This window comes from Cervus elaphus, chromosome 13 (assembly GCF_910594005.1).
Source record: "Cervus elaphus chromosome 13, mCerEla1.1, whole genome shotgun sequence".
Classification (NCBI taxonomy): domain Eukaryota; kingdom Metazoa; phylum Chordata; class Mammalia; order Artiodactyla; family Cervidae; genus Cervus; species Cervus elaphus.
The window spans coordinates 36,831,908-36,890,355 of record NC_057827.1 but is presented as its reverse complement, the minus strand read 5'-3'; the positions used below and the strand labels follow the sequence as shown (position 1 = coordinate 36,890,355).

At 45.9% G+C, this 58,448-nt stretch overlaps 4 protein-coding genes across 10 annotated transcripts; 1 reads left to right on the top strand and 3 right to left on the bottom strand.

Annotated features, from left to right (window-relative positions):
- Window positions 1–7,175: 7,175 nt before the first annotated feature.
- Window positions 7,176–14,524, top strand: MPI (mannose phosphate isomerase). 3 transcript variants are annotated; one of them, XM_043921917.1, is made up of 8 exons: window positions 7,176–7,256; window positions 7,751–7,878; window positions 9,203–9,403; window positions 10,137–10,278; window positions 10,941–11,123; window positions 12,473–12,646; window positions 13,329–13,537; window positions 13,844–14,524. In XM_043921917.1, the coding sequence occupies exons 1-8, from the start codon at window positions 7,241–7,243 to the stop codon at window positions 14,060–14,062; spliced, it is 1,272 nt and encodes a 423-aa protein (XP_043777852.1). In that variant the 5' UTR covers window positions 7,176–7,240; the 3' UTR covers window positions 14,063–14,524. The 3 variants fall into 3 exon arrangements, with proteins under 3 accessions (XP_043777852.1, XP_043777853.1, XP_043777854.1); XM_043921918.1 differs by having other exon boundaries at window positions 7,234–7,329; XM_043921919.1 differs by having other exon boundaries at window positions 7,240–7,325.
- Window positions 14,525–15,146: 622 nt separating this feature from the next.
- FAM219B (family with sequence similarity 219 member B) lies at window positions 15,147–20,946 on the bottom strand. Of its 4 annotated transcripts, none has more exons than XR_006344421.1 (6): window positions 20,664–20,946; window positions 20,372–20,459; window positions 19,586–19,663; window positions 19,275–19,476; window positions 19,110–19,158; window positions 17,173–17,265 (listed from the first exon to the last, which is right to left on the bottom strand). XR_006344421.1 is itself a non-coding variant. In XM_043921921.1 (5 exons), the coding sequence occupies exons 1-5, from the start codon at window positions 20,857–20,859 to the stop codon at window positions 17,101–17,103; spliced, it is 573 nt and encodes a 190-aa protein (XP_043777856.1). In that variant the 5' UTR covers window positions 20,860–20,941; the 3' UTR covers window positions 15,147–17,100. The 4 variants fall into 4 exon arrangements, 2 of the variants coding, with proteins under 2 accessions (XP_043777856.1, XP_043777855.1); XR_006344422.1 differs by having other exon boundaries at window positions 17,174–17,262; XM_043921921.1 differs by lacking the exon at window positions 19,275–19,476 and having other exon boundaries at window positions 15,147–17,262; window positions 20,664–20,941.
- Window positions 20,947–34,742: 13,796 nt separating this feature from the next.
- Window positions 34,743–45,111, bottom strand: LOC122706683 (cytochrome c oxidase subunit 5A, mitochondrial). 2 transcript variants are annotated; one of them, XR_006344439.1, is made up of 5 exons: window positions 44,856–45,060; window positions 40,028–40,144; window positions 38,129–38,250; window positions 36,631–36,795; window positions 34,743–34,908 (listed from the first exon to the last, which is right to left on the bottom strand). XR_006344439.1 is itself a non-coding variant. In XM_043922064.1 (5 exons), exons 1-4 carry the CDS (start codon window positions 44,959–44,961, stop codon window positions 36,682–36,684), a joined length of 459 nt encoding a protein of 152 aa, XP_043777999.1. In that variant the 5' UTR covers window positions 44,962–45,111; the 3' UTR covers window positions 34,743–34,908; window positions 36,673–36,681. The 2 variants fall into 2 exon arrangements, 1 of the variants encoding a protein (XP_043777999.1); XM_043922064.1 differs by having other exon boundaries at window positions 36,673–36,795; window positions 44,856–45,111.
- A 5,768-nt stretch (window positions 45,112–50,879) lies between these two features.
- Window positions 50,880–57,540, bottom strand: RPP25 (ribonuclease P and MRP subunit p25). Its single transcript, XM_043922557.1, has 2 exons — window positions 54,443–57,540; window positions 50,880–51,684 (listed from the first exon to the last, which is right to left on the bottom strand). Exon 1 carries the CDS (start codon window positions 57,056–57,058, stop codon window positions 56,426–56,428), a length of 633 nt encoding a protein of 210 aa, XP_043778492.1. The 5' UTR covers window positions 57,059–57,540; the 3' UTR covers window positions 50,880–51,684; window positions 54,443–56,425.
- Window positions 57,541–58,448: the final 908 nt, after the last annotated feature.

Genomic DNA, 58,448 nt, shown 5'->3' with positions numbered 1-58,448 from the left:
AACATGAGGAATTTATGTTTGTGTGCCCTTAGAAACTTCTTACCCCTAACCCCCCATGGCTACCTCTCCGATCACAGTGTAAGCACACTTGTATTTCATCTTTACTAGTGACACAAAACATTTCTGTGATCATACAGGGGTTTTTTTTCCCCACACTAATCAATTTTCTGACACCAGTTGGGTGTCATTCGATTCAGTTCTGACACTACCTGGATTTAGCATCAGATCCCACAGCTTAAGTAAGCACTCAGTCCCACAAGACTGCCCCCACTTCAGAGACCAATTTCAAATCCCAGGGTGTCATCACTTGTACTTCTGTAAATCAAGGTCCCCATCACCCCCCTCCTTACTTTTAATAATTTGCTAGAAGGACTGATGCTGAAGCTAAAACTACAATACTTTGGCCACCTCATGCGAAGAGTTGACTCATTGGAAAAGACCCTGATGCTGGGGATTGGGGGCAGGAGGAGAAGGGGACGACAGAGGATGAGATGGCTGGATGGCATCACCGACTCAATGGACATGAATTTGAGTAAACTCCGGGAGTTAGTGATGGACAGGGAGGTCTGGCATGATGTGATTCATGGGGTCGCAAGGAGTCAGACATGACTGAGCAACTGAACTGAACTGAACTGAACTGAACTGAGAATGGCTTCTAGAATTCAGAGAAACACATTTACTGGCTTATCATTAGGTTGGTGCAAAAGTAATTGCCGTTTTGCATTGTTGAACTTTGTCGTTTGATATTGAAATACATTCTTAAATGTGCTTATGTTACATCATTTTAATATGCTTTTCTTGCTTAATGTTTTTGTGTGTGTGTGTTGTTTTTTTTTTTTTTTTTTTTTTTGCTAATGACATGACTTGCTATGTATTATTATTTTAGACTAGGGAAATGATGTTAGACAAAAAGCATATTCAAGTGATTTTCTGATTTGAGTTCAAAATGGGTTGTAAAGCAGCAGTTAAAACTCACAACATCAACAATGCATCTGGCCCAGAAACTGCTAATGAATGTACAGTGCAGTGGTGGTTCAAGAAGTTTTGCCTAGGAGACAAGAGCCTTGAAGATGAGGAAAATAGTGGGAGGCCATTGGAAGTTGACAACAACCAATTGAAAGCAATTATCAAAGCTCATCCAACTACATGAGAAGTTGCTGAAGTACTCAGTGTTGACCATTCTCTAGTCATTTGGCATTTGAAGCAAATTGGAATGGTGAAAAAGCTCAATAACTGGGTGCCTCATGAGCTGACCACAAATCAAAAAAATCATTTTGAAGTGTTGTCTTCTCTTATTCTATGCAACAACAACAAACCATTTCTCGACTGTATAGTGACATGATGAAAAGTGGATTTTATAGGACAATTGGCAACAACCAACTCAGTGGTTGGGCCAAGAAGAAGCTCCAAAGCATTTCCCAAAGCCAAATTTGCACCAAAGACAGGTTATGGTCACTGATTAGTGCTCTGCTGCCAATCTGATCCACTACAACTTTCTGAATCTTGGCAAAAACATTACATCTGAGAAGCAAGCTCAGCAAATCAATGAGATGCACCAAGGGTGCAATGCCTGCAGCTGGCATTGGTCAACAGAAAGGGGCCAATTCTTCCCCAGGACAACACACAACTGCATGTCCCACAACCAATGCTTCAAAAATTGAACAAATTGGGCTACAAAGTTTTGCCTCATCTGGCATATTCACCTGACCTCTTGCCAACCGACTACCACTTCAAGCATCTCGACAACTTTTTGCAGGGGAAAATGCTTCCACAAACAGCAGGAGGCAGAAAATGCTTTCCAAGAGTTCATCGAATCCCAAGGCATGGATTTTTATGCTGCAGTAAACAAACTGGTTCCAAATTGGAAAAGGAGTACGTCAAGGCTGTATATTGTCACCCTGTTTATGTAACTTACATGCAGAGTACATCATGCAAGATGCCAGGCTGGATGAAGCACAAGCTGGAATCAAGATTACCGAGAGGAATGTCAATAATCTCAAATAGACGTATGACACCACCCTTATAGCAGAAAGTGAAGAGGAACTAAAGAGCCTCTTGATGAAAGTGAAAGAGGAGCGTGAAAGGCTGGCTTAAAACTCAACATTCAAAAAACGAAGATCATGGCATCCAGTCCCATCACCCCATGGCAACTAGACAGAGAAACAATGAAAACAGTAACAGACTTTATTTTCTTGGGCTCCAAAATCACTGCAGATGGTGACTGCAGCCATGAAATTAAAAGACACTTGCTCCTTGGAAGAAAGCTATGGCCAACCTAGACAGCATATTAAAAAGCAGAGTTTTTATGCTTAGTTTGCCAACAAAGGTTCGTCTAGTCAAAGCTATGGTTTTTCCAGCAGTCATGTATGGATGTGAGAGTTGGACTATAAAGAAAGCTGAGTGCCAAAGAATTGATGCTTTTGAACTGTGCTGTTGGAGAAGACTCTTGAGAGTCCCTTGGACTGCAAGGAGATCCAACCAGTCCATCCTAAAGGAAATCAGTCCTGAATATTCATTGGAAGGACTGATGCTGAAGCTAAAACTCTAATACTTTGGCCACCTGATGCGAAGAACTGACTCATTGGCAAAGACCCTGATGCTGGGAAAGATTGAAGGCAGGAGGAGAAGGGGATGACAGAGGATGAGATGGTTGGATGGCATCACCGACTTGACGGACATGAGTTTGAGCAAACTCCGGGAGTTGGTGATGGACAGGGAAGCCTAGCATGCTGCAGTCCATGGGATCGCAAAGAGTCAGACATGACTTAGTGACTGAACAACAATGTGATTTAAAGTTCGCAGTCTGAAAAAAAAAAGAAAAAAAAATAAAGTTCACAGTCTGAAACTGAAATTATATTTGCATCAGCCTAATACATAGTAAAGAAGGTGATAAAGGATACAGATGAATGCCTACTTGAAGAGATACATAAAACAAGGTCTGGGCTCTGAGTGCAGGAGCTTCTGTTCTTGTAAAGCTGGGGTTTGTCACCCTTCTGATAAGGCGATGTATTCACCAACACTGAAGCTCTCTAAACTAGCAGTTCAGGATTAAAAAAAAAATGACTTAAAATGTTTATTTATTTATTCTGACCGCACTGAGTCTTTGTTGCTGCACTCGGGCTTTCTCTAGTTGTGGCAAGTGGGGGCTACCCTTTTTTGTGGTACGCAGGCTTCTCTGGCTTCTCTTGTTGTGGAACATGGGCTTAGCTGTGCCTCAGCATGTGGAATCCTTCCGGATCAGGGATCGAACCCTTGTCCCCTACACTGGCAGGCAGATTCTTTACCCTGGATCACTAGGGAAGTTCAGTTCAGGGAGGTGTCATCATGCAGGCATGAACAACACTTAATTCAATCTCTCCTCTCACTATAAGATAGGAGACGTGGCTGAAGATTCAAAGCTTCTAATTGTGGCTTTGTCTTTCTGGTGACGAGCCCCCATCCCAATGCTATCCAGAAGTCCCCCAACAGTTGCCTCATTAAGACAAAAGATGCTCCCATCACTCAGGAAATTCCAAGGGATTTAGGGGTTCTGTGTCAGGAACCAGGGCGAAAGACCAAATATTAGAACAAAAGATGTTCCGAGTAGTCTCACTACTTAGGATATTACAAGATTTTAGGAGCTCTGGCCAGGAGGCAATGATTCTATCACAGTATGACAGGCAGCATGCAGAGATCTTTGCCGTCTGCAGCCTGAGAGGAGAGCAGTCCACACAACATGGGGCTGTCCTGACACCACCTTGTCTGCCCAGTCTAGGACATTGCTGGACTGTTGAAGAACAAATGGAATTCTATTCAATATATCACCAATGTGAACCTTGTCCACCCATTTATCCCTGAAGACCACTGGGTTCTGTACGCTTCCCTGTGGAAGAGACATCAAGCATTTATTCACCCATTAACTTATTTGACAAGGGAGGAGGTATAGCAGACTGGAACTCTATGCTCTTGAACCTGTTATTTTGGACACCCATTCTTCTTATCTCAAAAAAAGGGGCTATTGACAGTACCTGTCTCATAGTGTTGCTTCCCTTGTGGCTGGTAAAGAATCTGCCTGCAATGCGGGAAACCTGGGTTCGATCCCTGGGTTAGGAAGATCCTGTGGAGAAGGGAAAGGCTACCCACTTTAGTATACTGGCTTGGAGAATTCTATAGACTGTATAGTCCATGGGGTCGCAAAGAGTCAGACACGACTGAGCAACTTTCACTATCTCATAGGGCTATCTTGAGAATTCTTGAAAAGGTTTAGCTTAGTATTTGTGCGTGTGTACTAAGTCGGTTCAGTTGTGTCTGATTCTTTGTGACCCTACAGACTATAACCTGCCAGGCTCCTCTGTCCATGGGATTTTCCAGGCAAGAATACTGGAGTGGGTTGTCATGCCCTCCTCCAGGGGATGTTAACCCAGGGATCTTCTCAACCCACATCTTTTACGTCTCCTGCATTGGCAGGCAGGTTCTTTACCACTAGCACCACCTGGGAAGCCCTTTGTATTTAGTACATAACAAACAAATGTTATCTGCTACTACTGCTTGAATGTCAGCTGAGCACTGGCAGAAATGTGAAGCTGAATTAGACATAGTCTAGAAAGAGAGAGAGAAGAAAGCAGATTATCACTAGATAATAAAAATAAAATGTGATCAGTTCTATTAGATCTAGACAAGCAAGAGTTAAGGGTGAAAGGTTCTAGGTTCTCCAGACACCCTAGTTTCCCTTCTAGATATATTTTTCTGTATGTGGGGAGGGTGGGGTGAGGTGGGTGCCCTGTCCCAACAATCTAAGTTCTCCCTACCCTGTGAAAAATACTGTGAGGAAGGAACTCTAACTTTAGTTCAGTGATGGTGGTAGTGGGAGATGCTCCAAGAAGCACCTGTGCCCAGACTAATCCCTCATTCTTCCCCGAGAAGGTTCATTTGGCTGGGCGAGTGGGAATGAAAGGAAGAGAGGTATTCAAAGTTAGGAGGTAGTTGATATGTGCTGCTTGTATGGTTAGTTTTATTATTCCTTAGTGTATGGTGAAGCTTTCTTTGAAATGCAGGCAGATTTATCTGAGCCAGGGGACTCTTAGGGAGATCGTTATCAATAGCTAGGCAGAACATTGCAGAGAAAACTGTGGCCTCTCTTTCCCCTGGACATGTATGGTAGAGGACATGGGAATCAGTGGGATTGGGTGGCAGGGGGAAGAGAAGGCAGAGTCGGGATTCCAGGCCCTCACTCCAGGTCCCCTGGTGCTTTAGCTCCTCTGTTCCTGGGATGCCCTCTTCCTGGACTGTTGACTGAGGAGGTCTGCATGTTAGCGCCTTTCTCTACAGGATACAGCAAGATTACTCCACAGCCAAGGTCCAACCCAGCCTTTGTCATGTAGGGCTCCTGGTGACTTCCCTTGACTTCTGTGTATGTGGCTTGTGAGCAACTCAGCCTGGAGGAGGAGCTAGGGTTCAAGTCCTGCAGTACTTAGGGTGGAGAGAATCAGAGGAGCCACCAGCACTGACTGCCTTCCGGAATCACATCATCCTATCCAACCCTCCAACAAGGCTTTCAGTCCAGCATTATTATTCCCATTTTACACATGAAGAAACTGAAGCTCAGACAGATTAAGGGCCTTGCATGTGACATTTACCATCATCACCAAGCATCAGTGAGTTCCTGCTTAGATCATAGCAATGCTTTGCTCAAATCTGCTAATGAAAAGCTGACATCCTCACAATAGTCTACAAAGTACTGCCCGCTGCCTTTCCTCTCTCACCACCACACTTCCACCTTTCCTGCTCACTCTGCTCCAGCCAGTCTGGCCTCTTTGTTACTTACTCCGAAAATAGCAGGCACATTTCCACGTTCCCACCTTAGGGCCTTTGCTATAGCTGTATCTTCTGCTCGGAGCATTCTCTCCTCCTCACTTCCAAGTCCACAGTCAATTCTCACCTCAGTGAGGCTTGCCTAGGCAACCTTTTAAATTCTACTGGCTGCCTTCCGCCTCCACCTACACCCCTTACTTTTTGTAGCACTGACTTTTCAACTTGCTATGTGATTTACTTCTTTATCATACTTGTTTGCTGTCTTCCCTTTATCAGAATGTAAGCTCTACAAAGACAAAATAGTTCTTATCTTGCTCTCCCATGTGTCTCTAGCCCTCAGAACAGTCTGTGTCATTTATTAGGTTCTCAATAAATGTGCTATTGTCCAGGCCTGGCAAGTCCAACTGTCCCCAGTGGGGCACCCGGTACTGCGCAGCCTCCTGCCCCCCCAGGTTAGGAACCTAGGGCACTGGTCACTACCTTGTTCCTGCCTTTGTCTCCACCATGATTTCTGCGAAGCCGCTCCAAGTGTCTATCACTTCATGGCAAATAGACGGGGGGAAAGTGGAAACAGTGGCAGATTTTATTTTCTTGGGCTCCAAAATCACTGCAGGTGGTGACTGCAGCCATGAAGTTAAAAGACACTTGCTCCTTGGAAGAAAAGCAATGACAAACCTAGATAGCATTTTAAAAAGCAGAGCATCACTTTGCCAACAAAGGTCCCTATGGTCAAAGCTATGCTTTTTCCAGTAGTCATGTACGCATGTGAGAGTTGGACCATAAAGAAGGCTGAGCACCGAAGAATTGATGCTTTTGAACTGTGGTGTTGGAGAAGACTCTTGAGAGTCCGTGGGACAGCAAGGAGATCAAATCAGTTAATCCTAAAGGAAATCAACCCCGAATATTCATTGGAAGGAATGATGCTGAAGGTGAAATTCTAATACTTTGGCCACCTGATGCCAAGAGCTGACTCACTTGAAAGACCCTGATGCTGGGAAAGATTGAGGGCAGAAGAGGAGGGCGACAGAGGATGAGATGGTTGGATGGCATCACTGACTCAATGGACATGAGTCTGAGTAAGTTACAGGAGTTGGTGATGTTTAAGGAGGCCTGGAGTCCTGCAGTTCACGCGGTCCCAAAGAGTCTGATAGAACTTAAGAGACTGAAAAAGAACAACAATAAATATGTGTCCGGTGAAGGAACGAGCAAAAAAAAAAAAATGCTGAGACCTCAGATTGCCGGCTGGAAGGCTCTGTACTGGTGGGGGTTCCTTCTGCGAGTGGGAGTGTGGGAGAGGGATTCAGCCTGCCAGCAGTGGCCACACCTGGCACTCAGACGTCCGAGAAGGCGAGGGAAGAACTACATTTCCCATGAAGCTCTGGGAGCAGAGAGGCCGAGAGTACTGCCGGGAAAGACATACGTGCGAGAAGACCGGTCCGAGGCCTTGAGGATGGCCGCTCAGCGAGGTGGGCTGTTGACTGGGGTGCCAGTGAGAGTGCGGATGGATTGCATACGACCCTTCCTGACCTAATACGGCAGGTCGAACTCCGCCCCACCCTCTTGGGGCTCTGAGGAAAGATGAATGGGCGCCGGGCAGAGGAGGGGGCACCAGCGATGGAAATTGAGTCCTTATTGAAGCCCTCGAAAGGGGGTTTTGAGGGGAGACGGTTGCGCTTGGGTTACTTCTAGACTGGGTGCAGTGGAATAGGTTCCTCCTACGCCCTTCGCGTCACCGTAACGCAGTTATCTGCCTCAGGTCAGCAGGAGATCCTTACTACCCGTCTTACAGACGGGAACATCGAGGCATGCGGAAGAGAAGGGTCTCAACTCACAACCTACAAACCCCTTATTTGACTCTATCCCCCAGATAAAACCCTCAGCTCAGGTCTGGTTCCCCCGGGACAGGAGGGTCAGGCCTCAGGAGTGGAGTGGAAGCTAACGCTCTGTCTGTACCCCCCAGTATTCCCACTTTCCTGTGTGGTGCAGCAATATGCATGGGGAAAGATGGGTTCCAACAGTGAAGTGGCCCGGCTGCTGGCCAGCAGTGACCCACTGGCCCAGATCTCAGAGGACAAACCATATGCAGAGGTGAGACCCCGGCTGTATTTCAGCCTACTTGACCAGCTGGTGGGAGGAAGGGACTCCTCTATCAAAGGGGCTGAGGCAAGTCATGTGAATCTGAGGGACAGGGAGACAGCAAAGGGAGAAGAGGCCTTCTTAGGGCTTCAGATCTGTGCAGGTTGATGAACCCAGATGGCAGCACAAAAAGAAGTGAGGTTTTTGTCACTGAATTTTATTTTATTGAAGTATAGTTGATTTACAATGTTGTGTTAATTTCTTCTGTACAGCACAGTGACTCAGTTATGTGTGTATATGTGTGTGTGTGTTAAGTCACTTCAGACGTGTCTGACTCTGCAACCCTATGAACTGTAGCCTGCTAGGCTCCTCTGTCTGTGGGTTTCTCCAGGCAAGAATACTGGAGTGGGTTGCCATTTCCTCCTCTAGGGGATATTCCTGACCCCTATTCTTTTCCATTATGATTTGTCACAGAATATTAAATATAGTTTCCTGTGCTATACAGATGGGCTTCCCAGATGGTGCCAGTGGTAAACAGCCTGCCTGCCAATGCAGGAGACATAAGAGATGTGGGTTCAATCCCTGGGTCGGTAAGATCCCCTGGAGGAGGGCATGGCAACCCATTCCAGTGTTCTTGCCTGAAGAATCACATGGACAGAGGAGCCTGGTGGGCTACAGTCCATAGGGTCACAAAGAGTCTGACATGACTGAAGTGATTTAGTGTGTGTGTGCGCACACACACACACACACACACGTGCTGTACAGTATGACCTTGCTGCTGCTTATTTTATTTTCTATTTTTAGCACTTACTGAATTTTAATTCAGCCCTCCTTGACAATTATAATTTTTACTTTGACTGACTGACTTTTTTAATAACCTAAAATACATAGTTATCCTGCCCATTTAGTAAAGGAAAAGCCAAAACACAGGAAAGCATTAACTTCTACTTCTGAAATTGGAATAAATGAATGTTAACACCTCACAGAGCCATCTGAGAGTTAGAGCTTTTCAGTGGCCTTGACAGTGTAGGTTTCGTTCTCCTCATTGGACAAATGAGAAAGCTGAGACCCAGAGACAAGAAATTAAAACTAGCCCAAGCTTTCGCAGCTGGTTGGAGGCAGAGCCTCAGCTAGAGCTTGGGTCTCCTGACTCCTGGTATTCTGTGGTCTGCTGCCCCCAGTATGTCTGTGATGGTATGAACATTTATACCCAGTCCTAAGAGGCCTGTCTCAGGACTTGGCTGCTCTATGGGGAGCACAGGGTAATGGAGCAGGGCAGGCCAATGGGTGGTGCCCGGTTCTGCCTTTGTCCCTCCCAAGTTTTCTATTTTTACAGCTGTGGATGGGGTCCCACCCCCGGGGAGATGCCAAGATCCTTGACAACCGCATCTCGCAGAAGACCCTAGGCCAGTGGATTGCTGATAATCAGGACAGCTTGGGTTCGAAGGTCAAGGACACCTTTAATGGCAAACTGCCCTTCCTCTTCAAAGTGCTTTCAGTTGAAACGGCCCTGTCCATCCAGGCACACCCTAACAAGGTATAGCATCAGAGTAGGGCACGGAGGTCAGCTTAGAGAAGAGCTTAAGAGTCAAGACTCTTGGATAACTTTTACTTCTGCTTTTACCCTGCCCATGCCAGGCTCCAGCCCAGAATTAAATCCAAGCCTGACAACTCCCAGTTTAGCTCTGCAAGGCCTATTGCCAGTGACACATGTGGCAACTAAGTGGACAGCTGACCAGCCTGTGCCACGGCAGCTTCTCCAAGCTTCTGCCTGGCTCCCCTCAGCAAACCCCAACCCAGCCAATGCATATCTGCCCTTTATCCACTTGACTCTCAGAGTTCACCTTCCAAGGCATAGCAGTTACCCTAGTCATGGCCTTAATTCCACCCCCATGGTCTTTCTGCACAAGCCTGTGTGTGAGTCATAGCTTAAGCATTTGTCTGTCCAAACTTCATGAGCAAAGAAGACCCAGAGAAGAGAGAGATCTACCCAAAGTTACACAGCTTGTTAGTGTCAGAGCTTGGCTTGGTATTTGGGTCTTCTGGTTTGTAGTCCTGTTCAAGTCTGCCCCAGCCCTACCCCAGAGATGATCCATGTGCCTGCATTGGGTTGGCTGAACCATGAGTTTCTGAATTATGCCTTGACTGGGCTCAGTGTCAGAGGCAGGAAGCTGACTGGGGAGGGTCAAGAACAAGGGCTGGTGGGGACTGGTGTCTTGCTGGGTGATGGCTGCACCTAACTATCCTCCTCTCCCTTGTTCATCCCATAGGAGCTGGCAGAGAAGCTGCACCTCCAGGCTCCACAGCACTACCCCGATGCCAACCATAAGCCAGAGATGGCAATTGCTCTCACCCCCTTCCAGGGCTTATGTGGCTTCCGGCCAGTTGAGGAAATTGTGACCTTTCTAACAAGTAAGGTTGGGCAAAATGCTAAGAGCCTGCATACTGGACCTAGGATGCAAGGGCAACCCGGGGCAGAGCTGGAGGCTGAGGACAGAGGCTGAGTGTCCCAGGAACTGAAGGGCTGTTTGGCCTCATGCATTTTTTGAAAATGATTTATATATGTATTTGGCTACATCAGGTCTTTATTGTGGCAGGCGGGATCGTCACTGCTTCAAGCGGGATCGTCATTGCATCTCCCCGCAATGCCCACCAAGCCTTCCCTCCCCACTTTCATTACATTGCACGGATGCTCTAGTCTGTGGCATACAGGCTCCAGGGTGCTCAGGCTCAGTAGTTGCAGTGCTCAGGCTTAATTGCTCTGCGGTATGTGGGATCTTGTTTCCCCAACCAGGTATCGGACCAGCATCCCCTGCATTGCAAGGCAGATTCTTAACCACTGGACCACCAGGGAGGTCCCATGGCCTCATGAATTCTTGATGTTCCTGGGGGAGGCTCGTGAGACCAGGCTCAGGTGTGGTTGCTGAGGGCTGGTCATGAGCAGTAAATTTTCACTGCAAAACTTACATAGCATTGCCTGGCTCCTTGGTTAGGGGTGAGACGGGGAGGCCTCCTCCAGCTTTCCACCGTTTATGGGTTCCATCTTAACCATTCCTGGCCTGACCTTCCTGCAGAGGTGCCAGAATTCCAGTTTCTAATTGGAGACAATGCAGCAGCACAACTGAAGCAGAGCCTGAGCCAGGACCCCGAGGCTGTGACCTCTGCTCTGCGGAGCTGTTTCTCCCACCTGATGAAGAGTGAGAAGAAGGTGGTGGTGGAGCAGCTGAACCTGTTGGTGAAGCGGATCTCACAGCAAGGTGGGTGTCTTAGGCCTGAACGCAGTGCCCCTTCCTGGGCCCCAGGCACAGTCACTAGACTGTAGGAATTGGATTCTCAACCCCTTTGCTCAAGTGGAACACCAAAATGGGTCTGACTTAGATGGCCTGTCAGCCACTTAGCATTTCTTTCCCAGTCTTTATGGAATGGGGCCCTGCTGCTTCCTAACTGGTTATCTCCTTTAGATGGGTGGAGACAGGCCGGCCTGGAAAAGTACTAGGATATCTGTCACCTGGGCATTCTGAGATTTCTCAGCCCTAGAGCTGCTGTCCAAAGGGTTTCATACTTTGGGGCTGGAGAACAGGAAGGAGATAAAAGGATCCAAAAACCTGAGGTCCCGAGCTCTCAGTCAGTAGGTCTTTCCTTAAATACCTGCTCTGGGCCCAACCTTGTGCTAATGAGAGTTCAGGAAATGACTTTGATGGGTGTGGTTGTGTCAACTTTGGGTTTGAGAGTTAATACAAGCAGTAAAGAGCAAGGCAGAATGGACTCTGCTAGGAGCTTATATGGCACACATGATGAGGTCCAGCTCCTTCTCCACTCTGCTTTTAGAGACACCCCCACCACACACACACAGTTAAGGAAACCCAGCTCACCACTCTCCCCTTCTCCCCACAATGCCCACCAAGCCTTCCCTCCCCACTGTAGCCCAGGATGAGCTCATTCTCCCCTGGTCAGCCTGGGACACATTTCGGCCCTTGGTAGCATCCTGCCTCATGCTCTCTGGGGTGACCAACCACCACTGTTTGCCTGGGACTGAGAGATTGTCAGTGTTAAAGGGAAAGGCCTGGGCTCACTGGGACAGTTGGTCACCCCACAGGGAACCCTTGGGTCCTCTCCTAACTAGATTTTAAGCTCTTAGAGCAGTCGTCTCAACCAGGGGGCACTGGCAGTGTGGAGGCATCTTTGGTTGTCAAACCCAGGTTTGGGGTGCTAGTGGTGTTTCGTAGGTGGGGGCCAAGGATGCTACTAGACATCCTATAGTACATAGGACAGCCCCCACAGCAGAGTTACCTGGCCTCGAATATCAGTAATGCTGAGGCTGAGAAGCACTGTCTAAAAGGACTACACTCTAGCCCTTTTAGTGCCCGGTAGAGGGGTGGACATTTCAATAGTCAAAATGGGGAAAATGGCATCTGTGTAGGCTGGAATAGCAAGGAAGGCTGGCCCCCACAGGGTGGGGGATGTGACTAGGAGAACATGCCCACCCGTTCCTGGATTCCTGGACTAGGGTCTACTCTAGGACTCTCTCTGGCCAGGAGGTGGGGTGGGGAGTTGTGAATACCCTCAAGGGTTACTGAGTAGCCTTGGGGTGCTCTGTGACCCTCAGTGGCTGCTGGAAACAACATGGAGGACATCTGTGGGGAGCTCCTGCTGCGGCTGCACCAGCAGTACCCGGGTGATATCGGATGCTTTGCCATCTACTTCCTGAATCTGCTTACCCTGAAGCCAGGGGAGGCCATGTTTCTGGAGGCCAACGTGCCCCATGCCTACCTGAAAGGAGGTGAGCCGCATTTCAGCAGTGAGCCCCACGGCCCACCCTCTCAGGCCTTGTTTCTCCATCTGGACAGAACAGGAGGTGGTGGTAGAGGAGATTGCCTTTAAAGTTCCATCCAGCTCTGAGCTCCCAGGGCTCCTGGGATCAGCAGGGAAGTGACCAATTGGGTGATGAATGCCAGCTTGGTGCTGGACTGGTTGGATCCTGACACCACCCGTGAGCTCAGGACACCCTCACGTTAAGCCTTGTCAATGTGTGTGCCAACCACAGTTTGAATCCAAGCCTGTATTGGATCAAGGCCATTGTTCTCTCCCCTGCATCACAGTGCCTTCACATGTCTGTCGCATCTACAGAGATTTTATGTTAAAAAACACATTGCCGCAGAAGGGTATCACACTGACGGTTGGCTGTTTATCCACTTTTGGACAGGATTCTTTAGTAGAAGGGGTGAATACAGTGTTTCCAGAGGGTTGGAGCTCCCCCAGGGGTTAACATGACTTCCCTTGAGAGTGGTGGGTGACATCGCCTGTTTTTGGTATCTGTTATCTTAGCCCATTCTCACAGAAGATGCTGTTCACACAGTTTCATGTAATGCTGCTGGGAGCTCATGGCACTCAGGTTAGAAAGCCCAACCCTGGAGAGTCAAACTCCAAGGCACCCTTAGCACATGCCAACTGTCTGTCCCCAGACTGCGTGGAGTGCATGGCATGTTCAGACAACACAGTGCGTGCTGGCCTGACACCCAAGTTCATCGATGTGCCAACTCTGTGTGAAATGCTCAGCTACACCCCCAGCCCCAGCCAGGACAGGCTCTTCCCTCCAGCACGGAGCCCGGAAGACCCCTACCTCTCTATCTACGATCCCCCTGTGCCAGACTTCACCGTTATGAAGATGGAGGTGAGTGAGGGCTGTGGTGTTTCTTGTGTGGCATGTAGCACAACCCTGGCGAGGCCGCAGTGTGGGGTATACCTGGGGCTGGGTTTCCTTTCTGCCAGGCTCACGCGGTGGGGCAGCTGCCACAGGGCCTGCCTGTGCGTCTCTGTTACAGTGACCAGACAGGGGCCTCCGTGCTGATGAAAGCCTGAGCAGCGGGAGAAGGGGAAGCAGAGCTCTCCCTCTCACTGCCCTCGGGGTGGACCGGGGACCCCTGTGAGCTAACAGCAGCTCAGACCCTGCTCCATCGTGTTGTTTCTTCCTGCCCAGGTACCTGGCTCTGTCACTGAATACAAGGTCTTGGCCCTGGACTCTGCCAGCATCCTCCTGGTGGTGCAGGGGACAGTGACAGCCAGCACCCCCACAGCCCAGGCAACAATCCCCCTGAAACGTGGCGGGGTGCTCTTCATTGGGGCCAATGAGAGTGTCTCACTGAAGCTCACTCTGCCCAAGGACCTGCTGATGTTCCGTGCCTGCTGCCTGCTGTAGAGGCCACAGCCTTCTTGGCTCTCCTCTGCCAGTCACCCTACATCCTGGCCAGCCTCAGCTCCGCAGACCCAGCCCAGATCCCTTCCCTGCTCTGGGCTCTTCGGGTACACCCTCAAAGACTCGGGGAGAAGAGCTTGAAGGTGGTGACTCCTGAGCAGGCAGAGGCTGAACGGCCTTCTTCTTCCTGGTAGGAGGGGCCCATGTGAGGACTGAGAGCTGATACTCCCCCTTGGATCTCGCCACACTGGAGCCAGGCTCTTCTCAGAGCTCAAGGAGAGCAGCAGCCCTGTCCCAGCCTATGGCATTAGGCAGACTGGTGCGATCTAGGATTAGCTCAGCAGCAGTCACGGCAAGATAGGTAATTAATCTGTAAGAATATAGGGTTCCACAGTGCAGAGGGAAAAGGATAGCCCCGTGGCCTGATGCTGCTCTGTTAAAGCAATTAAAGATCACTTGTGTTGAGGTCTGTGGGCTAAAGAGCACTCAGCCTTTGCCATTCCAGTCCCTGAAGTGGGCTGAAGGAGCCCTCCCTGGATGTTGTCCAGTTTTTGCTTTATTCCAGTTTCAGACAGCTCCCTGAGGTAGGCAGAGACATCTATGGAACAGGTAGCCAAAAAACAAAAAAACCTGAGAAGGGTCTGCCAAAGGGAACTCATTCTAAAGAGAAGTGATATGCAAAGGCCTGTTCTGTCCATGCTTTTCTGGTGGCTCAGTGATAAAGAATGCACCTGCCAATGCAGGAGACATGGGTTCGATCCCTGGGTTGGAAAGATCCACTGGAGAAGGAAATGGCAAACCACTCCAGCCTTCTTGCCTGGGAAATTCCATGGACAGAGCAGCCTGGCAGGCTACAGTCCATGGGGTCACAAAACAGACATGACTTAGTGACTAAATGATTCCATCCATGGTCTCCAATGAGGACTGAAAATGGCACCCACTGGGAACAGAAGAAAGGAGGGGTGGCCCTTGGCAGAATGGTCGTAGTTAGGGCTGTTAGGCTACTTCTTCATTTCAGAATTCAGAAGGGGCAATGACCATGGTCTAGGCTTTTCTTAAAAATCCTGTTGCAACACAGAGACAGCTCAACAGTATAACTGTATTTATTTCTACAAACTCACAAAGCTGTAGAAGCCTAAGCCAAGAGTTCTGTAAACGCCATACAGTACCACTCCCATCCGTGAGGTAAGCCGTCTCCCCAGAGTGCTGTCACCTGCACAACACCTCAGCACTCTTATTATTAAGGCAGTTTGGTTCTAGACACCTTGGTGCTTCTATTGGTGACTTTCTAGCCCATGGCTTCTTAGCCCCAAGCAATTGACCATTTGTACCCTGCCTTGCTATATGACGTTCCTGCAACTTTCTCTACAAAGGTAATGCCTCCCACAGATGGTTAACCAGCCCTGAAATATTCCAGGGAGAGGTGTAGCCAAATATACCAGTGTGGCTTTATAACAGCCACTGGAGGGCCTTGGTATTGGGGGCCCACTGCCATCCTCACCCCCAGCAGCTGTCAACATTCTGTCCCAACGAAATGAAGCAAGAGGCTGGGCAAGTCCCCAAGTCGGGACCACACCTCAATCGTGACTACCCTACCCCTGTCCACTCCCATTCAGTTCCATCTGGTTTTGGGTAAGGCAAAAAGCAAAAAAAAAAAAAAAAAGAACTACTGAAAAATTCCACAGAGAGGCCTGGTACAGCAAGAGATGCAATTTAGTAGGGGTCACAGGGGAGATTATGCCTGTCCTTGCTATGTTCAAACTGGGGGCTGACTGTAAAGCCCAATCCTGAGTATCCACTGTGGTCAGAGGAATCTGGATGCAATACAATGGCTCTCACTAGGGTGGAGGCAGGCCCTCTGCAATGGCAAGATTATCTCCTTAGGCTTGGGTGGGGCAGGGGGCTGGGGGGGGGGTGGGGATAGCTGGGGAGCTTTCACAGGCCCCCCCTCCTCATCCTGTCAGCGCCACGCGGCTGTGCAGTATACATCTCACCCATTGCTGCTCAAGTGTAAAATGTTAAACAAATGAGGGAATTCCGTGGTAGTCCAGTGGTTAGGATTCTGAACTTCCACTTCAGGGGCCTGAGTTCCACCCCTCCCTGGTTTGGGGCACTAAGATCTCACGAACCAAAAAAAAAAAAAAAAATCCAAATGGGAAGGCACCTAACTGCTCCTGTAGCTCCCTCTGCTGGTAACCAAAAACTGCAGGCTTCTGTGGCAAGCTCCAGAACCTTCATTCAACCTTAGATCAAAGACTGGATAAAGATACTAGCTAAGACCAAGGTGAAGAATGGCAACCAAGGAAAGAAATTTTGCCTACCCAGTAGAGCGGTTTTTCTCTAACTAGGGGCGGACTGACCAAGTTACTAAGCTCACGCAGACAGGTGGACCAGCTGGGAATGCTCAGCTTCCAAGGATTCTGGAAGCCTTGATCAGGCTGTTGCATCAAGCAACCTGTTGTACTCTCTGCCACAGTCATATAGGAACAACCAGCAAACATGTAACCCATCTTGGAGCTTGGAAAAGAAGAGAATATTGAATTTCCTGAACTGAACTGGCCCCAAATAGTTAAATTCTTTTTCACAGACTCCCAGCTGCAAGCCATAAAGTGCTATTTTCTGCCTCCATGCAACACCAGCCAGCACAGCCTGGGCACAAAAGCTCCCCTTTTCCCTCCACAGAGCATCATGACAAATACCAACCAAGACGTCTGTAAGTTTCTCTCTTCGCCAATTTTGTCACTCAGCGTAAGAAACAAAACTCCTATGTTCCTGCCCTTATTAAAGCAGTTTCTCCAAATGCTACTCCAGCAGCAGAGGAGAACTGCAGAACTCCACCTGTCACCCTGTGACCCAGATGGGGGCCTCTGGTCTGAGAAGCACCAGGTTTGGGGTAACTGGTCACTGCCTTTCCCAGAGGGTCAGTGTCTCCAGTGATCCTGGGGTTGACAGCAGTGGGTTCCCACCGAACTCTGTGACCAATGCAGGGTCAACAGGACTCTGCAGGCATGGTGAGCGGGACCTGTCCTAGAGGGTTATGTCTACTGGAGGGTACAGGACGAAGAGGCCCCAAGACAGCACCAGCAGCAGGAGCACGTTGAGGTCATGGGCTTGGGGGGAATTAGGTCCAAGTCCTCATCATCTGGAATCTCATCCAAGTGATACCCGTCCTGGAGCAGCTGCCGGCTCACATCCTGGTTCACCTGCTAAGAGCAGGAGAGGAGAGAACTGTAAGCCAGGCCACAAGACAGGAATAAATGCTGCCCCAAAAGCAGACCCACATTTCCTCCCTGGAGCTTACTGTCCATTTCCCTCCTGTCCGTGCTCCGCCCTCGGGCCAGGCCTGCCCATCCCTGGACTACAGGAAGAAGTGCTACCTTTTCCTACCTGTGCCTCACCCAGCAGGGGGTGGGGGACATCCAGGGACCTGAGCCAGGACTGTCCAGGCTGCGCTGTCATGTGCGCCCAGGGAAGCTGCCCTCACCAAAGAATCCCAAGGCAGGTGATACAAATATGAGATTCGGGATTATGTCTGAAAGTCAAGCCCTGACCATTACCACTATGAACCCAGATTGGTTCCTATGAAGGCTCAAGAGTATGAACAATGGTACCAGCACAGTGGGGTAGAAGGGTGGAGGAAGATGGGTTAGAGTAGAATAGGGTGGGGAACAGCTGCTTCTGCACTGCCAATGTTACTCGTTGATGCCAATAGAGCTCATTCCTTGCAAAGTAGAACCTGTCAGCCTGGCTTCACCAGTTCTACTGAGCAGAAGGCAAATGAGACTGGGCAGTATAGGACTTCTCTGGCTCTTGGCTTATTTTTCTTTTCTTTGTTCTAACAATCTTAGGCACCTAGATATTCAAGGAGGATACAATTTGCAAATTGTATTCTCTGGCAGAAACTCGGGGTGGCCAAGGGTTTCCAGGAGTGTGAGGAAGAATGCCAGTGGTATACAGTCAGGTCCCCAGCACTTCACCTGTCAAAAGCAGTAAGCCACAGATGCCAGAACCTTCCGTTCCTGTTTTAGTCCGGACAGTCACTTTGGAAACATGTCCCAAAGGCCAGCCTAGGAGTACCTATCTCAGTCACAGTTCCCACAGATGGAACAAAGGAAGGAACAGAATTTGTCCAGCCTGGAAGTAAGCAAGCTTGGAGGATGGAAAGGGGAGGGACAGGAATGCTGATCTCAGGTAAAAAATGATCAAAAGAAGGCAGAGTAGAATTACTCTGTCACTGGAGACAGGACTAAGACCACTAAGTCCAAGCTGCAGAGACTTTTCCAATTAACAAGGAAGACTTTTCTATGAACTATCTGAATTGTGTGTGTTGCAGGGGAAGACCGGCAGCAAGGTTTCTTGGAGGTAGTGAGTACCCAATTACAAGCAGCATTCAAATAAGCATTTAGCTGGGATTTATTGAGAGGATTCCTTTTCTAAATGGTGGCCTGGATTAGAAGACTTGTGAGGTCATTTCCAGTCCTAAGAGTCTCTAGGAATTTCCCTGGTTGTCAGTCCAATTGTTAAGACTCTACACTTCTAATGCAGGGTGTGTGAGTTTGATCCCTGGTTGGGGAATGAAAAGCCTATATGCCAAAAAAAAAAAAAAAAAAGGTCTGGTGTCTCCTGGGGGCTTCCTCAGTGACACTAGTGGTAAAGAACCCTCCTGCCAATGCAGGAGACATAAGAGACTCTGGTTCGATCCTGGGTCAGGAAGATCCCCTGGAGGAGGGCATGGCAACCCATTGCAGTATTTTTGCCTGGAGAATCCCATGGGCAGAGGAGCCCAGTGGGCTATAATCCATAGGGTCACAAAGAGGCAGACATGATTGAAGTGACTTAGCATGCAGCACACACATAGTCTCCTGGACTTTCAACAGTCCTCTTCAGACACCTTAACTTCTGCTAGGGGAATAGGGTAGAGTAGAAGACTGGAGAACACACGGGAAGTCTGGTACAGTGCCATGCATATAGCAGGAACCAGACAAGTGTTTGGCAGTGGCTATGACTGCCTGCAGCCTGGCCCCACCACAGAAAGGTGCTCTTGACTTGCCTCTGCAGAGGAATACCCGGAGGAGTATCTGGATTCCAGCTCTCCATCACTAGGACAAGAGGAAGACAGTCAGTTCAGGGAGATGCCTGCGGAGCACAGCTACAAGTGGCAAGGTGCATGACATGCAAGGGGGTCTGGAGGACTTGTGAAGCAAAGACCACACACCACAGAACTCAAACCCATAATCTGCCATGAGTATCAATGGCTCCTTCTTGGCTCCAGCAGGGACAGAGTCACTGTCACTAATAATGCAGACATAATAGGGCAGGATGACAAGGTTGGTACTTCACATCCAAGAGCAGCAAGGTCACCTATGAGTCCTCTAAGCAAGCCATCCCGGAAGAGACAGTGCTCTGAAGCAGCAGCCCTGGAACATGCACAAAAGGTCTTGGAAGAGACAGGGAAAAAGCGAAGCAAGTTGTCTGCAATTTTATCCAAGGCACTCCCCAAGGGGTATTTCCAAGGACAGCACTTACCTGTCAGAGTCAAGGGACACCAGGTTTTCATCTGGACTCTGACTAAGAGCAGTGTAGCCCTTGTTAAACTTCACTGACCTGAGGGGAGACAGGGGAGAGACCAAGCATAGATGAAACGCCAGTATTTCACAAGGAAAGACAGCGTCCTTGCCCTTATGTGGAAAACAAAACAAAACAAAAAACTGACTGCACTACTCCTGACTTATCTTCTACCTGGACAGCCACCACTGCCTGCCATGTATCCGGCTACAGCTCCTTAGATGTTTACTTCCCCTCACCGCTCCCCCTGGTGCTTCTGAGGATAAGCACACCTCCTCTTCTAAGAATCAGGAAAAGCCCCATCTCCCCACTTTATTTAACCTGAGAACAGAAAAATCAAAGTCCTTAGGCAAATTCCTTCACCTGCTTTAGCTCAAGCCCTGGTGAAGGTCCGATCCAGCCCTCAGCGCTCACCGTTCTGTTAAGGAAAAATCAGTCCTAGCTGTTCCCACACAGCTCTCCATCCTCACTCCTGGGGACCCCAGCCACCATGCTCCTCCCTAATTTAGACAGTGATTGACCCTACGAACTGACAAAACTCATAGCAAAGCTCTTTCCTTGACACTATCACATCCTGGAAAGGAAAGAAAAGGTCGTTCCTCTTTCCATTTTTAAACAATGAACCCGACAGGCCGGCGTCAGGGGAATGACTAGCTCGGCTTTAAACGTGGGTACTCGATTTCCCAGCCTGAGTACTAGGGCCTACTCTGAAAACGCTTGCACAGAGGAGGTGGCGCCTGCTGAGACCTTTTCCCTGAAGAGTCGGGGCGGTTCGGCGCGGCCCCCAGCATGCCTTTTCTCCGCAGAACCGCCTTGGCCAGGTCCCGGTGCTTCTCTGGAAGTCAAAGGGCCCAGATCAGCGGGGTCATCCCTACTCCGCCGTGTCTCCCAAACGCCAGGAGCCCGCTCTCCGAACAGATTTTCGGGTGCGGGAGCGGGCTGCAGTTGCCCCTCCGGGGTCGCCCCAGCGGCGCTCCGGAGCCAGCCCGGGAACGCGGCAGCCCGCCCAAGCAGAGACCCCTCATCGGGCCGCACTCACGCAGCTTGGCCTGAAGGGAAGGCGCGCGCGCAACCATGTACGGGCCCCGCTTCTCCACGGCCGCCGGGATCCGCTCCCCCAACCGGGGGGCTCCAATGCCGCTTCGCCCGGAGGGCAGCCCCGCAGCTCCCGTCCCGCTGGGCTGGGGTCCCGGGATAGAGCGCGCAGCATGCCCGTCGGGATCCGCAGTCGCCATCGCCCGGCCACGCCCCGCCGAGTCGCGAAGCCGCGCCTTCTGGCTAACCAGCCGCCAGACCGGCGGGAGGCGGTCCCTCCTGGAGCAAAAATGGCGGCGCGCAGGCGCGGGCCGTACCCGCCCGAGCTTTCTGGCCCCGCCTGCTGTGGGATTGGCTCAACTGTCCTCCTTTCCCGGGCCTGTGTTGTTTCAGTTCATCTGTTCTGGCACGTGTTCGCCTCTCGCAGTCGGCCTGAACCTGGTGATGTCAAGCGAAGTTCTGTCTCTGGTCGAAAGTCAATACCGGTATTTCCAAGGAGCTGCGGGTGTGCGCCCGCAGACTCAAAGCCCTGATGTCTGCGCTTTCTCCGCAGTGTCTCTGCACTGGTTCTATTGCCACAGCCGGAGCACCCCAGAAGCTGGATTGAATCGGAAAGCGAGCGGTAGGAGAAAGGGAGGTAATAGCGCCCTTCTCCAGAAGATGAAACAGGTCGGAGAGAAAGGTTCAAGGACCTTGTGGAGGTCACACAACTGGAGGCAGTTCCTTGGCTGATAGATCTAACGCCAAACCCTCGTTATTGCCAGCGCTGTGCAATGCCTGAGGCCTTGGATGAGGCCTGACCGTCTCTAAGCCTCAGTCCCCACGTTTCAAAATGCAACCAACATCAGTACCTGTCCTATAGAGATAAAAAAGGACAAAATAGGACTTGGGAAGAAAAGCGAAAGTGCGCTGAGTTTGTGTCGGGGCACAGGACTGTCATGGCTCTTGACTTCTCTGGTCCCCAAGGGATGTGCTTTTGGCTGGCTGGAAAGTAGCTCTAGATCCTTGTAGTAACTGCCAAGTCTCATGAGGCTGTCCCAAGGCTAATTTACTAGCTTTCACAGGGTAGGTCAACAGTGTGCAACTTAACGAATCCCCAGGGCCACCCAAAGAGTGGAGCGGGAGAGTGCCCTAGATGGGCTAGGAGAAGCACAAAGGGAAGCTAACTATTTTGGTAGATTCCACCGCTATTTTTAACCTCCAGAAACAACCATTTCATATGGCTTGACTTAATATTTAATCCTCCTGACCTCCCAGTGAAGCACTGTAACTCCCATTAAGCAAATGAGAATTAGATTTGGTCAAGTTCACCAGTAAAGTGGTAAACCTACAATTTGAACCCAGCTCTCTGTGGATTCTGAAGAGATGGTTTTTCTCATAGTTGTCTGTTAAGTTGATGGATACCTCACCAAGGGCCAAATAAAATGTGATCAAAACCCTCTAATGTCACAAAATCTCTAGGAACTTGTAGGGAAAGGGTCTGAGTGCCCTCATCCATGACACTCCTGGGTCTCATATCGTGGCAATCCAGCTAATTGGCATATGGTTGAATATGGGCCCTGAATACAGATAACTTGCTCTGCCATTTACTGGTAAGTTATTTAACTCTCTATGTCTCAGTTTCTTTAACTGAGGAATGGGGATAATAATAGTACCTATCTAATAGAATTATGAGATTAAATTGTAAAGGGCTTGGAACAGTACTGCCATATAGTGAGAGCTCAGGAAATGTTACCTCATGAAGCTTACACAGTGTTTTAAGGATTTAGTGTTTATTTTCTCAGTTGGCTTTACAGGCTTCCAGGACAGACCACCTTAATGATATTTTTATCCCTTGTTTTCAGCACATAGTAGTACATATTTGTTGAATGAATGTCCTATTTCCCTTCTTAACTTTTAGTCAATTTAATAATAGAACTTTGGGGCTGGCAGGAATCTTAGAGATTTTATAGTCTAAATTCATTTTATTATGAAGAAATTGTGATTACCCAACTGCCTTGATCTGGGTGTGGCAGTTCACTTTTTCCGCTTAAGATACTGTATTCACTAGGAACCTAAGAAAAATGAATAACTTCCCATTGCCCAAAGCGAATAGCAAAGATTAAAACCTAGGTTGTGAGGGGGTGAGTCTCCAGGGCAAGAACTGCTGCAGCACACAGGGCATGAAGCCTGTCTTCCTCACCCCAGCTGCTCAGACTCTAACCCAGAGTGTCTATGCTGGCTCGCCTCCTGGGCTGGAGATCTGTAATTCTTCCATCAGCAAACCTTTATTCATCTATATGTCAGGTGCTATGCTGAACCCTAAAGATCTAATGAAGAACAGGACAAAAAAGGTACCTCCTAGTCTCTGATTCTCAGTATTCTTTCTTTTTTTCTTTGTTGTGGGTTGGGGGAGATTCTTGGCTATTAGGAGTTAAGACTCCTACCCTGGCTTTCAGACACTCATGCCCCCATGGAGCAGTCACATTTACGTTTTCTTTTTTTTTTTTTTTAATATTCATAGAAGTTTTACTTGTAAAGCAAAGAAGTAGTCTTAGCTGGAGTCCATGGGGGGCTCTGGAGTATGAACAGTACCACCAAGTTAAGCCCAAGTCACATTCTTTATTTTTGACTCCAAATCATGGGAATCCTACCCATCCCCTAAGTTTTCTGGTCCTGGGACAGATGAATCTTTATGATCAGTTGAGAATTCTAGTTCTGCTGTCCATTAAATTTGAATTCCTTATCTAGACAAGTATCTGGGATTAGGTATAGAAAAGAATGGGAGACTGGTGAATTTATTTTTTATTGAGGTATAATTGACCTCTAACATTATGTGGATTTCAGGTGTACAACATAATGACTTGTTATTTGTATACATTGTGAATGTATACAACGTGTATACATTGTATACATTGTGATAATCACAATTAGTCTAGCTATATTTTGTCTCTTTTTTTTATGATTAAGACTTCTAATTATTTTATTATGATTTAAGACTTCTATTATTTTAGCATCTTCAGTTCAGTTCAGTTCAGTTGCTCAGTCGTGTCCGACTCTTTGCCACCCCATGAATCGCAGCATGCCAGGCCTCCCTGTCTATCACCAACTCCCGGAATTTACTCAAACTCATGCCCATTGAGTCGGTGATGCCATCCAGCCATCTCATCCTCTGTCGTCCCCTTCTCCTCCTGCCCCTAATCCCTCCCAGCATCAGGGTCTTTTCCAATGAGTCAACTCTTTACATGAGGTGGCCAAAGTATTGGAGTTTCAGCTTCAGCGTCAGGGCTTCCAATGAACGCCCAGGACTGATCTCCTTTAGAATGGACTGGTTGGATCTCTTTGCAGTCCAAGGGACTCTCAAGAGTCTTCTCCAACACCATAGTTCAAAAGCATCAATTTTTCGGCGCTCAGCTTTCCTCACAGTCCAACTCTCACATCCATATATGACCACTGGAAAAACCATAGCCTTGACCAGACGGACCTTTGTTGGCAAAGTAATGTCTCTGCTTTTTAATATGCTATCTAGGTTGGTCATAACTTTCCTTCCAAGGAGTAAGTGTCTTTTAATTTCATGGCTGCAATCACCATCTGCAGTGATTTTGGAGCCCCCAAAAATAAAGTCTGACACTGTTTCCACTGTCTCCCCATCTATTTCCCATGAAGTGATGGGACCAGATGCCATGATCTTAGTTTTCTGAATGTTGAGCTTTAAACCAATTTTTTGACTCTCCTCTTTCACTTTCATCAAGAGGCTTTTTAGTTCCTCTTCACTTTCTGCCATAAGGGTGGTGCCATCTGCATATCTGAGGTTATTGATGTTTCTCCCAGCAATCTTCATTCCAGCTTGTGCTTCTTCCAGCCCAGCGTTTCTCATGATGTACTCTGCATATAAGTTAAATAAGCAGGGTGACAATATACAGCCTTGACATACTCCTTTTCCTATTTGGAACCAGTCTGTTGTTCCATGTCCAGTTCTAACTATTGCTTCCTGACCTGCATACAGGTTTCTCAAGAGGCAGGTCAGGTGGTCTGGTATTCCCATCTCTTTCAGAATTTTCCACAGTTTATTGTGATCCACGTAGTCAAAGGCTTTGGCATAGTCAATAAAGCAGAAATAGATGTTTTTCTGTAACTCTCTTGCTTTTTTGATAATCCAGCAGATGTTGGCAATTTGATCTCTGGTTCCTCTGCCTTTTCTAAAACCAGCTTGAACATCTGGAAGTTCACGGTTCACGTATTGCTGAAGCCTGGCTTGGAGAATTTTGAGCATTACTTTACTAGCGTGTGAGATGAGTGCAACTGTGCGGTAGTTTGAGCATTCTTTGGGATTGCCTTTCTTAGGGATTGGAATGAAAACTGACCTTTTCCAGTCCTGTGGCCACTGCTGAGTTTTCCAAATTTGCTGGCATATTGAGTGCAACACTTTCACAGCATCATCTTTCAGGATTTGAAATAGCTCAACTGGAATTCCATCACCTCCACTAGCTTTGTTTGTAGTGATGCTTTTAAGGCCCACCTGACTTCACATTCCAGGATGTCTGGTTCTAGGTGAGTGATCACACCATTGTGATTATCTGGGTCGTGAAGATCTTTTTTGTACAGTTCTTCTGTGTATTCTTGCCACCTCTTCTTAATATCTTCTGCTTCTGTTAGGTCCATACCATTTCTGTCCTTTAACGAACCCATCTTTGCGTGAAATGTTCCCTTGGTATCTCTAATTTTTTTGAAGAGATCTCTAGTCTTTCCCATTCTGTTGTTTTCCTCTATTTCTTTGCACTGATCACTGAGGAAGGCTTTTCTTATCTCTCCTGGCTATTCTTTGGAACTCTGCATTCAAATGGGAATATCTTTCCTTTTCTCCTTTGCTTTTCGCTTCTCTTCTTTCCACAACTATTTGTAAGGCCTTCTCAGACAACCATTTTGCCTCTTTGCATTTCTTTTCCATGGGTATGGTCTTGATCCCTGTCTCCTGTACAATGTCACGAACCTCCGTCCATAGTTCATCAGGCTCTCTATCAGATTTAGTCCCTTAAATCTATTTCTCTTAGCAGCTTTCAAATATGCAATACAGTATTAACTATAGTCACCATGCAGTACATTACCTCATCATGACATTTTATAACTGTAATTATGTCCCTTTGGTCCCTTCCACCCATTTTGCCCACCCCTCAACTACCCACCCTGGCAACCACTGATCTATTCTTTGTACTGTGAGCTTGATATTTTTTGTTTCTTAGATTCCAAATATAAATGAAAGAAGAAACGGCAACCCACTCCAGTATACTTGCCTGGAGAATTCCATGGACAGAGGAGCCTGGCAGGCTACGGTTCGTGGGTTCACAAAGAGTCAAGACATGACTGAGTGACTACCACTCACTCGCTGATACAGTGTTTGCTTTTCTGTCTCTTATTTCACTTGGTATAATTCCCTTAAGGTCCATGTTGTTGCAGATGGCAGGATTTCCACTTTTGTGACTGAGTAATATTCCATCATGTGTATATACCACACTTTTCTTTATCCATTCGTCCACCAGTGGAGGTTTCCATGTCTTGGCTTTTGTAAACAGTGCTGCTACTAACATTGGGGTGTGTTTATCTTTTCAAATTAGTGTTTTTGTTGTCTTCAGTTAAGTTCCCAGAACTGGAATTATTGAATAATATGGTAGTTCTATTTTTAATTTTTTGAGGAACCTCCAAATTATTTTCCATAGCAGCTGTACCAGTTTACATTCCCACGGAGTGCACTAGGGCTCCCTAGTCTCTACATCCTTGCCAATATAATCTGGTCATTTGGACAGTAACCATTCTGACAGGTAAGGTGATTATCTTATTGTGGTTTTAATTTGCATTGCCTTGATGATTAGTGATTTTGATCATTTTTTCTTGAGCTTGTCAGTCATCTTGTAAGTATGCCTTCTTTGAAAAAATATCCATTGAGATCCTCTGCCCATGTTTAAATTGGAATTTATTTTAGATATTAACTCCTTACCAGATAAATGATTTGCAAATATTTTCTCCCATTCAGTAGGTTACCTTTTAATTTTGTTGGTTTCTGTTGCTATGCAGAAGCTTTTAGTTTGATGTAATCCCACTTGTTTATATTGGTTTTTGTTGCCTTTGTTTTTGGTATTAAATAAAAAAATCATCACCAAGGTGAATGTCAAGGAGCTTACCACCTATGATTTCTCCTAGGAGTTTTATGGTTTCAGGTCTTACATTTAACTCTTTGATCAATTTTTGGTTAATTTTTGTGTATAATGGAAGATAGTCAAGTTTTATTTTTCTGGGTGTGGTTGTTCAGTTTTCTCAAAACCATTTACTGAAGAGATTTTCCTTTCTCCATTGCATATTCTTGCCTTCTTTGTTGTAAATTAATGACCATATATGTGTGGATTTGTTTCTGGGCTCTGTTTTCTGGCCCATTGATCTGGGATTGTGTCTGGTTTTGTTTACCAATACCATTCTGTTTTGATTATTATAGCCTTGTAATATAGTTGAAATCAAGGCACATGATGTCTCCAGCTTTGTTGTTCTTTCTTGAGATTGCTTTAGCTGTTTGGGATCTTTTGTGGTTCCACACAAATTTTAGGACTCTTCATTCTATTTCTGTGAAAAATGCCATTGTAATTTTGATAGGGATAGAATTGAATCTGTAGATTGTTTTGGGTATTACAACATTTTACAATATTGATTCTTTCAATCCATGAACTTGGATTATCTTTCCATTTATTTTTGTCTTATTCAAATTCTTTCATCAACATCTTTGTTTTCAGTGTACAGGTCTTTTACCTCCTTGGTTGAATTTATTTCTAGGATTTTATTCTCTTTGAAGCAGTTGTAAATGAGGTTGTTTTCTTAATTTCTCTGATAGTTGGGTTTTTTTCTTGTGCAGATGATATCACCCTTATGGCAGAAAGCAAAGAGGAACTAAAGAGCCTCTTGATGAAAGTGAGAGAGTGAAAAAGCTGGCTTAAAACTCAACATTCGAAGATCATGGCATCCAGTTCCATCACTACATGGCAAATAGATGGGGAAACAATGGAAACAGTGACAGACTTTATTTTCTTGGGCTCCAAAATCACTGCAGATGGTGACTGCAGCCATGGAATTAAAAGATATTTGCTCCTTGGAAGAAAAGCTCTGACCAACCTAGACAGCACATTAAAAAGCAGAGACATTACTTTGCTGACAAAGATCTGTCTAGTCAAAGCTATCTTTTTTCCAGTAGTCATGTATGGCTGTGAGAGTTGGACTATAAAGAAGGCTGAATGCCGAAGAACTTTTGAACTGTGGTGTTGGAGAAGACTCTTGAGAGTCCCTTGGATTTCAAGGAGATCAAACCAGTCAATCCTAAAGGAAATCAATCCTGAATATTTTTTGGAGGGACTGATTTGGGATCTGAAGCTCCAGTATCTTGGCCACCTGATGCGAAGAACTGACTCGTTGGAAAAGACCCTGATGCTGGGAAAGATTGAAGGCAGGAGGAGAAGGGGACGACAGAGGATAAGATGGTTGGATGGCATCACTGACTTGATGGACATGAGTTTGAACAAACTCAGGGAGATAGTGAAGGACAGGGAAGCATGGCGTCCATGGGGTCACAAAGAATCAGACATGACTGAGCAACTGAACTGAACTGATACAAAATTTTGTATATTGATTTTGTATCCTGCTACTTTACAGAATTTGTTCATTAGTTCTATACTTTCTTTGATGGAGTCTTTCAGGTTTTCTATATAATATGTCATTTGCAAATAGTGACAGTTTCACTTCTTCCTTTTGGGTGCCTTTTATTTTTCTTGCCTAACTGCTCTGACTAGGACTTCCAATACTATGTTGAATAAAAGTGATGAGAGTAGGCATCCTTGTCTTGTTCCTGATATTAGAAGAAAGCTTTTAGCTTTCATTATTGGGTATGATATTAACTATGAACTTATCATACATGGCCTTTATTATGTTGAGGTACATTTCCTCTATACCCACTTATTTTTGTTTTTTAATCATAAGTGAATATTGAAATTTTCGGGGGGGATGTTGAATTTTGTCCTATGATTTTTCTGCATCTATAGATGATCATGCAGTTTTCATCCTTTATTATGTTAATGTGATGTACAATAAGTCCCCTACATATGAACGAATTCTGTTCTAAGAATGCTTTTGTAAGTACAATCTGTTCATAAGTCCAACAAAGTTAGCCTAGGTCCCCAACTAGCACACTTAGCTATATAATACTGTACTGTAATACAGGGGTCCCTAATCTCCAGGATCTAATGCCTGATGATCTGAGGTGGAGCTGATGTAATAACAGAAATAAAGTTCACAATAAATGTAATGCACCTGAATCATTCCAAAACCACCACTTCTCTCCCAGTTCATGAAAAAATTGTCTTCCATAAAACTGGTCCCTGGTGCCAAAAAGGTTGCGGACTGCTACACATGTTTATAATACTTTTCACACAAATAATACATAAACACACACACACACACACACCAACATTTTAAATCTTACAATACAGTACCTTGAAAAGTATGCCAGACATGTGAAGTAATTTACTGACTGGCCATGCGACTGCATGTTCGCATCTTTGAAAGTGTGCAACTTCAATGTTCATATGTAGGGAATTTTCTGTGTTCTGTTGATTGATTTGTGGGTATTGATTGATTTGTGGATACTGAACCATCTTTGCATTCCTGAAATAAATCCCACTTGATAATGTTGTATGATCTTTTCAATATATTGTTGAATTGTTTCCTACTATTTTGTTGAAGATTTTTTGCATCTATATTCATCAGGGGTGACTTTTTTATCCTGCTACTCTTTCTGAGGCTCTTTTTTCCTATCTCAGCAGGTTTCGGACTTTAGCCTTTGATCTTTTCTACTATTGGTAGGGCACAGGTAACTGATGGATGGAGCGTATGAATCTGCAGGTCTTTCTGGGTTTTCAGGTCACCAGCCTCACCTTAATCCCCACATTAATGCATGTCATCTCCCTCTAGGGAAGATATTTGCCAATCCTCACAGCATCCTCACATGGTACTGCCATACGTCCTTCACATATGTATAAGGAAAGTGAGAGCTGCAGGGACTGCCTGCCTTGCTGAACAGGCCGCAAAGTTTATAGGTAAGAATTGAATCCTTATCTGACTCAAAAGCCTGACCTGTTTTTATATCGGTCAGATGTATGTCTTTAATGTTATGGACCAAATTGTGCCCCAACCCACCCAAATTTGTATGTTGAAGCCCTAAACCCTAGGGTGCCTTTATTTTGGAGCTAAAGCTTAAAAGGGGGGTGATTAAGGTTAAATGAGGTCATATGGGTTGAGCTGTAATCCCGATGTCATTATAAGAAAAGAGACACCAGGAATTCCCTGGCAGTCTAGTGGTTAGGACTCTGTGTTTCCACTAAAGGGGGTATGGGTTCAATCCCTAGTTGGAGAACTAAGATCTTGCATGCTGCACAGCATGGTTAAAAAAAGATACCAATGTATACACACAAAGAAAAAGGGCTTTTGAGGACCCTGAGAGAAGGCAGCTATCTGCAAGCCAGGGAGATGGAACTCATCAGAAACCAACACTGTTGGCACCTTTATCTTGGAATTCCAGCCTCCAGAACTGTGAGAAAATAAATTTTGTCTTTGTTTTTCAGCCACGCAGCTTATGGGATCTGTTTCCCAACCAGAGACCAAACCTAAGTCACAGCAGTGAAAGTGCTGAATCTCAACCACTAGACCACCAGCGAATTCCCAAACTTCTGTTAAGCCTGTGGTATTATGATTTGGCAGCCCTAGCACACTGATACAAATGACATTCTCCAAATTTTCAGAATCTACTTCCAAAGCTTTATACTTGCTCTAACATACTTACACTTTTTTAAAAATCTTGTTTTCTCTATTTGCAGAGAGCAGGGGCTACTTTCTAGCTGTGGTGTATGGGCCTATTGTGGTGGCGTCTCTTCTAGCAGAGCACAAGCTCTAGGGCATGTGGTCTTCAGCAGCTGCAGCCCGTGGGCTCCAGAGACCGGCTCAATAGCTGGGCCACACAGGCCCAGCTCCCCAAAGCATGTGGGGTCCTTCTGGACCAGAGATTGAACTTGTGTCCCCTGCATTGCAAAGCAGATTCTTAAAACTAGCGGACCACCAGGGACACTGCTTTGCTTTCTTAAAAACAGTTATTGATTGATTTATTTGGCTGCACTGGTTCTTACTTGCAGCACACAGGATCTTTAATATTCGTTGTGGCATGCTGGATCTTTAGTTGCAGCATGCAAACTGTTAGTTGCATATGGGGTCTAGTTCCCTGACCAGGGATCAAATCTGGACCCCCTGAATTGGGAGCTCAGAAGCTTAGCCACTGGACCACCAGGGAAGTCCCACTAACATGATATTTTTAGAATTAAAATGCTGGGCAGAAAGCTAGTCATGAATAAAAGCATGACCACCACTGTGGAGAGCCAAAGCTGGCACAGAATCGTCATCACTTTTGTTTTGAATGAACTTTCCAAACTTAGGAAAATGATGTGAAATTGGGCCAAAGGAACTTGCCTTTTCAAAACACAAAGATGGACTCCACTTGCTGCTAAGGACAAGCTCCCTGGCATCTGAACAAACAAGAGAAACTGCACTGGTAGCTAGCAAAACTTAGGAAAGAATGGCTAGGCTTAAACCATTTCCCCAAGTACTATGATTATAAAAATGACTGTAATAAGACCTAATCTTACTAAACTCCTTAAAAGCCAGCAAAGTTGCTTCCATTTTCAGATCATAAAACAGAAGCACAGGAAGGTGCTTATCCATAACTTATCCATAGTCATATAACTGCTATATAGTAGAATCAGATTTGAACATAGGTCTGAATACAAACCCACCCTATTGCTACATTGTATTACCTTCCATCAGCTGATGGGTAAATGTAATAAAAAAAAATGCTAGGACATACCAACATAATATCCTTCTTGAGGGGATACAATTGGAATTTCACATCATCTATATAGTACCTCCTTATCCATGGGGAATTCATTCCAGGAGCCCTAGTGGATGCCTAAAACTGTGGATAGTACCAAACCCTGTAAAAACTATGTTTTTTCCTATACATACCTATGATAAAGTTTAATTTATAAATTAGGCACAGTAACAATAACAATATAAGTTATGTGAACATGGTCTCTCTCTCACTTAAAATATCTTATCGTATTAAATTAATGCCTTTTCCATCTTACCTAAGCACTAATCTCTCACTGTGGCTTAAACTTTTGCAGTTTGAGGTTCAACATCGAAACTAGCACACAACTTTTTTCCTTCTTCACAATATCATGGACTGAAGAGTTCTTAGTCTAGATCTTAGCTACCTCAGCACAGGGTTTTTTTGTTTCCTTAAAAGGAAGCACTTCATAGGTTCTCTTTGGCATATGCAAATTGGCAGTATTACTACTCTTGCACTTTGGGGTTGTTATTATAAGTAAAATTTCTTGAACACAGGCACCATGATACCATGACCATCAATCTGACAACTAAGACAGCTTCTAAGTGACTAATGGGATGGAGAGGGAAGGTGAGAGATCTCATTACACTACTCAGAGCAGTGTTCAATGTAAAACTTATGTTATTTCTGAAATGTTCCAGTAAATATTTTCAGACTGTGGTCGACAATGAGTAACAAACTGCAGAAAACAAAACTGCATATACAGGGCGGGGTGGGGGACACTACTGTATTGTCAAAAATGTTTAACTGGATTTAAAAAAGAAAAATACTTAATTGGCTGCATCTGGTCTTAGTAGCAGCACGTGGGATCTTTTGCTGTGGCCCATGAGTCCATGGGGCTCAACTTAGTTTAGTTGCTCCATGGCGTGCTAGATCTTAACTCCCCAACCAGGTATCGAACCCACGTCCCTTGCACTGATTACAAGGTGGATTCTTAACCACTGGACCACTAGGGAAGTCCTGTTTAACTAGATTTTAATGAACAACCAGGAAGATGCAGATGCAGGACATTCTATTCCACCCCAACTGGCCTGGACTCTTCAGAAAAATGAATTGTATGTATTTTATGCCAAAGTTCTTGAAGCATATTAATGGTACTGTGGTTACTTAGGAGGAGAAATTTTTCTTTCTTAGATGTTGCTTAAGTATTCAGGGTTAAAATGTCATGTCTGCAACTCACTTTCAAATGACTGAGGGAAAAGTGTACATAAACTAGGACAAAACAAATGTAGCAAACCATTAACTGCTTTGAAAATTTTCAAAACAGAAAGTAGGGAAAGATAAAGCTAGAGATCCCATTCTGATAGAAGCCCTACCTATCAAGTTGTGTCTCCTATTCTGCTGCTGCTGCTAAGTTGCTTCAGTTGTGTCCGGCTCTGTGTGACCCCATAGACGGAAGCCCACCAGGCTCCCCTATCCCTGGGATTCTCCAGGCAAGAACACTGAAGTGGGTTGCTATTTCCTTCTCCAATGCATGAAAGTGAAAAGTGAAAGGGAAGTCGCTCAGTCGTGTCCAACTCTTAGCGATCCCATGGACTGCAGCCCACCAGGCTCCTCCGTCTGTGAGATTTTCCAGGCAAGAGAACTGGAGTGGGGTGCCATTGCCTTCTCCCTCTCCTATTCTAGCACCATCTAAAGACAATGACCATAAATACTGTTAAGTTTATTTCACATCCCTACTTCTTAAAAAAGGGGGAAAGAAGGATCTTTCTTGTAGGGAATCAGACTTTCATAAAAGGTCATTTGTATTAAACCTTATCAAAACTGATTTTACTTTTTTCCTTTTGTTGGCTGCACTGCACAGCATGCAGGATCTTAGTTCCTGGACTGAGGAGACCAGAGATTGAATCTGTGCCCCCTGGACCACCAGGGAAGTTCCCCCAAACTGATTTTACTAACATTTCCTTACATGGCTTTAGGACAGAAGACATCAAAATTTCAACCTAATATTAATCCAGTTCACCTGATGGAGCAGTCAAACTGGCTGTACTAGAAGTTGCTCAAACCTAGAACCTCTTTATCCAGCAGCTGGCTTCCAGTATTATGGGGCATCTAAAGTAAGACAAAGCTTCCCTGGTGGTTCAGTGATAAAGAATCTGCCTGCCAATGCAGGACACTCAGGTTTGATCCCTGGGTCAGAAGATCCCCTGGAGAAGGCGATGGCAACCCACTCCAGTATTCTGGCCTAGGAAATCCCATGGACAGAGGAGCCTGGTGAACTACAGTCCATGGTGTCGCGGAGAGTCAGACACGACTCAGTGACTAAACAACAACAACAAAGACAGACAGGCTTGTGTATTGTATTCTCAAGAAGTAAACCCATTTACTCAGCTCTTTAAGCAGAAAGCCTCCAAATCTACCACAGCAAATTCTTTGATGTCCAAGGCTAATACTGTACTGCTAGGGAAGAACAGGTAGGGAAGATGAGAAGCACGAAGGGGCTGGCTTCTACAGAGCACATCCTAAAGATTATCTCAATGACTACTTTAAAAACTTTATTTCACCCATTCTTGGGAAGGCACACAATTTGGTCTGTACCCACAGACAACCAACCCTCTAAGCCCAGAGTACTTGCTCGCCCTGTCAACAAGAAAATTCTACACTGGACTTCCCTGGTGGTTCAGTGGTTAAGAATCTACCTGCCAGGGCAGGGGCCACAGGTTTGACCCCTGGTCTGGGACGACCCCACACTGTGCGGGGCAGTGAAGCCCATGCACCACAACCACTGAGCCAGCATGCTGCAGCTACTAAGGCCTGAGCTCCTACGGCCTGAGCGCCCAAGGCTGGAGCACCTAACGCCGGAGCTCCTAAAGCCTGAGCTCCACAAGAGAAAGCCTCTGCTTGCTGCAACTAGAGAAACCCCGCACACAGCAACGAATGCCTTGCACACCCAGATAAATAATTTTTTAAAAAATTCTATATAAAATTACTTAAAAAAAAAATTTAGCTAATTTACCAGCAAGTGCACCCAAATATGTGAATGTAGCTGACTCATGCTGGATGGTTTCCAGAGAACTGAAGCAGTTCTCTTAGCACATAATGTTGCAACCAAACAGTGAAACCAATGACCCTACAGTAGTTTCCCCCCCCTTGCCTTTCAATGCAAACACATGAAATACCTAATTTCAGTTCAAACTCATTTCCCTTTTATTAAAGTCCAAGTTACATTACATGGTTTGGTACTCAACAAAGGAAAACGTGTTCGAATAAGGTAATATGTTATCATCAGTATTTCCAGGTGACTGTTTACAATCAAGTAGCATTATCAGTAAGTCCTTGGGAAGCCCATCTGTAAAAGAAAACATGAAAAATTAGCTGGGAAATAAAGACAGAAATCTTACTAAAAATAACCTCTAGAGCAACAGCCCAAGGAACTCTCTATGTAGTCTCTTCTGCTCTTTCTTAATCCTGCCTGAAATCAACACACCAGATACTAGCTGTTTGGCTTTTTTTGTTGTTATCCACCTGGTAATTATTGAGGTAGTATTCTTTTCTAATCAGAAAAGTACTGGGGAGCTGCTCTCTTAAGAATTTTTAAGTAAAAGAAATACAGTGTTCCTGCAGCTAGAAAATATCCTATATAACAAAGATCTTCTGGACTCCTTGGAATAATACTTGATAAATGAAAGCCTTTTCACATTTCACAAAGACTTGCTATCTGGCTTCAGGGGGGAAGAAGAGATGGTGGTGATACAGACATGGACAAAGATAAAATTAAGACTCTTCTTTCAAAGCAAGCTGTAAAGAGATCTCAAAATTGAATTCAAAACCTCAGGCATTTTCTGCTCAGTTTGTGGTAGGAAAATTGAATGTAGGTATTCTTTGAGTTTAAGATTTTTAGAGTGTGAAATCAGGTGTGAAATTAGGTGTTCACTAATGGTATCCTAACCATGCTCACTGGTTCTTTATCTTGTGAGGATCTGATACTAGCTCTTTAAATAATTTTGGGTCCACCTTTATTGAAACTTTTGTAAGATAGCTTAGTCCCACCTTTTAAAAATAATCGTCTTCTTACTCTTAGGAAGCAAACCTTCTATTTAAGCCTCATTATTCACCTCTGAGAAATAAGACTATGGCCTTAGTAAATGCTTTAGTACTGCAATGCGTACAAAGGCTATGTGGCATAGTAAAAACAATGGACTCTGGAGCCAGACTGCCATGGTTTAAATGTGGGTTCCTCTACTAGTTGTATGACTTTGGACAAGGTGCCTCGTTTTCCTCATCAGTAAAATAGTAAAATGGGAATAAGTGTAATAATAGTAAGTACTTCACAGGACTGTTCATGAGGATTAAATGAGTTTATAAAGCACATAAAACAGTACCTCACACATAATAAGAGTTATATACACTATATGTGTTTGTTAAATAAAATAAACGTAAAGAGTTATTACTTATGTATTTTTTTCTGTTTTACAAAGCATTTTCTGCATACTGCTCACTACCCGGCAATCTTGTGGCTGGTTTCATTACCTAGTCTGAATTTTCCACAAGATATCAGGTTTGTATTATCAATGAATATTAAATATTATATTTCAACTTGGGCATACAAAAACAGAAGCATCAAATTAATAAAACCCTGCCATTAAAAATATAGATGTATAAAAGCATGCATGATGAATACCTGGTATGTAGTAGATTACCTTAATTGAGGAGAGGTTAAAGAGCTGGAATTAGGAAAAAGGCACAGAGAGGGCTTCAACTCTATGTGAAACCTCTCATTTCTTGGGGGAGAGGGAGAAACTAAAGCAAATATGGCAAAAATAATATTTCAAAATTTGGGTATGGTTACATTTATTCCCTATGCTATTCTTTACCCTTGAAATATTTTATATTATATAGATTTTAAAGTAAGGTTTTTTAACTTGCCTTTACACCAATAAAAGAACAATTACAACAACTAGAAACAACAATTCTAGCTCTTTAATCATCACAGGTACTCTCTAAGCTCACAGCCTCTAACAAAGCCATGAAAAGGTCTTTCTCTGAGAATACTGTAATGCCACTTACTCACCCCTCCCTGGATCCTTTCTCTCCTTATTCAGGTATACCTTACCCATGCGGTTTACACTTTGTCAAGGCCCAGTTCCTCTGGAGTGGAGATTCCCAGTTCATTCAAAGTTGGTCTAAGTTCCTGGATGACATAGGGGTAGATTTCCTTATGAGGTCCTGCTTTGTCCTGATGGCAAAGAAAATACAATTAGCTCCGAAAAGCTGTCTCTATCAACAAAATGAAGCTGAAAATGCTTTCAGTCATATGCAGAGGCTAGTAGCAGAGAATACAAGTCACCTACTTTTAAATTAACATATTTGTTCAAAAGAGAGAGCAACTTACATAGGCACTATTCAAGGTAGTCTGTTAAGACACCTGGAGACTAAGACTACTAAATCCAGGGGGAAAAAACATTTTAAAGCCTTGAGTTACTGGAAAAGAAGGTGGTGATGACAGAATTTTGTGATGGCAATTAAATGTGCCCAGCAGGCAACAGGAATAATTAAGTTAATACGAAAAAAGTTTCTTAATTTGCCTCAATTTGAGAACCTAACTGAATTAACTACCGGTGCTGAATGGATTGATAGCCCACAGAACCCTTAATTATCTTACCCATTTTAGATAAAGTATTGTCATACTTTCCCTCTTACAGACCTTGCATTTCTTTTCTATAGAATATAAAAGTCTTTTCATGGAGAGCTACACGTAGAGAATACTTATTTCCAAGGCAAGAGAGCTTTGAGGAATACTTACCATAATATACAATTACACCTATATTGTCACAACATTCTTCAGAGACAAATATTAGAAGGTCAAATAGACTAAGACAGTGTCAAGTTATTATATTATTCTTCTAACAAATTCTAGGTCTCCTTAAGTGTATTTTTTAAGTATAAAATTCTTATTTAAAATTCAATGCATTAAGTTGTTCATTATAGAAAAATTAAAAAACTATAATCAAATAAAAGGAAAGTATATATCTTTACGCTTCCCTGGTGGCTCAGACGGTAAAGCGTCTGCCTACAATGCGGGTAGACCCGGGTTCGATCCCTGGGTCGGGAAGATCCTCTGGAGAAGGAAATGGCAACCCACTCCAGTACTCTTGCCTGGAAAATCCCATGGACGGATGGAGCCTGATAGGCTACAGTCTGTGGGGTCACAAAGAGTCGGACACGACTGAGCGATTTCACTTTCACTTTCCTCTGGGAAGTCCCATTTTAAGAAGCCACTGGAGACACTTAATTTCATATCACAAGCAGCACAAAGATAAACTGCAATTCTTAATTATTTCCTTAAGATGAATTCTCAAATGGGATTGCTGAAATCCTAATAAAATAAATTCCTGAATAAATTCTTCCAAGTACTCTCCAAAGAGAATATAACCACAATGTACATTCCCTCTAACTATATAAAAACTAATTTCAGGTATTTTAACAAATTCAAAGATACAGAATATGCTAATACCTAAGCAATAGTCCACCTACTTCCAGAACAACTTTAGCATTGTTATTTCACTGACCTTAACAACCTCTAGGATGCGAACTGCACTAGCAAAATCATTTAAACGTCTGCATGCCCGCAAAGCAGCATCAATGATTTTGGGTTCTGGAACCAGGTCATAGCCAACAAGTGTGTTCATCCCTGTCAAATTAAAAAGAGGGGTCACATCAATCTGGAATATCCTCACTTAAACTACAATTTAGTTATCTATATTTTTTTATTGAACCATAGACATGTGATCTTGTCTGTTTGATCCGCTATTCTTTTTTTTTTTGGCTCTACCATATGGCATGCAGAACTTCCCTTCCATGGATCAAACCTATGCCTCTTGCAGTGGAAGTGTGGAGTCTTAACCACTGGACCACCAAGTAAGTCCCTAGGCCTCTATCATCTCTAAAATGAGATAACTGGGAATTCCCTGGTGGTCCAATGGTTAGAACTTGGCATTTCCACTGCCAGGGCCTGGGTTTGATTCTTGATTGGAGAACAAAGATCCTACAAGCCATGTAGTACAACCAAAAAAATAAAAACCTTGAAAGTGATCTTAAATGCAAACACTATTTTCAAAATTAGCTGGCTTCTTTTCGAACAGGACAGTCATTTTCAACTCACATCTTTAACTCTTAGTACAATGTATGTACTTTGACTGCTTTAAAATAGATCTGACTGAAAAAATAATTTAAAAACAACCAGGGAAATGCTTAAGGAGAAAGTAATGAAGCCCAAATGAGGACTTTAAGGCGATATAGAGAACCATTAGTTCAGAGTCATAAACATTCAACCAGAAAATACTGGGCATGATTACTTTTGGCTCTGCACAAAATGACACATCATAAAATTTAAGATTCTCTTAATGGGAATGCAAAACTGTTCTTTTCATTACTTCTACTGAAGATTATCCAATAAGAATTTCCCTAGTTGCAGCAAAATGGAGTCATTACATACTTCTGGAGAAGTATGAAGGACTTAGGTTTCTGGCTTTTATTAATTTTAAAATATTAATACAAAGGACACCAGTGACTGCAATGCTAGAATACAGTCAGAGAATGAATTCTTCATCTGAGATAAACTGCCTACACTTAAAATTATCTATCAGTCTACTAGCTTGGTTATTATTAATGCTACTTACTCATGTTAAATGCACATTTACAAATTTAGGATAAACAAGTTCTAGCTTACTCTGACAGGACACTTACTCAGGGCAAGACAGATAAATCATAACCGAGAATAAAAATAACAAAAATCCCAAACTATTACCAAGAGGGGAAGAAAACCAAATGACTACTTACACAAATTATCTATTTATTAAGAGCTACACAATTGCTAAATCTTGCTCACCTTGGCCTATCTCTATAGCAGGGCTGATTCCCTCAGGAGACATTTCTGGTTGTCACAATGGGGGGTTTGTGGGGGTTTCAGCATCTAGTGGGTAGAAACCAAGGATGCTGCTAAACATCCTACAATGCAAAGGACAGCCCCTGCAACCAAGAACTGTCTGGCCCAAAACATCAATCGTGCCTCCTTCAAAACCCTGCTTTACAGGAAACACTTACTCTGGAAACTATAAACTTTCCCAATTGCAAGATGCATGACAATACCCAGTCTACATGATACATGTTTTCAAAATACAGCTGACCTCGAACATGGGTTTGAACTCTATGTGTCCACTTACACACATATTTTTTTCATAAATACTACATGATCTGAATCCATATATGAACCTTGGACAGAACTGTGGATCAGGAGGGCCAACTGTAAAGTTGTATATGGATTTTCTATGTGCAAGTGGGCGTCAATGTCCTTAACCCCCAAGTTTTCCAAGGGTTAACTGTAGTTACTCTTAACAGAGTAGTGGAAGACTGCACAGCAGTTCATAATTCTGTATTAGAATAGACACATATGCCCGTGTTCCAATTACCTTTACGCAACTCCCAAGCATCAATATCTGGCTTATTGAAGTATGTCACCCAGCGAGCATCAAACTCCTCGTCTGTCTCATGTGACCCATGGGAGTAGCAGCGAAGTGAGTGGACAGCTACAGGGGAAGAAGAACAGTAACTTCAATGTACAGAAGTAGGACTTGACTGGTTTTTTCCTTTTTTGGGTGTATCTTAAAATACACACAACACAAAGTCTACTATCTTAACCATTTCTAAATGTACAGTTCAGTGGTATTACATTCACTCAATGCCTTAGGTGTTGAATCAGCTATGCATGTCATGGTAGAAAAATTATTCACCAGATCAAATGAAACAAATCTTATGTACTGATTTGAAAAAAACATCTTAAAAAACTAAGCACAGAGGGACTTCCTCGGTGGTCCAGTGGTTAAGGCTCTGAGCTCCCAGTGCAGGGGGCCTGGGTTTGATCCCTGGTCAGGGAACTAGATCCCACTTGCCTCAACTAAGAACCCGCATGCTGTAATGAAGATCCTGCATACTGCAACTAAGACCCAGCGCAGCCACACACACACACACAAAAATTATCAAGCACAGAAAAGTAAAACAAAGAGTACCACAGATGTATGTTTATGCTTTTCTCACTTATGTGTAATGCTGGTGTGTAACTGTTAACAGTGGTTATCTTTGGAAAGAGAAATTTTCTTTATACAGTTTTATGATAAACAGCATTAATTCCTAATTTAAAATAATGTTCATTCTTGGGAATGCCCTGGTGGTCCAATGCTTTGTGCTTCAACTGCCCAGGGCCTGGGTTCAAGCCCTGACTGGGGAACTAAGATCCCTTAAGCTGCACGGCCAAGAAGTAAGTAAAACGATGTCCAGTCTGTTTTTTTGGCTGTGCCATGTGGCATGTGGGGTCTTAGTTTCCAGATCAGGGAGGAACCTGTGCCCCCTTCAGTGGAATCACAGAGCCCTAACCACTGGACTGCCAGGGAATTCCCTCCATTCTAGTTATTAAGCAAATTTCTAACATATATTTTCATAATTTAAAAAGTCACCACAATGATAAGCACATGCACCACAAGTGAAGAATAGCCCCCACTCACACAACTAGAAAAAGACCACTAGAAGCAATGAAGACCCAGCACAGCTAACGATTAAAAAAAAAAAGTTCACTTACACTCAATGAAAAAAAGTTTTATTAGATTTCTAAGAAGTGAGATTTTTAAACATAACACTATCAAGAAAACAAGACACCCTTAGCAGTCTGCTCCCAATCAATATACCCTTTTCAGTACCATATGAAAAGACTTTCATTTTCAGTTTCTACTTGTAACTGGACAGTGAATTGGGAGTTAAGAAATCTAAATTCCTTCTGAATAGCCTCTGAATGGGGCAGGAGGTGGGAGAAGGAATCTTTACCTTTGGGTTTTAGGAGGCAGTAGAGCCTAGTGGTCAGATACTTCTAGGCTCTGCACTCTCTTGTTGTTAATTAACTCAGGTTTTATACTCCTTGTCTGTAAAATGCAGATACCACTACCTTGGCAGAGTATGATAATTAAAAATGAAAGCCACGTTAAAGTTTTGTCTAGGGCTTAGTAACCTTGTAGGTATGTACTCAATGTAGCTTTAAATTAATCCTTATCTAGAAGTGTCTTAATTGATCTTCTATTTATAGAAATCATAATTCACAGAAATCAAACATTCTTCAAATTGCACCTCTAATTATAAGAGCTTGGTATTAATTTCTAGTTATTTTAAAGGCTTAACATATCAAAAGGGAGAAGGCAATGGCACCCCACTCCAGTTCTCTTGCCTGGAAAATCCCATGAACGGAGGAGCCTGGTGGGCTGCAGTCCATGGGGTCACTAAGAGTCAGACACGACTGAGCGACTTCACTTTCACGCATTGGAGAAGGAAATGGCAACCCACTCCAGTGTTCTTGCCTGGAGAATCCCAGGGACGGGGGAGCCTGGTGAGCTGCCGTCTATAGGGTGGCACAGAGTTGGACATGACTGACGCGACTTAGCAGCAGCAGCATATCAAAAACAACCTTTCAGCCCACCATCACCCCAAATTTGTAAACCATCTTTTTCAAAAACTACAGTTATCCCTAGCTGAATAAAGTGCAAGTATATAAATGAAGTATAAACTGTTAAGCAGTTCCTTATCAAGTTAAATATACACCTACCAAACACAGTAATTCCACTTCTAAGTATTTACTCAAGAAAAATGAAGTGTGTAATTCTCCCCCTAGAGGCAACTATTAAGTGTACCTTCCCAATCATCCAGTAAATTGTTTCGTGATAACGAATTTCTTTTGCTCACTGCTGGGCATGGATTTCACTAGATGACTGTGGTTTTGTTTTCTAAGTGTGAAAAAGATGACCAACAAATGCAAATCCTAGTCAGGGAGATCAATGGATCATCTTCAATGATTTGTTTACCTTCCCTCTGAGAGTCCCAAATTACAAACTGGTATTAAAAAACAAAGACAGTGCCTGAGACAGCTATTTAGAAAACCAAGCAAGCACTGGGAACACACACAGATCCCAGGTTGAGGAAAATACACTCTCCCAATGGTTTACATTATATTCCTTATTCCAGTCATAGGTAAAGCAGGATCTATTCTTCTAGTTATGGACATGCTTAACATTCTGATTTTTAGGTAAATTATATCCCTCACACCACCCCTATGTACAGCATTTCCACCCAGTTTTAGGCTTATATGGTAAACTATTTTGGAAAACAATTACTTGGTGTTTTTATATAAAGGTTCCAGAGTAGAAAAAGGGAAGCATCTGTAAAAAAACTGGGACATTTCTAGGGCTACAATCTAAAAATCTGTTTTTAACACTGCTTTTTGGCATTCCGTTAAGCAAGTTGTTTTTTTTTTTAAAAGCAAACATATTTAGAAAAATTAAGTGGCTCATTAATTCCCTTCAGTAACTAAACAGCTCCGACAAAGCTCAAAGAACAGGCATTTTGGTGGTGGTGATTCTAAGGCACAATGGAAAGAACTGACTAATGTAAAGGGTACATAGACAAGCTCAAAGACAGCTATACAGAAGTACAAGGTCTAGGGGCCCAAAGGCTGGAAATCTATAAATGTGGGAGTGGTGCAGAAAAGGCTGGAAGGTAATAAAAAATGCTACTTAAATTTAGCCCTCCACCAAGAAAGAGAAAGCAGAAACTCCTCCCACCTTTTCATAGCCTATCAGGGTAAGGAATAGGGGTGAAGACGCTGTAATTTTAAGGGTTGGCTGGAGAATCTAGCAATTATTCAAAATATTTAATTATCTAATTCAGTAGTTATTGGAAAACAATTCTGTTACAAGCTGGAGGTAGGTGGAGGCTCAAAGTGGGACAAAATAGGAAGTTTGGGTTGCTACTTATTTACAGCAAACTTGAAGCTCTCCAGGTTAACCCCTCCAGAGCTCTTTCATTAGACCTTGGATAGCCTCATCCAAGAATCTTAAGCATTTCTGACTTTTAATTGCATGAAATTTCTTCAGTCTCATAATGATAATAAACCTCACCTTTAATATGCAAAAATGAAAGGCACTATAAAAATAAAGCAAATATGTTTCAAGCATCTGTACCAGGAAAGGTGCTGAGAGTTGACATTATCTCATTTAAACCTCACAACTATTAAATAGTATCCCAATTTTAGACTTAGCCAACTGAGTCTTAGGGTTTAACTAACATGTCCAAGGTCACACAGTCAGAAAGTAGTTGACATCAATGTAACCATGACTGCCTCCTTGCGGCAAATATTTAGGTTTATGGGACAACACCTAAAATATTTTGTATATGAATTATGCTTAAGAGAACGACTAGAATGATTAGGAGACAAATCACTTTGTCTAACCTTAGCAAGAGTTTGAGTTCGTATGCTTAAATATTCCTGCTTAGGGGCCAAATTTCATAATGTAGCATATACTACCATCATGGGCCAAAATCAAAGTGCAGTTAAAATAATTAAAAGTGCTAGACACATAGTCTCCAGGAACAGACATAACCGGAAGGCAGAACAAGAGACAGGAATCAGCAGAACATCTTATACTCCGCAATCAGGCTTCTAACCGGAAGCAAAAACATAAAGCTTCCCCATATTTGCAGAACCCCCTATTTCTGGGTTTGTGATATACAATTTTCTAAATCAGAGTCTTATCATAAGATCTATCAAGTCAGTCCCTCTTCCAGGCCTCAGGAAATAACTACACACGTCGATCTATCGTAAAAGCGAAAGAATTAGAACGTGGCACAGCAGTCTCTAAAAATACCAGAGTGGTCTGGTTAAGTTACCACAAAACGCTAACCGAGATAGGTCTGATGAAAAGACTATAACTGTCGCACACGGAAGTATAACGTGTTCTTGGAAGACGCTAGAGGCGGCGGGGCCGGGGACCCCGGAGGGATCACCCCCGCCCCTACCCTGAGCTCAATGTCACCTTCGCCGAAGCGCTGCAGGCCGGCGGTGGCCACTCCTAGTCAGGTGGCCGCAGGGTCAGCGCCGGGGCACGGTCACGGCCTGGGGACCGAAGGGGTCCGGTGGGCGCGGGAGGTGCGCTGCGCCCCCTCCTAGGCGCCCACAGCAGGTCCACATTTGATCGGTCGGCGGTGCCCGCACCAGGAAGTCGCGCCGAGGGGGGTCCCGGGGGCGCGCCCTCGAGTCCTCCACAACTCGAGGCGACGGCGAGAACGGCCAGCGGTCACCAGGTTCGGCCGCCGGCCCGCAAGGCAGGAGCTAGGCCTCTGGGAGAGCCTGCCATCGCGTGGCGGCGGGGGCCCAGGTCACCGCAAGGACACGCGGGCGCGGACAGCGGCAGGCGGGAGCCTTACCGGCGGCGGGACCGGGGGCCGGAGTGGGGTGCAGGAGGCCTCGAGGGCTGGCCCGGGCGACTGCGGCTGCAGCTACAGAGCAGCGGCGGACAGCGGCGCCTAGCATGACGGCGATGGCGGCGCACAGGTTAAGGCTGAAGAGAAGCCGGGTGTGAGCCCACGACCGCTCGGGAGCTCGTGGGGGCCGGACTCACGCACCGACGCACGGTGGGCGGAGCATGAGGGTCCGCCCACTGCGGCGCTCGCGCCTTGGCGGAAAGAGGGCCTCACGCAGCCACCGGCGGGCTACGGCGGCGCGCTGAGGACAAACTATTTCGGCACCGCTTCCCCACAGTTCTCTAGTCCCTTGGATTGCAGCGGCCATTGTGGAGCAAGGAATAGAAGGAAGGGGAAGAGCCGTCAGTAGACAGTAGCGCGGTTCAGATCCGGCTCGGGAGACGACTCCTGCCCCTCAACATGAGAAAATAACAATACAAATTATAATTTAAAAAATACCTTCTTTGCTCTTTCCTTCCCAGGTTTGAGCCTAAAATGAGAGTGGGACAGAACAACTGCCTTCGTATGAAGGACCTTATTAGTAACTATTCTCATACCAGAAACCCGCAAGCATTCGGAGTCCAATCACTTGACTTTACAGAGAACAAATGGGCTCTGAAATTAGATTGCTTGCCTGCAATCGAGGCTCTTTTCACTGAATTCCCAGTTCCAGCACTCACCTGGACATTTCTGGTGACATACCCTTCTCCAGTCCCTACAGGAGGGGGGTTGTTTAAGTTACAAGATTTTTTTGAGGCGGGGGGGTGCTTCTGGTCTTAGGTGTGACACTTGGGGTCTTCCGTTTTCTCATGCAGGATCTTTTGTTGGCCGGGGAGAGGACGTTCTAGTGGCACTCCAGTCTCCAGAGTTCGTGGGTTCAGTAGTTGTGGCCGCTGGGGACTTAGTTGCTCTGTAACATGTGGTATCTTAGCTCCCCAACCAAGGATTGAACCCGCATCCTCTGCAAGGTGGATTCTTAACCACTGGGCCATCAGGGAAGTCCCCAGTGCCAAGACATTTAACATCTAATTTGGCCTCATTAACTGCATTCTGACCTTAGGTTCCTCAGCAGTGGGACCATTTTCCCCAGGCCTGAATTACCTAGCTGCCATGCAATGTTAATGAAACAAGTCTCTTGTCTTGTTATCCCTCATTCTCTATCCCTGGAACTACTGAGGAAAGAAAAGATGGGGATTCAGGCTTTGCTTCCTGACTCCAGGCCCTGTCTCTAGGGTTTCAGCAGATAACCCTTTTCTGCTTCCTCCCTAGCAGTATGGCTTTAAGGGTATGAACCTGGCTAGGAAAATGATTAAAAAAAAAAAAAAAAAAAGCTTTTTTGAAAGCACTGTCCTCATTTTCTCCCACCAAAATATTGAAAAGACACATGGGGAAGATATCACCTCTTTGATTTCAATTAATATTCATTAAATTGCCAAGCACAGGAAGCCCAGGAGACGGCAGGGCTCTCATGATTAAGAAAGCACTGGAAGGGACTTCCCTGGTGGTCCAATGGTTAAGAATCTGCTTGCCGATTCAGGGGACATGAGTTCGATCCCTCCTCTGGGAAGATCCCACATGCTGAGGAGCAACTAAGCCCGTGGGCCGCTACTGCTGGGACCCCAGTACCTAGAGCCAGTGCTCTGCAACAAGAGAAGCCACTGCAATGAGAAGCTCAAGCACCGCAAGGAAGAGTAGCCCCCGTTTGCCTCAACTGGAGAAAGCTGGTGGGTGACAATGAAGACCCAGTGCAGGCAAAAATGTAAATAAATAAATATATTTTAAAAATAAAAAGGACTGGAAAAAGAATCTAGAAAGAAGTGGATATATGTATATGTGTGACTGATTCACTTTGCTGTGCAGTAGAACTTAACACAACATTGTAAATCAACTATACTCCAATTTAAAAAAAAAGAAAAGATAAAAGCTTGAGAAAGAAAGAAAGCAACGAGTTGGGAGTTCCCTGGCAATCCAGTGGTTAAGATTCAGTGCTTTCACTGCTGTGGCCTGGATTCAGTCCCTGGTCAGGGAATTTAGATCCCTCCAGCCTTTTTGCTCGGCTAAACAAAAAGAAAAAGCGCTGGCTATATGGCACTTGAATCCCAATTCCAAATTGTAAGTTACTGTACTTGTCTTTGCCTTGTACTTGTCTTTGCCTTTGTCAGTGCCTTCAATTGGCTACTGCAACATTCTATGTTTTCATTGTTGTTATCAAAAATAGTTATGATCATAATTAATTTTGTGCCACTATAAGCTACAAACTATTTATTATCCCATCTAAGCCTCATAACAGTGTTGTGAGGTGAGTATTTACCCCTATTTTATGGACGAAGGAATAGACTCAAAGGACACTTGCCCAAGAATCACACAACTGATAAATATTAAGAATAGTGCTTAGATTTGAGCCCAGGTTTGTCCGACTGCAGAAATTTTCTTTCCCCACTCCCTGTAAAGGTAGACTTTGCTGGCTTCTCAGCAAATTCTGAACCCCCTGCTACCTTGAGGGCAGTTCTAAGTCCTTATTACCTGTATTAGTTGTTGTTTTGGTTGTGCTGGATCTTCATTGCTGTGTGTGGGCTTTCTCTCATTGTGGTGAGCAGAGTCTATCCTGCGTTGTGGTGCACAGGTTTCTCATTGTGGTGAGTTCTCTTGTTGTGGAGCACAGGCTCTAGGGCACATGGGCTTCAGTAGTTGTGGCACCAGGGCTCAATGGGCTTTAGTTACCCAAGGTATGTGGAATCTTCCCAGACCAGGGATCGAACCTTTGTCCCCTGCACTGGCAGGCGGATTCCCATCCACTGTACCACCAGGGAAGTCCCTGTATTATGTTTATTATTGCTGAATGATAATTAACCACAAACTAAGTTTAAAACAATACCCATTTATTATTTCTCATTTCTGTAGGTCAGTTATGCCTTCATAGCATTACTGATTTTTCTTCTCAGGGTCTTACAAGACTGAAATCAAGATGTCAGCCAGGTCTGCGGTCTCACTTGAAGCTCAGAATCCTCTTCCAGGCTTGTTTAGGTTATTGGCAGAATTCAGTTCCTTGCAGTTGTAGGACTAAGTCCCCATTTTTTCCTTGCTGTCAGCTGAGGATCACCCTCAGCTCCTAGAGGCCACCCTCAGGGCCTTACCACATGGATACTCTATAGGTCCTCTCACAGTACCACCATTTATTTCTTCAAACCAACAGGAAAGTATCTCTGACACTTCACCCTCCTTTAAAGGCCTCATCTGATTAGGCTTCAGGCACATCCCGCATAATCTCTCTTTTGATTAACTCAAAGTAAATGGATTAGTACTAATCTTGGAATGATATCCCATCACTTTCACAAATTCAGCCGTTTATACACGGCATGTACACTAGGGGACATGAGCCCTGGGGGCCATCTTTGAATTCAGCCTATTACTTCACTTAGGTTGGGAAGCCCCTGCTTACTCCCAAGTTCTTCTCCAGCTGTGCCCCTGCAGCCCATTCTGTCTACTTCCTCTGGGATGGCTTTAGACCAGACATCTTGGTTCCTGCCCAAGGCTGTCAGGGTCTTTTGACTCTATCATCTTTGGCCCCAAAACCCTTTGCTATCCCAATGGAGAAGCAGCAGCTGGACTTTGATACTTCAGGGATGTCATCATCACCAGTTGATCAGCCTATCAGCTTCCTGCTACAGCAGTCTTCCTTCTGAAACAGTTGTGATGAGGCATTTCCTCTGATGTGTGCAGAGGGGAGGGATTGTTGAGGAGCTTGTATGGACACAGACATTGTTGTATCATGTGACTTTCTAGTAAAGTGAAGTTCACATACAAGAAAAGTTCTTATCTTCTCTGGTGGGAATTAAGCATGCTTTGAGAAAAAAAAAATGAATCCTGTCATTTCAAGGCTGGAAATGGCCTTGTGGCCCTTAGTCTGACTGATCCTATGTTGCTTCCATTTCCAAATCCCCACTTGGGCACTTCTAGTGATGGGGATCCAAATACTAGCCTGCTTTGGAAAAGGAGATAAATATGAGAGGGCGCCTGAGAGAATGACATTCTTGCTACTGTTAAATTACAGCTCTGCCGCAGGGCCTTAGGCAAGGTATTCCAATTTCCTGAACCACAGTTAATTCATCTGCATAATGATAATAATGATGGACCCTACTAATTCAATATTGGGAAAATTAGATAACATAGTGCATGTAAAATACTAGGTCCTGCCTGGACATATCTCAATAAATAGAATTCAATAAATGGTGAGTGTTGCATTTCTCTGTTGTAAATTGTAGAAAGTTCTTTTCCCAGGGCATGGCAGGTTGTGAGACTAGGGACAAGGCATGGAGGTGGAGTGGATAAACACACCACATGGATCACCTGGGAATCAGGGAGAAAAGGTGGCAGGAGGAGGTAGCATTCAAAGGTGATCCTGCTGGGGGCCACCATCTAATACGAGTGCGTGCATGCATGCTCAGTCACTTCAGTAGTGTCCAACTCTTTGCAACCCCATGGACTGCAGCCTGCCAGGCTCCTCTATCCAAGGGATTCTCTGGAAAAGAACACTGAAGTGGATTGCCATGCCCTCCTCCAGAGGAATCCTCCCAATCCAGGGATCGAACCCATGTCTCTTATGTCTCTTGCATTGGCAGGTGGGTTCTTTCCACTAGTGCCACCTAGGAAGCCCATTGAATATAGGTAGGAGAGCTCTAATAGTACTTTTTCATAATAATTAATACTATTATGTAATTTCCTAAGTTATTACTTTTATGATCATAACATCATTAAAGAATATAATTTTTGATTGAAATAGAATTCACAAAGCAGAAAACTCATCCTTTTAAAGTTCATAATTCAGTGTTCTTTTATTTACTATGTTGTATAAGCATTATCACTATCTAGTTCCAGAACGTTTTCATCATCCCTAAGAGAAACTCCATACCCAATGGCAGTCACTCCTCATTCCCTGAACCCCACCAGCCCTAGGCAACTACTAATCTACTTTCTGTATTTATGGATTCGCTTCACTAGAAATTTCACATAAATATGAATGTCCTTTGAGGTCTGGTTTCTTTCACAGTGCTTCCCTGGTAGCTCAGCTGTGAAGAATCTGCCTGCAATGCAGGAGACCCTGGTTCAACTCCTGGATTGGGAAGATCCACTGGAGAAGGAATAGGGTACCCACTCCAGTATTCTAGGGCTTCGCTGGTGGCTCAGACAGTAAAGAATCTGCCTGCAATGCGGGAGACCTGGATTCGATCTCTGGATTGAGAAGATGCCCTGAGACGGGAATGGCTACCCACTCCAGTATCCTTGCCTGGAGAATCACACGGACAAAGGAGGCTGAAGGGCTACAGTCCATGGGGTCGCAAAGAGTCAGGCACGACTGAGCAACTTTCTTGCACTTAATACAATGTTTACAAGATTCATTCATGTTGTAATCAGTTCTTTGTTTCTTTTTGTGGCAGAGTTATACTCCATCATATGGATATTCCACATTTTGTTTACTCATTCATCATTTAATGGACATTTGAGTTTTTTCCACTTTTTGGCTATTATGAACAAGGCTTCTGTGAACATCTGTGGGCATGTTTTCATGTGGACACATGTGTTCCATTATTTCCAGTATTATATCTAACAATAATATATGGGTCATAAGGTAAGTCTATGTTTAACTTTTTGAGGAACTGCCAAGCTGTTCCAAGGCAGCCTGCATCAACATTCCCATCAACAATGTAGGCAGGTTCCATGTTTTTTGCATCCTTATAATTTTTTTAAACAAAGAAAGCTGAGTTTTTGTAGTTGTCTGACATGGACCGCACACCCTCAGTTTCCTGTCAGGAAACAGGGCCCAGGGCTGGGGTGCTTTGTGTTCTGGGGCCACTAGCTGCTCTCTTAAAGGTTCCTTCCTGTGATGAGAATTTAACTTTGGGTCTCTCTTAAGAGTGAGTGTGCCGCTCCTTCTAAAAATTATCTCACCGACTAGTCAACCTTGATTAACCATCAGAATCACTCAAGGATCTTATTGAAATACACATTTCCAGGTCCTTCCTGGGAGATTCAGATCCTGTTGCTTTGAAGTTCAACCCCAGCAATCCGTATTTTTTAAAAATTGTGGGATAATTAACATATAACATGTAATCTACACATTTTTTTCAGTTGTAATGCAAGGTCTATTTTATTTAGAAATCAATCAGTTTATACCAATTAATTTATAACAGCAATCTATATTTTTGACAAGTGCCCTAGGTGATTCCGATGAGTAAAGTTTGGGAAGACTGTTGTTATCCCCACAGCAATCTGGCCCATTTTGCAGATGAGAGAGCTGAGGCTCAGAGAAGAATAACTTGCTCTAGATCAGAATCAGGCTCATTTCCTGCAAAGCCTATAATCTGTTCAGTTTGACACTGTTCAATACGATCTGTTCACATTTGCTAGCAGAACTCTGAAAAGAGCCTCTCACCATGCAAGACTAGACCTTAGCAAATACCCATACTTCTTTTCCCTATTCCCTCTGAAGGTGGTGAGAATATTGTATCAGTTTCTTATGGCTGCTTTCATAAAGTACCACAGGCTGGATGATTTAAAACAGCAGAAATTTATTCTCTCACAGTTCCGGAAGCTAGATGTCCAAAATCAGGATATCTGCAGGACCATGCTCTCTCTGATGGCTCCAGGGAGGACTCCGTTCTGTACGTTTTTCTTAGCTTCTGTTGTTCACTGGCGATCTTTGGCGTTCCTTGGCTTGCAGCTGCATAACTCTAATCTTTGCCTCCATCTTCACATGCTGTTCTCTCTATGTGTCAGTCTGTATCTTCTCCTCTTCCTATAAGGACATATTGGATTAAGGACTCTTCCTACTTCAGTATGACTTCATCTCACATATTAATTACACCTGCAAAGATCCTGTTTCCAAATAAGGTCACATTTACAGGTACTAGGGATTAAGGCTGCAAAATACCTTTTGGAGGGACACAATTCAACTCAAGACGTCTATGATAGTCAGCAGGAGTCAAAAACAACACCAGAATCCTCCAGTTAGGCATAAACATGGTGACCCTTAGCTTCTTCAAAAAGAAGATAGAACCCAAGGGTCCCTATGGTGGGGTTGGGGGAAGCTTTGGCCACTTTCTGGGGATGGATAGTTAAGGGCTTTGATGTGGTGTCAGAACAGTTCAGAAATCTCATTCAGCCAGTCCTTATTCACTCAATCAACAGCTCTCTGTGGGATTCCTGCATTCCAAGAGCTAGGTAGGGAGCAAGGCAGACAGATTCCATTTAATCACGGCTTCTGGTTTACTGGGGTGACTGACAACCAGAGGTTCACATTAATGAGGGCACAACTACAAACTAAGATAAGCTCTGACAGTAAGAAACCCGATGTCACCAAAGAGACCTTCCTGTGACTGTATTTCCTCCTTCCCTTTCTTCAATTACCCTTTTCCCTGGGAAACCTGTAGGTATTTCAACATCTCAGTGAAACAGAGGGGACTAGAGAGTCCCTAGTGGCCAGTATGGGCATAGCAGTGATCCAAACTAGAACAAATCAAGTGGGGGCTGGGAGATGAAGGGAGCCAGTAGGGGAGATGCGGTGGCCAGGCGGGAGTGAGTCTCACCCAGGTCTTCCTTTAACTGTGCAGTGAACATGCTCTGGGAGATTCATGGCCAGTGGACAAGAACTTTAAAGCTTTTGCCAATTTGAAGCTGCGGACCCCTCTAACTCACCCCTCTTCCCTACCAAAATCCATCTATTGTTTGGTCCATCCTGTGATGCCAGGAAGCAGGCTAAGTTCTGGCCAAGCTAGGGTTAAGCCACAAAGAGCAACCCTCCTCTATCCTGGCTGTAATGGCAACGAAACCCTACCTAGCCTGGGTAGCTCTCAAATCTGTCTCCATCTCTGGCCCCACTACCAGGGCTCCATCTCCTACCTCCCTGCAGTATACCAAATGCAGTCAGGCCCCTTCCAATTCACCTTCCATCTACACTGGTGCCAGAAGGATCCTTCTCAAACATCAATCAGACCAGGGTGAGACTTCCTTGGCGGTCCAGTGGCTAAGACTTCCACTCCCAATCATGGGGCCCAAGTTCCAGCCCTGGTCAGGCAACTAGATCCTATACACCACAACAAAAGATCTCACTCAAGTGTTGCAACTAAAGCCCAGTGCAGCCTAAATAAGTAAACGCTTTGTGCTGTGCTAAGTCGCGTCAGTCGTGTCTGACTCTGCAACCCCATGGACTGTAGCCCATCAGGTTCCTCTATCTATGGGATTCTCCAGGCAAGAATACTGGAGTGGGTTGCTGTGCCCTCCTCCAGGGGATCTTCCCAACCCAGGGACCAAACCAGAGTCTCTTATGCCTCCTGCACTGGCAGGCAGGTTCTTTACCACTAGTGCCACCTGGGAAGCCAAATAAGTAAACAAATATTTTTAAAAATAACAATGGAATATAATGAAAAGAAAAAAAGACCAATACCAAAAAGGACCAATGGAATATAATGAAAAGAAAAAAGACCATTGCCTTCCCCCCTTTCTCCAGGGAGGCTCCTTGTGACCTGGCTCCCAGCTCCCACTTGGTATTCCAGTCCCACCTGCCTTTGGTCGAGCTTTGTTCAGACACTTGTGGCTGCCTCAACACCAGATGCAGCATCACCTCTCGGCCTGGAATTCCTTATCTAGTCCTGTTCAGCTGGCTAACTCCATCTGGTCACTGCCGAGCCAGCTCCCTCTGAGTGAATTAAGTGCCTCTTCTCAGAACTCCCTTCTCCCACTATTACCGCATTGTGCCATAACTTTCTTTTCCCTCTCCTCTAGACTGGGATATCCTTGCAGCAGAAACTGTATCTGATTATACTGTGATTCCCCCCCACCCCCCGCCGACTCCCCACCCAACCCTGTGCCCAGATTGGGACCTGGGTCAACAATGAAGTCCCTCATGGTCCAGCTGGTGGTTCACTGCCCATCTAACCACATGCTCTGGCCTTAGATTATATACATTTATGTTCCCAAAGGGATTCTGATTGTGTGACCAGATAGTTTTGGGAGTGTGAGTCTTCACTGCTACCCTTAGCTGGAAGTGCCCCCAAAGGAGGGCCCAGGAAGCTCTTGGATAGAGGTCCTACTGGAAAGATGGTGTCTCACGGGTGGGGCACGGCACTCTCCACTCCCTCCCATTCTGCCATGAGTCAGTTCTTGAAGTGAACTGTCTCTGAGGTGCTCCCCTGGCCACTCCCTGCCTTATTCCAGCACTTCTCAGGTTCCCACCTCAGCCTTGGAGTTGGGGGTGGATAGGGGTATCTGTCACCTCCTGGGTCAGCAGGGCCAGAGGATGCAGTAAAGCAGGGGTGGGGAGCTCATTCATGGATCCATTGGCACCCGTGAGCACCTATCAAAATCCTGGGAACTGAAGCTGCTGGGATGGTGTAAAGATGCAGAGAAGACAGCCAGTTTCATAACCCACTTTCTAGAACGGGAGGCAGAAACTCAGTCCGCCATGTGAGCAGGGTAACGCTCAGAAGGTAGGGAAACAACATGCCTCTCTCCTCTCCACATTACAGGGTGAGTTTCTAGGCTGGAAGGTGACTTACCTGACTCAAGACATCTTCAATGAGAGTCTCTGCTTGCACTGTCCTGGTGACCCGGCAATCAGGACTTTAGACACTAGTGATCTTGGAAAGCTGACCCTCTTCCAGAACCAAGAGCAGTCTTTCCTAAGACTCTACCATGCAGGACCTCTTCTGCGTTGTATCATTTAAATTCAGATGCGGACGCCCAGTGGCAGCCCAGGGCAACCTTGTTGTCAGGACAGTTTACATTCTCTCCACACTTCCTGGGCTGCTCCTGAGAGAGTCAGGCACACACGCCCCAATCCCTTGGCTCTCCCCAGGGACTCATCAAGAACAAGACATTAGGGAGGGCAGCCAGTGCCAGAGTCTGTTTGACAGGGCCCACCTATCCAAAGCTCAAGCAGAGCTGGGAGGTGAGGGTGAACTCCCTGAAGAGCCCCTTCTATCAACTGCAGAAACCTACCTCTTGTTACCAGCAGAAGGATTTATTTCAGCTTTCTGCCTACAGAGTGACTTACATATTTCCCCATCTCCTCCTTTCCAAGGATGCTGTTAAGTTGCAAGGGGACAAGGTCTGCTTCTAAGATCTTGGAGCTATGTGCCCCTCCCCCTCATATTTGCTAGAGTGCTTCCAGTACACAGCACTCCTTCCACCCTCCCACCTGACTTGGAGTTGGGCAGAAAGGCTTATAAGGCTGTTATCTCTCAACAGACAGCTGTGCAGGGCCAGAGGCAGCAGCTTATCAGGGAGCCTGCAGTGATTCACAGCCCAAGTCCCAGTTTCTCTGCTGAATAGTAATTTCCAGCAGTGGATTTGTGCTCAGTCTCTCCTCCCCCTCTCCCAAGGGTGTGCTGTCCTTTCTCAGAGAGAGAGAGAGAGCAGTGAAGGGTAGATTCTATCCATGGGGCTGGGGGGCTCTGTGCCAGCCTTCTGGTAGGGCTGTTTATTGGCAGGAGGCTGCAGGCTTAGGGAGCCCAGTTTGGTCTGCCATCCTTGGCAGTGACCCCCAGGATAGTTCACTGATGCTCACCTTCCTCCCCCTTCCAGAAAAGCAGTATGCTGTTCCCTTTCCCTTAGTGGTAACACATAAGGTGACAAAGGTCCCCTTCTGGCCACAAGCCCTGAAGCTACTGGAGCTAGCCAGGGAGGGCTGAGAAAGAGGGAGAACCAGGCGCTGGGTAATGTGCTCCCGGCACCATTTTGAAGCTACCCAGGTTCTGTGCCTGACCCATTAGACCTCAAAAGCTAAGGATTCCAGGCTGGAGGGGACTGAGACACAAGGGGGCAGACCACAGCAGTCTCTACACAGGCAAGTGGTTAGGGAAAAACCCAGGGACAGAGCCATTTCTGTGTTTGTTTTATTGGAAGCAAGACTCCAGCTGTGGGGCTCAGGGGAGGTGGCATAGACTTCTGTCCTGAGTCTCTCCCTCTGGGCCAGCATGGGGAAAGTGGGATGTTAAAAGAGCCTGTGGAGACGCCCCTGCCACCATGATCTCAGGATGCTCCTTAAAAGCAGGAAAAGGAAAACTAGAAACTGTCCTGGGGTGAAGGGCAGAATAGCCCCTTACCCCTCCTCACTCAAAATCGACCGCCCTCAAGCAGTGGTTTCCAACCCTTTGCCCTCTGCTGACAACGGTGGGGTGATTCCAAGAGCTTTCCTCAGCTTCCACCTTCCTAGCCCACTTCAAGAATCCTATGTGAACATTTTTTTTAACCTTTGGGGTTAAAGGCTCAAGAGTCCCATTGCCCACCATTCCCTCCCTAAAGAAAGTCCCCGTATGGTTCAGGAAAGCTGAAGTGGAGTCATGTGTCGTCAGGCAACACAGGTGGAGGAGCAACCCCACCACGAAGCTTCCCTGGGGTCCCCCTCTTGTCGCCTTGGGGTCTATGCCGCCACGTTGTAGGTTCCAGAGGACCAAGGCATGAAAGGCTAGAGATGCGTCTCAAGGTCGAAGCTCCGGGGTAAGATCCAGCCCGTCCAGGTGGCCCAGAGGCCGGAGTTCTCAGGCGGTCTGGTCCTCTTCAGCAGCACCAGGCTCGGGTTGTGACCGCTTCGCGGAGCCCTCTCCAGCAGCAGGTTCCCCTAGACTCCTCTTGGACGTCGGAGCAGTTGGCTGGGACGAGGGGCCGGGATGGGGGTTCGGCGGCTGGTAGCCGGGTTGGAGCGGATCCAGGGCATCCTTGGAAAGTAGGATGGCGAGGCTGGGCACGTTCTTAAGTACACTGAGACTGGCGGCTGGCTCGCCAGGCTTCTGCCCCGGCGTGGGCTCCGGAGGGAGACTCTGCCACAGCTCGCGCACGCTCTGGTAGCGCAGCCGCGTGACCTGATGCAGACCCGCCAGGCGGCGCTTGAGGATCTCGGCACACGTGACGGTTTTGGTGGTGGCTCGACCGCAGCCGCTGAAGACGATGGCGCGCGTGGCTGGCTGCGCCATGCTGGCAGTGGCGAAGGCCAGCAGGTTCCGGATCTTGCTGCCCTCTTTGACCCGCATATGCACGGCGCCCGGCGCCAGGTCGGCGAAGGGGCCTGAGCCCGGGCCGCCCTCCTCATCCCCGCTCCCCACCGGCGCCTCCTCGGAGCGCACCTTTCGGAAGTTCTCCATGCGCCGTCGTTGCGGGGACGCGGGCTTCGCCATCGGGCCGCCTCAGCCCCGGGGCTGCATATCGGTGGGTCGCGTCGGGCAAGGGCCGGCAGGGGTAAGGGCGCGTGAGCGGCGTGGACGCCGGCTGGCCGACTGGGACGGTGCGATCCTAGCCTTCCACTTCTCTCCACTGGGCGCTGCTCTACTCGGCGATCTCGGCGCCCTGTGCTCCGCGCCTTTAGCTGAGGCCCCGCCTCAGAGCCTGGGAGCCCCGCCCCTGCCGCCGGGCCCCGCCCCTTACCCAGCCCCGCCGGCCCGCGCCCCAGCCTCACCAGCCTTTCGCAGGCATCCACCCTGGTCCTCGGATACCCCGGCTTGGGAGTTGCGCGCACCGCGGGGTGCCATGGCAGTGCCAGGGGTGACCTTCTAGCTGAAGTTTCCCTATAATCACCATCAGCCCTCCCTGAGCCAACCTTCATAAACCTGCAACCTAAATAAAAACCGTTTGCTGGGCAAACGCCACTTCAAGCCGAGTCCCCGAGCCCTTCCGCGGTTCAGCTGAAGGCCACCCACCCCTTGCCCACCCCCAGTGAGAGATTTCAAAGCGGTCTTCTGGGGACTGGGACCTCTTTCTCCCACTCCTAGAGGAACAACACCCCCACCCCCACCCCGTCCCTTCGCTCCCGAGCCGCTCTTCTCGCCTGAAGGACAGCCTGTGCGCTGTCAGCAGTGTGGTAGGCGCTGGCTCCGTCTCCGCTCCGCGCCTGCCCTCGACGACTGTCTCGGCGTGGTCCTCTCAGGGCAGCCGGAGAACTGAGGTTACAGCCTCGCCGCGCCTGACCAGAGCTGAAGGCTCCCAGACACCCCCGCACACCCGCTGGGGTGTGCGAACTGCGGCTCTGGGCCAGGCTGTCCCCTGGGATGAATGGGACGAGAACAATGAGACCCCCTTCTCAAGAAGAGTTAAGCTCCCTTCATCCATGCCTGAAAGTCGAGTATTACGGCTGCATGCCTTAGAGTAAGCCAGACATTGTCCTCTGCTCACGTGGATCCCCCTTCTTCTCAGGTGGAATTTGTTGTTAGTCAACCGGGCCCCCTGGGACCCAGTGGGGTCCTTTTTCAGAAAAGAGACTGGGTAAAGCAGGTTTTGCGGGAGAAGGGAGTTAGCTGGGAAACGGAAATCTCGGGGACATTATGGAGTTACTGGGTGCCCCTCCCCGGGAACTCCGCAAAACCAAGGGAATGGCCCGGGATGTCTTTCCAGGAGAGATGAACAGTGAAGGGAGAGATGAGATTGGGCTTTAAAGGATTGCTGATGAGAGAGACCGGGTTTGTGAAGGAGCTGTACTAGAACTGCCCTAGGGCCTCGTCCTTCATCCTTTCACCCCTCGCGCACACACAGAACTGAAGGTGGGCCAGACCTGATCCGGGTGGGGGTGACTAC

Coding starts and splice junctions, on each gene's coding strand:
- LOC122706683 (XM_043922064.1), bottom strand. CDS start 44,961: ATGCTAGGCGCCGCTGTCCGCCGCTGCTCTGTAGCTGCAGCCGCAGTC. Junction 40,145..44,855: donor GGCCCCCGGTCCCGCCGCCG/GTAAGGCTCCCG, acceptor CTTCCCCTGTAG/CTGTCCACTCACTTCGCTGC. Junction 38,251..40,027: donor TGCTTGGGAGTTGCGTAAAG/GTAATTGGAACA, acceptor TTAATTTGACAG/GGATGAACACACTTGTTGGC.
- RPP25 (XM_043922557.1), bottom strand. CDS start 57,058: ATGGCGAAGCCCGCGTCCCCGCAACGACGGCGCATGGAGAACTTCCGA.
- MPI (XM_043921917.1), top strand. Junction 10,279..10,940: donor AATTGTGACCTTTCTAACAA/GTAAGGTTGGGC, acceptor ACCTTCCTGCAG/AGGTGCCAGAATTCCAGTTT. Junction 12,647..13,328: donor CCATGCCTACCTGAAAGGAG/GTGAGCCGCATT, acceptor GTCTGTCCCCAG/ACTGCGTGGAGTGCATGGCA.
- FAM219B (XM_043921920.1), bottom strand. CDS start 20,859: ATGGCGACTGCGGATCCCGACGGGCATGCTGCGCGCTCTATCCCGGGA. Junction 20,460..20,663: donor TTCCCTTCAGGCCAAGCTGC/GTGAGTGCGGCC, acceptor TTTGACTTCCAG/AGAAGCACCGGGACCTGGCC. Junction 19,159..19,585: donor GTGTCCCTTGACTCTGACAG/GTAAGTGCTGTC, acceptor CTCTTGTCCTAG/TGATGGAGAGCTGGAATCCA.